The 72,089-nt window shown below is 38.2% G+C and overlaps 1 protein-coding gene, 1 long non-coding RNA gene and 1 pseudogene across 3 annotated transcripts; 2 read left to right on the top strand and 1 right to left on the bottom strand.

The window, feature by feature from the left end:
• Positions 1-18,275: 18,275 nt before the first annotated feature.
• LOC127419729 (transcription factor Spi-B-like) lies at positions 18,276-23,733 on the top strand. Of its 2 annotated transcripts, none has more exons than XM_051661391.1 (6): positions 18,276-18,391; positions 18,640-18,660; positions 19,557-19,707; positions 20,166-20,293; positions 20,407-20,551; positions 22,115-23,733. In XM_051661391.1, the coding sequence occupies exons 2-6, from the start codon at positions 18,640-18,642 to the stop codon at positions 22,429-22,431; spliced, it is 762 nt and encodes a 253-aa protein (XP_051517351.1). In that variant the 5' UTR covers positions 18,276-18,391; the 3' UTR covers positions 22,432-23,733. The 2 variants fall into 2 exon arrangements, with proteins under 2 accessions (XP_051517351.1, XP_051517352.1); XM_051661392.1 differs by having other exon boundaries at positions 18,293-18,391; positions 22,162-23,733.
• A 16,648-nt stretch (positions 23,734-40,381) lies between these two features.
• On the top strand, positions 40,382-44,656 carry LOC127419728 (adenosine receptor A1-like; annotated as a pseudogene).
• Positions 44,657-47,600: 2,944 nt separating this feature from the next.
• Positions 47,601-60,529, bottom strand: LOC127419731 (uncharacterized). The gene is made up of 2 exons (XR_007893716.1): positions 60,205-60,529; positions 47,601-48,883 (listed from the first exon to the last, which is right to left on the bottom strand). It is a non-coding gene; the product is annotated as an uncharacterized LOC127419731 (long non-coding RNA).
• Positions 60,530-72,089: the final 11,560 nt, after the last annotated feature.

Genomic DNA, 72,089 nt, shown 5'->3' with positions numbered 1-72,089 from the left:
TTTGAGGATCGAGTTCTGCGCATATTCTGCCCAGGGAAGAAAGCGGCTCCAGTCGGCTTGATTCTGTTGACAGTACATGCAAAGAAATTTGGTGAGTTCTTGATTCAGACGTTCCATCTGGCCATTAGACTGGGGGTGATAACCTGAAGTGAGACTTATATTGACATTAAGTAGTCAAAAGAAAGCTGTCCAAACCCTTGATGTAAACTGAGGGCCCCGGTCAGAGACAATGTCTTCAGGAAGACCATAGTAGCGGAACACATAATGGAAAAGATGTTCTGCGGTTTCAAAGGCTGATGGAAGCTTAGACAGGTTGTATTAGTCGACATGCCTTAGAAAAACGAAATGACAGTTAATATGGTGGTGTTACCTTGGGAGATGGGTAGATCGGTGACAAAATCAATGGCGATGTGGGAACAAGGTCATTGTGGAATGGGTAGAGGTTGTAGCAACCCTGCCGGTAGTTGTCTGGGGGTTTTTGCTGTGGCGCAGGTGTGACAAGCGTTCACAAATGTACTGGTGTCTGCCTGTAATGTCTCCCACCAGAACCAATTTCTTAACAATCATACTGTGGTAGTAATGCCTGGATGGCCAGAGCTTGAGGAGGAGTGCACCCAGCGGATTACCTTTTCTCGTAGAGTAGGTGGCACAAATGTTCAGTTGGGCAGACATTCTGGAGGGGCCAGGTTCTGTGCATGTGCCTGCGAGAATTCGGACATGATGTCCCACTGGACCAGAGCTAGGATCAGAGAGGATGAGATGATGGGTTCTGGAGAGGGATTCTGAGGAGTGGAGTCAAATTGATGGGATAGTGAGTCGGCTTTGATGTTCTTTGATCCTGGATGATAAGTGATTGAAAAATTTAAACGAGTGAAAAATAGTGCCAATCTGGCTTGTCTGGGGTTTAGTCTTTTGGCTGAGCGCAAGTATTCGAGGTTGTGATGATCGGTTAATACCAGAAATGGATGTCTGGCCCCCTCCAGCCAGTGTCGCCATTCTTCGAATGCTGCTTTCATGGCTAACAGTTCACGATTGCCCACATCATAATTCTGTTCAGCATAGGAGAGTTTACGTGAGTAGTATGCACAAGGGAAAGTCTTAGAAGGATTACCTTGGCGTTGAGAGAGGATAGTGCCAATACCAGTGTTTGATGCGTCTACTTCAATCATGAAAGGTACGTTGGGATCAGGATGATGCAGAATAGGGGCAGAAGTGAAGCGACTTTTCAATTAATTAAAGGCTTGGATGGCATCAGAAGACCGGCAAAGCTTGGTATTACCTCCCTTTGTCGTGGCGGTGAGGGGAGCGGCTACAGTGCTGAAGTTTAGAATGAATATTCTGTAAAAAATTTCAAATCCTAAGAATCATTGTAGTTCCTATACAGCAGTGGGTTGAGGCCAGTTTAGAACCGCTTGTACCTTGCCCTCGTCCTTAGACACCCCTTCTGGACTGATGATATAACCGAGGAAGGAAATTTAAGTTTGGTGGAATTCACATTTCTATGCTTTGGCATACATTTGGTGTTCCATGAGATGCTTCAGAACTGCCCGGACCTGCTTGATGTGTTCCTCCAGCGTGTCTGAATAAATCAGGATGTCATCTATATATACAATTAAGCCTTGGTTAAGCATGTCTCTGAATACGTCATTTATGAAAGACTGGAACACAGATGGACTATTTGACAGTCTGAGCGGCATAACGAGATATTCATAGTGCCTGCTGCTGGTAGAAATAGCAGTTTTCCGCTCATCCCTCTCTCGAATGCGAATGAGGTTGTACGTGCAGCGTAGATCAAGCTTAGTGTAAAACTTAGCAGTTCTTAGTTGTTCCAAAGCTGCGGGAACCAGGGGTAAGGGATATCTGAATTTAACCGTTAGATCATTTAGACCACGATAATCAATACAAGGACGAAGGCCCCCATCTTTCTTTCCCACAAAGAAGAATCCTGATGCTGCCGGTGAAGTGGATGGATGTATGAAACCCTTGGCCAGTTCTTCTTCAATGTACGATTTCATGGCTTTAGCCTCAGGTTCTGACAGGGGAAAATTCTGCCTCTAGGAGGTGAGGTACCAGGCAACTAGATCGATGCGGTGGAAGTTGCAAGGCTTTGGTTTTACTGAAGGCTTCAAACAAATCAGCATATTCAGAAGGTATATGTGGTGCTATGTTGGACTCGTTAGTCACCATAGTGGTACTCACAGACATAGGGATGATTGGTTTGAGACACATGAACGAGCAGCTGGGATCCCATCGCATGATCTGTTTCTCACACCATGAAATTTGCGTCTTATGGTCCTGCAGCCAGGGTAATCCGAGGATAACTGGGTGGTGTGGAGAGTGGATAATGAAGAGGCATGTTGTTTCAGTGTGTAAAATTCCAACTTGCTGAATGAGGTCAGTGGTGGTGTACAGAACCTGGCCGGTCCCCAGGGGACGCCCATCTAGTGCTGCCACTGGCAAAGGAGAGTTGCAAGGAATTAGTGGTATCTTATGCCGTCGGGCTAAATTTTCATCAATAAAGTTGCCCGCTTCCCCTGAATCTAACAAGGCTTTAGTGATGATGGTATCTGACAGGAACGTTAATTTTATTGACACTTCAATACAAGCAGTGGTTTGGATAGAGGGAATCAACACACTTACCCTGCGATTGTGTGTTTGATGGGGTCGTGTTGGACAGTCAGCTCTTAAATGACCCGTTTGGCCACAATATAAACAGAGATGGTTCCTGATGCGGTGTTCACACTCCTCTGTGGTGAGATGAGTTCGACCAACCTGCATGGGTTCAGCGACATCACTGGGTTGATGTGTTTGAGTGAGAGGACTAGTAAATCGATTTGATCTCCTGGAGCAAATGAGATTATCAATACAAATAGCAAGGTTGATGAATTGGTCCAGGGTTCTGCCTTCATCACGGCAGGCCAGCTCAGATTGCACATCAATGTTTAATCCTTGATGAAACAGCAGTTTTAGTGTGTCCTCCACCCACACAGTCTGCGCAGCGAGAGTGCGAAAAGACAGAGTGAATTCAGCTGCAGTATTTGTACCCTGATGAAGCGCAAGCAGTTGCTCACCAGCACTCCTTCCTCCCTCAGAATGTTTGAACACCTCTCTCAGACATGAACAAATTCATTGAAAGTGGTGCAGTTTAGTCCTTGATTGGCCCAGACAGCTGTTGCCCATTCCAACGCCTTACCCGTGAGCAGAGAACACACAAGAGAGATCTTACTATCATCAGATGGGTATAACGAGGGCTGCTGAGCCAGGAACATAGTGTATTGCATAAGGAAGCCTTTACACTTGATTGGGTTGCCATCCAATTTTTCTGGAAAGGCTAAACGTGGATTAGCAGTCACTGTATCATGAGGCATTGAGACTGGTACCTGACTCGCTTGAGGTGTTGTGGAAGCGGATTCAGGTGCGGGCTGATGGTGACTCCGCACAGATTTCACTAACTCTTCCATTAGTGTGGTGAGTTCACCGGACAGATGCAAGAGGACTGCTGGATCGGTAGTTGGCGAAGTCTTCTGTAACAATGTCTCAGGCTGAGTGGGATCCATGTGCGGTTAATTAACACAACAAGTTCAGAGTACAAATAGGCATGGGCACAATAATCAGGGCAACCAAATATATCAGGGCAGTAATGTAGTCAAACAGGGAAAGGATCTACAGCTAAACAGCAATAGAGATAGTCCAGGAAAACACAGTAATAGGCAGGCAGCAGAGAATCGTACAAGGTAAATCCAAAGCAGAGTCAAACACGGGTAGATCAACTGAGTAAGTAATAACGCTCAGAAATGTAGCCAGGGCAAACAAGACTTCACAATGAATGAACACACACATCTGGCTTAAATAGTCTGAGTGATATGAGGCAGGTGTAGGGTAAACAGTCCAGGCATGTGGGCACTTGGGAAATGTAGTTCAATGTTAATATTCAGGTGAGTGAGACCTCCGGTGGTCGATTGAGGAATCTTCACCGGCGTTCGTGACAAATACATTGTACATTGACCATTTTTTGTAAATTTCTGGAGTCAAAGTGAACTATTTAAATCAGATGGCCTCCACTCAAACAAATTTGGAGTTCTAAAGTACAATATCTATTTCTCCCTCATCATTTCCCTGCAATATGTGCCAATCCACTCAACCATATGAAGATAATAAATGATATTCGCTTAAATACTGATTCAAGCAAAATATCAGTGCTGGTATTACTAGATATCAGGCCTGCCTTTGACACTGTTGAACACAACATTCTCCTAGATAAACTGGGTAGGGCTCTCTGGGACAGTCCTCAGATGGTTCGGGTCATATCTATAAGGGAACTATGAATCTGAGTGAACATCCTGTGATATATGGAGTCCCACAGGCCTCAGTTCTTGCACAACTCCTTTTCAACCTGTACTGTATATGCTCCCACTAGGGCAAATTATAAAAAAGAACCAAATAACCTTCAATAGCTATGCACCCACCTCTCCATAGCCCTATTTCCAAATTACTACAGCCCCATAGACTCTCTGTGCCTGTGCATTGATGAAATTAATGGTTGGATGTGCAATAAAGACTAAATTCCCAAGGTGAACACATACCTTGACTCTAGGGGTCAAAAAACAAAAACCAGGAACCCTGGTGTCATTTTGGAGTCAGACCTTAGTTTCAGTAGTCATATCAAAACAATAACTAAATCAGCATAATTTCATCTAAAAAATATAGCAAAAATTAGATGTTCCCTATCTGTCACTCACTCGACATTGTTGTGGGAGCCCCAAACACCTCTGACCTTGAGAAAAGGCCAGTGGGAACTGGCGAGTGGAATTTGCATGCCACTCCCCCGGACATACGTGTATAAAAGGAGCTGGCTTGCAACCACTCATTCAGATTTTTTCTTCGGAGCCGAGCGGTTGTGTTTCAGCAAGCTGAATTCCTCCAGCAATCCATTCACCTCGAAAGCTGTTGGATTTACGCCGCATTACAGCAGTTTCTCCCCCTCTTGCACCAGTGGTTTGCAGAGAATGCCCCTGGGTGCTTCAGCAGCTAAAAGAGTATATTCTTCCTAATAAAAGAGTATATTTTTCTACTAAAAGAGTGGCACAGACGGAGCGTCTTTTTAAAGATGACTTTCCGTCTGTGTATAATTCCTGGTTGCGGTCGCTATCTCTCTGCTTCTGATGGCCACGATTGCAGTCTCACATGCTTGGGCACTGCCCTCGCAGAGACATCATTCGTGGATGGGTCATATCCTTATTGCGAGAACATGAGCATGGTAACTTTGCGGTTGTGGCTTTCCTTCGTCAGAGAGAAAGCCACCCCAGTGGCTCCCCGCCTCGGTCCTTCTACCTACGGGTATGAGGCCGTGGCGGTTAGCACTGGGGGTGATTTGGGGACCTCAATGGGAGCTTCTCCACCAGGAAACCCCCCACGGACCCCAGTCAAGTTCTGGGATGAGACCGCAGGCTCGTCTCAGGGTGAGTTCGGAATCTCATTCAGGGCTCGCGAAGAGGACGAGCTCTCAATCGCAGCATCGGAGAGCGGGCTCGTCCAGTCTGACGCCGAGGACTCGACTGGGCTCCCACCCTCGGGTGCGGTCGTCCAGTCACAGACTGACGCGGAGCTAGCAGCCATGCTTGCCCAGGTGGCTGCGAGCGTCGGGCTGGAGTGGAACCCTCCACTTCCCCCAAACACTCGTGGCTCGACGATTGGTTCCTGGGCTCAGAGCGGTGCTCACGGCCGCACCCTGCCCCGGTTCCTTTCTTCCTGGAGGTGCATGATGAGTTCACGAGATCGTGGCGGGCACCTTTCACTGCCCGGACCCGATTTATGGGCTCCTCCGCTCTCACTTCCCTCGACGGTGGGGCTGCCAGGGGGTACTCAGTGATTAGGCGGTTGCGGTGCACTTGTGCCCGCAAAACGCCGCCACCTGGCGGAACCACCCGAGACTCCCATCCAGGGCCTGTAGGCTTACGTCATCACTGGCGAATAAGGCCTACGGTGCCGCTGGACAGACCACCTCTGCCCTGCACACCATGGTTCTCCTGCAAGTGCACCAAGCCAAGGCACTGAGAGAACTGCACAAGGGTAGTTCTGACCCAGGATCGATGCAGGAGCTGCGCTCGGCGACTAATCTCACCCTCCGTGCGACGAAGGTCATGGCACAGTCTCTCGGGCAGGCGATGTCCACTCTGGTAGTCCAGGAGTGCCACCTTTGGCTCAACCTGGTTGAGATGAAGGAGGCTGACAAGGTATGATTCCTTGATGCCCCCATCTCCCAGGTTGGCCTATTCGGTGACACCGTCGAAGACTTTGCCCAGCGGTTCTCGATGGTTAAGAAGCAGACAGAGGCTATCCAGCACATCCTGCCATGGCACAGATCAAGATCCCGCACCCCATATGCTCATCACCAAGGGCGTCTCCCTGCGGCAGCAACACCGGGTCACACATTCATCGTTATCATGACCACCGGGCACCACATCTTTATGAAAGGCGTGGCGCTCCAGCGGCGGTCCACCCGCCCCCGTGTGCCCAGCTGTGGCAAAATTGCACCCACGCCAGGACGGTTGCGACAGGCCGTGAGGACGATTTCCCTCCTCCCCTTCCTGGACCAGTCCTATGGTGGGTATATAGAGCCAGGTAAGTGCTTTGATGTCCCCAGCCTCAGCAAAGCCACGAGTTCGGGGCTGGAGGCCCCCCAACGTGGCACCTCAGGCTTTGCCCTACCGCAAGGCCACACCCGCTGGTACGTCCAACACGATTGTTCCCTTGGTCCCCCTCGCCTGGTGCTTAGGGTCGTGGCTCGCACTCCCCAACCCATCGCAGTGAATGACCAGGCAGGCCGACTCGGCTATGCAATTCAGTTCGCCAGGCATCCGCCCAGGTTCAACGGCGTCTGCTTCACCTCGGTGATGGGCGAGAACACCGCTGCCTTGTGTGCAGTGATCGCATCCCTTCAAAGGATGCGATAGAGCCTGTCCCTCCTGCCAAGATGAAGAAGGGGTTTTACAGCCTCTACTTCATTGTACCAAAGAAAGGCGGTGGGTTGCGGCCAATCTTGGACCTGCGAGTACTGAACCGGGCCTTGCACAGACTCCCATTCAAGATGCTGATGCAAAAATGCATTTTAGCAAGCGTCCGGCATCATATTGGTTCGCGGCGGTAGACCTGAAGGACACGTACTTCCATGTCTCAGTTTTACCTCGACACAGGCCCTTCCTGCGGTTTGCTTTTGAGGGCCGGATGAACCAGTACAAGGTCCTCCCCTTCGGTCTGTCCCTGTCACCTCGCATCTTCACGAAAGTCGCAGAGGCAGCCCTTGCCCCGCTAAGGGAAGTGGGCGTCCGCATCCTCAACTATCTCGACGACTGGCTGTTTCTAGCTCACTCTCGGGATTTGTTGTGTGTGCACAGGGTCTTGGTGCTCAGCCACCTCATCCGGCTGGGGCTTCGGGTCAATTGGGAAAAGAGCAAACTCTCCCCGATTCAGAGCATCTCTTTTCTTGGCATGGAGTTAGACTCAGTCTCTGTGATGGCGCACCTCACACGCAAGCGCGCGCAGTCGGTGCTGAACTGTCTGAAGGCGTTCAGGCAGAGAATGGCGGTCCCACTGAAACAATTTCAGAGGCTCCTGGGACATATGGCATCCTCGGCGGCGGTCACGCCGCTCGGGTTGATGCATATGAGACCGCTTCAGCACTGGCTTCAGACTCGAGTCCCGAGATGGGCATGGCGCCACGGGGCACATCGCGTGGCCATAACGCTGAACTGCCGCTGCCTGTTCAGCCCTTGGACAGGGGTCCCCATAGTGCAGGTGTCCAGGCGCGTGTGGTTATGACAGATGCCTCCAAGCATGGCTGGGGTGCAGTGAGCAATGGGCATGCAGTCGCCGGCCCCTGAACAGGGCCACGACTGCGTTGGCATATCAACTACCTCGAGTTGCTGGCAGTATTGCTCACCCTGCGGAGGCTTCGGCCATTGATCCAGGACAAGCACGTGTTGGTCCAGACAGACAACATGGCGACGGTAGCATACATCAACCGCCAAGGCAGCATGCGCTCTCGTTGCATGTCGCAGCTCGCCCGCCGTCTCCTCCTCTGGAGTCAGCAGCAGCTCAAGTCAATGCGAGCCACTCATATCTTGGCGGACACGCTGTCACATCAGGTCACGCTCAGGGGAGAGTGGAGGCTCCACCCCCAGGTGGTCCAGCTGGTTTGGAGTCGATTCGGTCAAGCGCAGGTAGACCTGTTCACTTCCAGGGAATTCTCCCGCTGCCCGCTCTGGTATGCCCTGCCCAAGGCTCTCCTCGGCACAGATGTGCTGGCACACAGCTGGCCCCAGGGGCTACGCAAGTATGCGTTCCCCCCAGTGAGCCTACTTGCACAGCTTTAGACACTCTGAGCAGCTCTTTGTCTGCCTTGGAGGACAGCAGAAAAGGAGCGATGTCTCCAAACAGAGGATTGCCCACTGGGTCATTTATGCCAATGCTTTGGCATATCACGCCCAGGACGTGCCGCCCCCCCTTGGGGCTACGAGCACATTCTACTAGGAGTGTGGCGGCCTCCTGGGCTTTGAACAGTGGCGCCTCTTTAGCTGACGTCTGCAGAGCAGCGGGCTGGGAAACACCCAATACCTTTGCAAAGTTCTACAATCTCCGGGTTGAGCCGGTCTCGTCCCGTGTGTTTTCAGGTAAGAGCAGGTAAGTTGTGGGACAGCAGGCCGGGTGTACTGCTTGTGTATAGCGCCTTTCCCCTCCCGGAGTCGAAGACATGCGCTTTTTACCACCAGTTGTGTTACAAAGTTGTGGACCCTGGATGTCCTTCCTCCTTAGCCCTGTGGCAGGCGAGTTTGCGGAGAAACTCATTGCTGGCCCAGTACGTGTGCTAACTTGGCCCTGTAACTTGGGGTATGTGCTCCACATGCGCTGGTTGCCCATATGTAACCCCGTGTGTTGAATCTCCATTGGTGAACCCACATCTTCCTTGGGCAGAGGCCCCTCTGCCCCTGGTTGCCATGTTTGTAGAGCTCCTCCCCCCCTGGGTAGGACCTACCACTGGGACTTCTCCACGAGACACTGCCGACAAGACTCGGTAAGACCATGTGATGTATTTCCACACAATTTCCTCCCCCTCGGGCAGGGTGTGATCTCTGCTGTGTCTTCCCCTTGAGAGTGACACCCCCCCCCCCAACGTGGACGCTATAGCTGAACGATTTTTCCTTTTGGGGATAAGAAAGAGAAGAGGCCACGGCTGGGGCAGCTGGTCCCCATTTTTTGTGCAGTCGACTTATCCCTGAGGTGCAGGGGACTGTACAACGCTCATAATAGCGTTGGGGGAAGTTACATGACGGCCGGATGCGCTGGCAACGAGGCACACAATGGTCTGCCCATCTCGCACCGCCAGTTCAAGTAACACAGTTCAGCTAGTTGTGGCATTTTGTATAGGGACCCCTAGTGTCACTACATCTACACAATGTCGAGTGAGTGACAGATAGGGAACGTCCTGGTTACTTTCGTAACCTCCATTCCCTGATGGAAATCAGTCCTGCCTCCTGCCACAACACTGAACTACCCACTGAAATGGCCGGGACCTTGTCTCGGCTCCTCAGCACAAAACCTGATTGAGTGGTTGCAAGCCAGCTCCTTTTATACCCGTATGTCCGGGGGAGTGGCATGCAAATTCCACTCACCAATTCCCATTGGCCTTTTCTCAAAGATCAGAGGTGTTTGGGGCTCCCAAGGGCGACCCCTAGTGTCACTACATCGACACAACATCTCATTCCCTCCATCAGGGAATGGAGGTTACGAAAGTTTCCAGGACGTTTTGTATCCACTCAAGACATGTTCATGAACCTGTTTATGCATTCTTCACCAGTAGGGTGGACTATTGCAATGGACTTCTCACCGGCCATCTCAAACATACCATTAGACACCTGCAGCTTACTGATTGCGCTGCATCATTTTATTTCTGTAATCTTTTCCCTAGTTTTTATTTATTTGAATATATTCTTTAAATCACATTTTTATTTATTTTATACATTTTTATTCTTATTTTATGTATTTTTCTTCATTGTTTCTTTTTTCTTAATCATATTTATGTAAAGCACTTTGAATTACCATTGAAAATGAAATGTACTATATAAATAAAACTGCCTTGCCTTTATTCTTTATAATCATCAGCTCAAACTTTTGTCTGTGTGATATTCTTCTGTGTGACAAATTGAAAAACATCTAAGAATTTATAATTGTACATAAAACACAGCACATATAACTTAAATAAATCATAAATAGAACTAAAGATCAATTCTTAGGTCCACCATGTGCCTTTGTTTACTATTGGAAAGCTCATGTCTGTCACATGTATACTTATTAATTATGTATGCAGTACAAATAAAATGCTTAAATATTCATATGATAAAAATCTGCTCTCTTACGTTACACCTGCTGCTGTCACTATCTTTATCCTTTTTATCCTTTATCCTCTCACTGTCACTATCAGCAACAGGTGCACTTTTCCTGACAAAACACAACTGCCAGATATATTCTTTGAGCCAGGGGTTTTTCCAGACGAGCTTGCCTGGATTACAGCATGTCTACTAAAACTATTTGCCTCCTTGATGTTATTATTATTTTGTTTATTACAGAAAATGTGTCCATGTGTTTGGGGCCACATATTTGCCTTTCATATAAAAAAAAATATATCTAATGTTCATGCATTTCAACAACAACATTTCAAAAAGCCATTTTCACACATAAACAAGTTGCTAAGAGTGAAAACAAAACAAAAAACTTCACAACTTGGCAAAAAAAAAAAAAAAAAAAAGAAAGAAAGAAAAAGAAAAAGAAAAAGAAGAAGAAGAAGCAGAAGAAAAAAAAAGAAAAACAAAGATGTATAAACAATACATTGAGGCCATACAGCTGACAGTTGCTTTATCCAAATCTTCAAGTATTTACTTCAGACTAAAACAAACAAACAAACAAACAAACAAAAAAACTTTGTGGCAAGACAAATTGGGAATTTCACACAGTAAATTCCCATGTATGGCCCAAAGCTCTGCATTCAGTCTGCCATAGTTGACAGTGTGTCTTTTCCACAAAATTGAGACCCATATGGTAAACTGATACCAAATCAATAAAATATCCACAAGCAAACAGGTAAATTGTTGTGGGATTCTCACAGGACAAATGTTGCAAAGGGAATTCAAAGGCCTATTTACAGAGTAAACACTTGTTCAGGGCAGTTTGATAACTCAGTGGAGGTTAAGGAGAACTCGAGTGGTATGATATCTTCATAAAAAAGTACCATATTCCAGATGGCAGACTTTATCTGACAAAGCAACGCAAATCAGCCAGATATATTTTCCCAGCTGTCAAAGAATACACAGCATTTTCATTACTAATCACTTCTCATGACACTAACTGTTGAAAGCCTTGTCATTGTTTTGTCTATGATGTCATAAAGTTCAACAACTAAAAAATTTCCCCCTTCCTTTTTTTTTTTTTTTTTTTTTTACATTGATAATAGCAGATGCCTTTTAGGATGAAGTAAGACCTTTGACCTCAATAAAGTGACACGTCTAACAACAAAAGATTTGACTGGAGATATACAGCAAATGCCATCTCACAAAGTGATCTGTTGTTTTATTTGATCATAAATTAAGTGGAAAATGTTGTGCTGTTTTTACCTTTTTCTTGTTTTTTCTCTTTTCTCTCTCTTTGTTGTAAGAGGTCATATTCTGACCTTGATATGTCTTTTTTTTCTCCTCTATGTTTATTTCTGCCAATCACAAATCAACCAACATGATCACATGATAAATCGACATGCTGCTTCAGATTGTTCATGTACACTCAAATCAGTGGCATCTCCCTTCAGACATTTTCAGAAGTTGCATTTTTGCTCTAAAATTACATTTTTACTCCACTGACTGTTAGGCTTAGGGTTTTGGTTAGGAGTAGGGTTAATAAAATGTGTGTTTCTGTTGACTATATTACACAATTTACAACAAAAAAGTAAACTCGCTTTGGTGCCACTGTGTGGACATTTCACATCAACAACACCTCCAGCTTTGGCCACTGGGGGCAGTGGTTTGAATTTCAGTATACAAACCAATTTCATCAGCAGAACTTCCTGTCACAGAATTCACAGTGTGATCAGTCTGAATCAACAAATGAATGCCGTATTGCTGTTATACACATGGAATTCCACATACACATTTTATTTAAGCAATAAGGAATGAGAGGCTATGCTATACTGAAAATATAGTCATAGCTAAAGACTGTTATTATTTGGGGGGGCCTGGGTAGCTCAGTGGTAAAAGATGCTGGCTACCACCCCTGGAGTTCGCTAGTTCACTAGTTAGAATCCCAGGGCGTGCTGAGTGACTCCAGCCAGGTCTCCTAAGCAACCAAATTGGCCCGGTTGCTAGGGAGAGTAGAGTGACATGGGGTAACCTCCTCGTGGTCGCTATAATGTGGTTCGTTCTCGGTGGGGCGCGTGGTGAGTTGAGCGCGGATGCCGCAGTGGATGGTGTGAAGCCTCCACACGCGCTATGTCTCCATGGCAACGCACTCAACAAGCCACGTGATAAGATACGTGGGTTGAGGATCTCAGATGCGGAGGCATCAGGGATTCGTCCTCACCCACCCAGATTGAGGCGAATCACTATGCGACCACGAGGACTTAAAAGCGCACTGGGAATTGGGCATTCCAAATTGGGTGAAAAAAAAAAAAAAGACTGTTATTAGGCACAGTGCGCAGCAGAGTGCCTGCAACCTTTTTAGACATGACTATTTTCATAATATAGTATGGCCTCTCCTACCTTATTGCTTTAATTACTATAAAAAATTAATAACACAAAATTTCATTAAACTATCATTTTATTACGCAAATTCGTTAAGTGCCATACTTTTGTTAGAAAATATAGTCCCTATAATGTAAACTAAAGCGGAATCTTTACATTGCAGTCTCTAGGACCAATCATGAATTCAAGCGTGATTAAACTTCCTTGTATGCGTAATGTATTCGAGCTTGAATCATGATTGCCAATGAGACTGCTGGTGTAAATATGTTCAGTAAAAAAGGAGTTTTGGTCTGTTCTTACCCAAAACCGATCTGGGATGTGTTTCCCAAAAGCATCGCAAGTTTAAGTTGATCGTAGAGACCATTGGCGCCAATGGTTTCTACAATCTACTTTGGCTTATGATGCTTTTGGGAAATGCAGCCCTGATTACTTCAGAAGACAATAATTAAACAACTGGAGTGAACTTATGAATAAATAACACAATCTTCATTTGTTTTCTGCAGGAGAAAGAAAGTCATACAAGTTTGAGAAGCACATCAATCGTTCAGTTGTTGGGGTGGGCTCTTGTGGTCTCGTCAAGTTACCAATGAGCATCTTCTTTTATTGAAGAACTGACAAGACGTCATGCTGATCTGAACATTTTCGTCAGTGACCGCACTCAGCCACATAACATCACAAACACTGATTTTAATTCATAGTGATTCCGTCACTAAGCATTTTCTGGGGTTCTCCTACACTAAAATGTCCAATAAATTCAGAAAGCAGAGGCACAACAGTTTTAATTAAACATAATTTTTTTACTTATTGAAAGCTGCAATGGACATACGCTTTCTATGGCAAGCCCTGAGGGGATAAATACACAATCACAAACATCCATAGGGTAAAGTTATTCCTTGAATCGCATCCTAAATCACTCCATTACAATTGTATATGTTCACACGGTAATCCTGTTGTTATTTCGGCGAGCTCCACATGACAAGGAATTGGAGAGAGAGTTGGAGAGAGTCGGTATGTCTATCCACCCTACTGCTTTCTGAATCGGCAAGTGTGTTATACCTCCGACTGAAAGCAAAACAGTTGGTAAGTGAGACACCCTCTTCCACGAGTTGTTTGGAGGTTAAGGTTAATAGTTGGTCTTTGAGGGCACTGTGCAGTGAAATACACAGCATCTAGGTGAACAGGTATTTTGCATCATAGCTGTTACTATATTGTGTGCTTGAACGCTGTATTGACCAAACAGCATCCAGAACAGGAACTATAGATTCAATAACAGCGATTTTATAGTATATACTCTCTCAAAGCACACATCTGCTATTTACTGCTATATTTTGTTGATTTTTTTGTTTGCAGTAATGAAGCTTATTACATATACTTGTATCAATCATATCAGTTGTACCTGGAATTTAAAATCACTATAGCCTTGACCTTTTTTTTTTTTTTTTTTTTTGACATTTATTACCTCATTACTGTGTTGGAGGTTGAACGAACAATTCTATGTCAAGTTTTACAGGCTCTCATGATTTACATGCTTTTAAATCATACTGATAGTACTGTGTACAAAAGCTTCACTTACCAAGAATAATTGTATTGCTGACAAAATTAGTTTTAGAACCCGCAAGCCTTGGCTGCTAAGCATTGGTGTTTAATTTTAATGAATATTACTACTCATATTTAGGGTAAGGCATTTGGAACAACTCTTAAGTACTAAACTTCAGCGTGTAACTTGTCCCGCACCATTTATGCTACTATGGACATGAATGATATACCCAGGTTTGGGAGGGTTACTTTTGATATGTATTCCATTACAGATTACAGAATACATGCTGTAAAATGTAATTTGTAACGTATTCTGTTAGATTACTCAAGGTCAGTAACGTATTCTAAATACTTTGGATTACTTCTTCAGCACTGGTAGATTTTTTCACTCTGCCAGTACAGTAAGACAAAATACACGTTAAAACTAAATTCTCTGAAAAACCGAAATATCTTATGCAGTGTTGTTTCTAAAACAAGATAAACCAAATTGATCTTGTTTTAAGGATTTTTAGATATTTTTACAGGAAAACAACACAAAAATTATTATCAAGTGATCCAAAATTATGATCCAACATTAATTTTCTTGGTAAAAAAAATATAATCATGCCTGGTAACGTGCATGTAAAATGGCTAGAAATAGCATTTTAGCTTAGCGTAAAGCTGACAATTTACACAAGGTTTATTTCTATTTCTTCTACTCCAAACTTACTTCAGATTTACTTCTCTGTCTGCTCGTATGAATGTAACACATCATAAGAAAGTGTTTCACCGCTGTTCAAATGCACTTTGGATCGTATCATTTATATGTATAAATGTTTTCCATCTGAAAGGACTAAATATTAAATGAAACAAATGACAATAAAATGTAAAGTAATCTCTTCAGTAATCAAAATACGTTTTGATTATATTATTATTATATTATTATCATTTTATTTTTTTTATTTTATTTTTTTGCATGTTGGATCATAGCCATGTGATGGACTGGCCACCTGTGCAGGGTGTTTCCCTGCCTTCGACCCGAGACAGCTGGGATAGTCTCCAGCACTACCCACGATCCTATGGACAAGCAGCTTTAGAAGATGGATCGATGGATGGATGTTGGATCATAAAACAGGCAAAAAAAAAAAAAACAAACAAACAAAAAAATCCCTCAGACTTGTAAGTAAAGGAGGGAACCATGCCATATAGGACAATGGTAAGATAATTAATGTGTTTAATTTGAGTTTTATGAATGTCTGAAAACAGGTGTATCAAACCCTGGCTTTAACAGAACAAGGATTAGCTTCTGTTGAGAGTGAGCTTGCACTAAACCTGTTCCTCATTTCACTTTCCAACCCTTTTCTCTGTTCCTCTGAGGTATAGATTTTTCTGTAGTGCTCTGAATTCTGGACAGAGACTTCCCTATCTAGCAAAGCTTTATGTCACAAAAGAGCTATTACACCACAGGCTGCTCTTCTTGTGTTGCATTTTTTAAATTAATTAATTTGACTCGTGTACGCAATACTGTATATACAGTAGTTTTGCATGTGTTTCAGGTGATGTAAAGTATGCAATAGAACATACTATATAATATTTTTTGTGAAAGAACTTTAACTGGTCAAATGTGTATGCCTGTCCTGAGAGACCAATATCCAGGGCCGTGACTAAAATTCAGAACTACATTTTTTGAGTGGGCCTCCAATGAGCAGGCTACAGAGGACCCCATTGACAACCTTGCTAATAGTTATTTTACATATTGGCCAGTAAAAAAAATCAGACCCAACGTGATCAGACGGGAAATGCTGAATGCTGCTTCCAAATGTTGAAATCGACCCTATACTGCCGAATTACTGACAAACGCCTTCCCCATCTGACATTTTTGCATTTTTGTATCTTTCCCTTTGGTGCTACTGGAGACATGGGTTCTGGTCCCATGGAAACCAGGAAATAATTGTGTCCATGTAAACAATTGTAAGCATGATTCAGAGGTTGCATTTTCACTCTAAAATATTTTTTTTACTCCAGTGACAGTTAGGTTTAGGCTTGGGGTTAGGGGGTAGAAAGTTGTATTACATCAACTAAAAAACAATTTACATTTGGTGCAACCCTGTGCATATTTCAAATGGAAACTGGATAACAACACTTCCAACTTCATCCACTGGGGGCAGAGGTTTGAATTTTGGTAAGTATAGACCGATTTTCGACCTCCTATCGTTGAATTCACAGTCTGGGAAACACTGCACCGCAGCTTCAACTGTAGTCTAAAGGGGGTCACACTCTGGACGCATTTTGCAGGCAACATGGCGTGTTCTTAAATTCTAAACAATTGTTTTCTATGAATGTACGCACACTGCCACCGGCACTCGGCATCTGTTGGTGGCGCCCAGCTATGACTCTGGAGGCTGCTCAAATTTCTGCCATGTCACGGAGCGTAACATGCATAGTTTTCCATTAAATTGGACCCAAATTATTGTCAAAGGACATCAATCATTTACTCTAGCCATCGCTGGATGATATGTTGTGTATATGTATCTTTCATATAGCCTACACAATGTATCTTCAGTTTCAAGTATGTCTTTTGGTGGTTTGACAGCTTGAATGAAGCCCATTCAAGGCTACATACAGAGAAATTGCATAATAAATGTCGCCATTTCTAATCGTTCAATTTGTGCAGTTACACCAGTTTCATACACTAACCTGCCAACTCATCAATGTCACTTTGTTCATTCTTGAAGAAGGGAAAAACCTTGGTAATTTTAGCATGTACTGGCTCATAATCCTTGGCTCATACAAAAACATTTATGAGCATCGCGTACTCTCTTTGTAACAGATGACAGCAGGCAGAGCACTAATTCACTTTTTAGCATGAGTCATATACAGACTTCATATTTATTGATTTATATAGCAGCCTTTTGCGTTTTAATAACTACTGTGATTCACATAGCGACCTGCTTTTCCACATTGGGAATCTGCTGTGATTACGTCAGAGCTCCACAGAAACACTTCAAAATAAAAGCTCCGCCAAAATAAAAGCTCAATTTAAATGAAAAAAGTATGACAGAAATAGATCACTACTGTATAGTTATGTAATATTCACTGTTATACTAATACTAAGAATAATACTAAAGCAATAGTAACTGTGTTATATTTAAGCAGTGTCTAACATCTGTGATGCTCTGTTATGCAGCACTTTATTTGACAAAAATAATTCCAGTGTTGTATTTAGGATTGTGCTGTGATGTTCTTTATAAAATCACTTAATTTGATAAAAATAATACAATTTCATGTTGAAAATCAATTGTTATACTTTCATTTAATTAAAGTTTTAATTAATGTATTTATTTAAACACAATTTTGATGATAAAATTGAAATAAAATTCTGATATTGAATTGAAAAAAGTATCGGACTCGGTATCGGTAAGTACTAAAAAAAAGTATCGGTACCCATTCTCAAAAAAATGGTATCGGTGCATCCCTACTTTAAGCGATAAGTCTGACCACCTAACAATCACTCAGAACAGCCTAGCAACCATATCGCAATGTGCTAAATACATTAAATAAATTTGTTATAATGGGTATCTTAACATAACAATGTCCTAATAATGTCAACAGCAGGATATAAATAGACAAAGAAGACTGAATTTGTCTGGATCTGCGTAATACATTAATTACCTAAATAATCGCAGTGACGGTTACATGTAACATTTTGCAGATTAAGACACAACACAGACCAAATGCCCAGAAGGCTTTGAGACAGACAGAGCAAAGGGGAGTAGTCCTATGACCTGCCCATACCGTTAAACCCAGATGAATGTTTGATGGATAGAGATTTGCATTTGGATAATAGAAGGTTGGCAAAACGTTATGAGTATTTGCCAGTAGGAGGGAGGGGGAGGGAGGGAAAGACAGAGAGAGAGAGAGAGAGAGAGTCTAGAGCATATAAAAGGGACAGACTGGGCAACAGGTGCGAACTACAGGTGATGAACTGCCACACCCTCTCATTCTCTCTCTAACAAGCTCTTGTTCAGCACATCTATTCCAGACACACTTTTACACTAGTGATCATTCAAATCTGTCTCAGGCATTGGAACTACAAGGTAAACAAACATTTAAACAGTCTGTGTTAGCAGATGTTGCTTTAAGGTTTTTTAATGTTTTTTTTTTTTTTTTTGTCTGATATACATACAATTTCGGAAATGATTTTAATAATACTGCATTTTAACAACATTCTGTTCATTCTATGTAGTCATACAAAGTTACATCAGAGTTGTTTGTTCTCCTTTTCTGCTTGGGTTTTGTACTCATGTGTTGTATGGTATGTTTATTGTTTTGTTTTGTTTTTCAGATGTTGGCAACCCTTGAAACTGTGAGTATTATTTATACTTCTATTTTTGTTTGACTGAGGGGAATAAAACTGAGAATGCAAAAGTAAAGACGCAAGCATGAAAAGACTGTTATGACAAATAATAGTGTGGTTAATACAGTGTTCAGTAAATGTAGGATCTGTGCACTAATTTGTCTGTCAAAATAGATGCATACTATTACTAAAGAAACTGTGTACTCACACTCACAATGTAAATTTGTCTGCTGGTACAAGTATGATTTCGCTTTCAGCATTCATTGAGCCAGAGGGGGAATTACACATTCTCTTGAATATTAATTGTTAGGCAAATTGTTATAACCACCTGTATGGCATGTTAATAGTCTTATCTATGGACATTTTATTATTTTATTAATGTGTAAATATTCCTGTTAAACAGTTTGGTCTCACTTTATATTAGGTGTCTTTAACTACGTTGTACTAACATTAAAATACATGCAATACAATGTACTTATAATTCTCACAAGATTCATATCTGATGCTACTGAGGTTGAGGTACGGGTAGAGTTAAGTTTAAGGGTTAGGGTTGGGGTAGGGGTAGGGGTAGGGTTAGGTTTAGAGGTAAGGTTAACAGTGTTACTATTGATGTAAATGCAGGTACTTTTAATGTAAGTACAATGCAACAACATGTACGTACATAATAAGTACATTGTATCAAAAGCTTAAGTACATAGTAGTTTGTTTTAACCTTGCATCTTACTTATGACAACTGCATTGTATAAACTGTTTTATATAGTGCGTTTCTAATCCAAAATAAGCTTTTCTGTTTTCATTTGAAAAATAAGCTCTTAAATACCAATATTATGTATTTCAGTACTGTGTCTGATTCTATGTTATCTAAGATACATCGGCTTCATATGTTTCCATTATGTTTTATCCAGATTCAATATTTTCAAGACCTGGGCCCGAGAGAGCTGTCATCAGGTAATGTGGACCTTGACGTCATTGAGGAGTACCTGCAGGAGCACTCAGTGGAGGTGATGTCAGGATTATGTGTCCAACGGAGAAGTGAAGAGGAGCACAGTATGGCAGGTAAGTGTTACAGTGACTACAGTTCTTTTATGTAATAAAAAACAAGCAACACTGGTCACCATAAGAGACTACTTAAGAAAGGTTCACTTCTCTTTTATTTCTTTTTTTTTAAATGCAATTTAAAATGTAATTTCCTCTTTGACAAAGATCCTTTGTGTGTCCCAAGACATGGATTCCATTCCACAGATTATAAAAGTTCAGTTTAGTTCAGGGAAAGCTGTACCCACCCCACGGAGCCACAGTGTTTACACTTGGGGGGAAATCAATCTATGAATGGCTTACTTAGTTGTCTGAGCACATAGAGATATGAGAAAGTATTTTAACATCGAAAAATTACACACTTCATTGTTCACCACATAACCACAAATAACCAGTTTTTTATAGTCTGACTCTGTACAGAATGCATGTTGTTTATTGTGAGCATACATGTAATATTAATGAGTGATATGTTTCTATAGAGAACAGCTGGTCTGGTCGCTATACATATGAATGGCATTATGGTGGAATATCAGGTACAGACGAGAGACATGAACAACATCAACAGCAGCAACAGACGTGGCTCTGTCAGTCCAGTCCCAGTGAATGGGTAAGTTACAGGACAAAAAGACTGTAGTTATGCAATAGTCACTACTTTGGTTATGTTCGTTGTGTGTTACAAGACCTGTTCTCGGTTGATAATAATAATTGTCTATGTTGTAGGGACACTGCCAGTATGACAGAAACCAGTGCAGTGATTCAGACTCCCTGTCCACCAGCTCTGGTTGCCAAGAATTTCCACCATCTCTGACCGCAGACAGGAAGGGACAGATTGATTGTGATTCCTTGGCTCTGGTGCCACTTTCAGGTAAGACACAGCATTGTTTGTCCCAAGGAATGCTAATATACCTGGAGAGAGTTATACGTCATTGGCAGTTGCTTAGATGGCACATGCAGTCGTAGATGTATACAACCTATGTTGCTTGCCAAAAATTGCTACTTGAATGGCCATCATTGGAGAAACATGCATTTTGGTGGTAGAGTTCAACTACAAACCTTGACACCGGTTTGTCTTATTTTCATTTCAACATTAAAAAGGAGGATTATTTTTTTGAATCAGTCTGTTTTGACAGTTTAGAATGAAGCAGTTCAAAAAAAATATTCGCAGATTCGATTCAATCGCTCAAAACTGTTTCTCGCATAGCATTTATTTTTCATTTTTGTAGTACAATAAATCTACAAACCTTGACTCTGGGTTGTCCTATTTTCATTTCAGCTTTGGAAAGGCTGATTCATTTTTGTGAATCAGCCTGTTAAGACAGTTTGAAATGAAGCAGTTAAAAAAATAATTCACAGATGCTGTTGAGTCCTCAAAAGTGTTTCTCATGTAACAATTATGTTTCAGTTTTGTAGTACAATAAATCTTTAAAATAGGCTACATTTGTTTATCATTATTTTGGAATATATTAATAGAGACTGCATGAAATGTTGTGTTTATTGTTCCAAAATTCTAACAGAATTTGCAACCAATCCTAAAGCATCCTGATGATCCTTTTTTTTCTTTCTGAAAGTCTTGAAAATTCCAACCACAGAGTCATTTCCAGCACAACTCAAATTCTGTATTGTGTTAAATAGAATTCTGTGGTGGAAATGACAGTGATGGAAATTACATCTTTAATGTAAAAAAAAAAAAAAATGGGCAGACTCCTTTGTCTTACTAAGGCTAATTTCATAGTTAACATTTTATGTATCCTAAATACACACAATTAAAAATTTTATTTTTATTTTTTTATTTTTATTATTATTATTTTGTGTGTGTGTGTGTGTGTGTGTGTGTGTGTGTGTGTGTGTGTGTGCATAATTTGGCAAAATTACAGTTTGATTGGAAATGACACACATTACTTCACTTGTCTCATATTTCATCTCAAGCATGATATTTATTTTTATCAACTTGGTTAAGAAGTACCCTAACTTTTGAAAAAAAAAAAAAAAAAAAAAAAAAACTTAGTTAAGGACAAAATTGTTTGGTGTGGTGGAAATGACAGTTGTGATTTTTGAAAAATGTATAAAAATTATTTTCTCACAATAAATACTGAAATAGTTTGCTAAGATGATCATAGTTTAAAACATGTAATAATTTGTATTTTATAAGGGGTTTCCATTGTTTAATATTGAAAGTCTGGCTAAAACAGTAAACTCTGTGAATAAAAGGCAATTGAAAAGTACCAAAAAATGAATGATGAAGGCTTGATAAAAGTTTCCAAGTCAATTTTAATGTGACCTTCATATAACAAATAGAAAAAAGTTTAAATATTTTCAAATCCACCCCTGGGACACGAAATTGCCCAAAGTTGAAGAAACACCCATATAGATCCAACAGTATTTTCTGCTATTTAAAAAAATATATAAATAAAACAATGTCATTTCTCAGGCAAAAGGAAAGAACGGCTCTTTCATTTCTTGTATGAGATGCTACAGACACCAGATATGAGGAGCTGCATTTGGTGGGTCCAGTCCAGCAATGGCACTTTCCAGTTCTCCTCCCAGAACAAGGAGAAGCTAGCAGAGATGTGGGGCAGACGCAAGGGCAACCGCAAGACCATGACTTACCAGAAAATGGCTCGAGCTTTAAGAAACTACTCACGAACTGGAGAAATCTGCAAAGTGAAGCGAAAACTCACCTATCAGTTCACTGAGAGAACACTGAGAGGGCTTCGGAGCAACTCACAAACATTCATGACTAATTAATGTGGCGTCCATCCACTGAGTCAGTTTCTCTTAACTGGGAAAGTGTAAACGAATACTGAGTATTTGGTAGAGGATGGTTTTGCCTCACTAACATTCATGTTCATTATGTAATTTGGGCATATGTGCACTGATTAACGCATCCTGGTCTCATAGAACCTTGTTACTATGAATATATTTTTGCAAAATTAGTTAAAAGTACCTCGTTCTACGTATCGCTGCAGTTTTCCTGGAATAAACACTAGAGGTGCAACAACAGCACTGAGTTTTATTTACTTTTACACAAATCATGACTAACACAGCAGATTAACACTCCATAAACACTTATTTTCCGCCCTGTTACTCACACAATGCTATCTTATGTAACTGAAACACTTTTAAAATAACACATGATTTCAAAGATGATACACTTTAATGCTTGCATCATAAAACCAACTACATTTACAAGCTTATTCAAGCGTGACAAAGTTGCCAACTGATAGAGCGTTGGAATTTGAACGTGGAAAACCGGGAATCGAGTCCAGTAAAGCATGAGTCGACACGTCAGCTGAAAGTGTCATAGAAACGCCACAAAATGACGTGGTTACTTTAGCTACTGCGTTTCTCATCTCACATTTGCTTTAATGACACGATTAGTTAGGTTTTGGTTAATTTTTTAGGTTAGGGAGGTACTCTAGGTAGGTTATCTTCAATTACAACTCCATAGAGAATTATCCCTAAACAAATGATATTTTTTTGAGAGAACATTTAACTTTTAGTGCCCCTCAGTGGACATTTCACCTCAGAATTGCATAAGTGAAATTAGCCATGTAATTTAATTGTACAAAAATGTTGCAACAGTCACGTAATTTTCATGAGATCAGGCTGGTTATCAAATTGTATTTGGTAATTAAGACTTAATTAGAAAAGATGTAATTTTGAATAACATGGAATCTTAATTAGGTCATGTCTGAAATGGCCCGTGAAGGAGCTGAAGGTGATCTTTGATATATGTAAATCTGAGGATTGTTGACTTTTACACTACTACGTTTTATGTAGTTATGAATCCATTTTGTGTGTTTGTTGTTGTTTTGATAAAATGTGTGCCAAGTTTTGTGCTAATTTTGACTCTTCAATGTAATTCAAACACTCCTGATGTGCCTTAATAAAATTATTTTAAATTCAAAGTTGTGCAGTTAATATTGCACAACTTCTGTTACACTGTAAAAAATAAAAAGTTGAGTAAACTTAAAAAGGTAAAGCAACCAGCTGCAAAGCATTTTTGAGTTTACTCAACTTCAGGCAAATTAGCTGTACCTACTTAACATTTCCAGTTGGATTGTAAGTTTCATTAACAAAATAAGTTCAGCCAACTGAACTTTTTTTTTTTTTCAAGTAGATCTAAATTCAATAAACTTACATTTTCAAGTACACTTGACCATAACTGTCAATATCCTTGAAATAAAAAGATATTCTTTATTAAGCAGATCCACATTTTTACATAAGATGATCATGTGTCAGGCCCACCAAGGTACCAAGTACTTGGTCCAATTAAAAAAGTTGTGTAGGTAACAATTTCTTGAAACTTTTAGAAATGAATCAAAGAGAACACTCATCACCCTGCTGGTGACATAAAACAAAACACAACTTTTTACAGCAAAACATCATTAAAAACACACATAGAGCTAAAACATCTATTAAAGCTACAATATGTAACTTTTGTTTGTTAAAAAATAACTAAATGTTATTAATGAGAGAGTGCAACAAAAATCCATCTAAACCTTGTATTTACCCAAATACACTTTGATAAACCTATAATAATGATATTATATTATAAATATTTTAGAGCTGTCGGGATGGATTTCACAGGAAATTGCATACATACGTCATTCACCCGTGCGTGTTGACGACATGTCCATACACAGAGAAAATAAGATCCGGCTACTGTAGCCCGTGTATGGTGTGGGAGTAGCGTGAAGCTGAAAGTTTGTTATCACAACGAACGAAAAAATTGACCATGGATCATTCAAAATGGCAAACCTCCGGGGAATCACCGGTTGTAAAAACAAAGAAACCCCGAACAGAGCAGAGTCTACAAGCAAAAAGGGAATGCGACTGAGTCCGTAATAAAACCCGAATCAACATCGGCTTGGATTTTCAGAGGTGGCAACAACTTAAAAGCGACCCAGAGATGACTTTTTTCTTACTCAACAGGTAAGATATTTTATTGATATGATTTATGTGTAGTTGTGTAATCACATTTGTGTGTGTGTGTAGTGAAATACAATATTTATACTGTAATCGGTGCAGAAGTTTTCACATGCTAGCACACGTGTGTATTTTTCTTTATAACGGCAATAATTTATATAAATAAATCCTTTAGTCCTAGGCTTGCCAAGGACATGTGAGTCTTGAAATGATGTTGACCACTGGTTGGTAACAATGACAATCTATAAATTAGTTACTACCGTGGTCTGTTTGGCCAGAATATCCTGCAGTTATAAAAACTTTACAACGTTTGACCTTATCAGACTAGCAATCATTGTGTCTAATGTTAACAAACGTTGCCTAACTTTTGTAACGTCATTAATTTCAAAACATCAATGTTTCCAATAAGTCAAAACAACAGCATAAGATATGGCACTTACCTGCTCAGATGACATGTTTTCCGATATCCGTCTTTTCCTTTCTTTCGTTATTTATTTGTCCATTCGCTCTGATAAGATGTCCTGTATCCATGTGTACACCGGTGCCTCGAACCACATTCATCCGCTCAGAGGAGTAGAGCCGAAGCACGACTTACGTCATTACCATAATAATGTTCTTCTGCAAGACACATGCAGTTTTATTTTTTAACTGCTAGAGGGCCAAAAGTTACATAGTGTAACTTCAAATTAAAACCAGACTATTTACAAATTATTTACATATCCTCATAAATCAACACACTTAAATACATTTAAGTGCAAGGGATTGTGGGTATTGATTTAAGCCACAATGTTTCTCCAGTGGGCATGCTCAGTAGCAGATGCAACAATATGAAGTTCATAGTGCTTCGCCTTACAAGTTTCTCACAGATTTTGGCCCAGAAGTTTTCAGGACCTTTCCATGACTTAATGTGAATGACTACTGGATGACATCCTTAAAGATATGAGTTGAAATCACAGTTTTTAAATTCCATGACATTTCCTGATTTTCCGTGTCCGTGGGAGATCAGGCTTTATAGACTTACAACAGTCAAATTGTAGTTTCCATTTCCACAGAAAATCCACTAAATGGACAATGCTATGGAGTTATTTTGCAAAAAAAAAACAAAAAAAAAAAACATGCTGTCTACTAGTAAGGTGAAGATAGGGAAGGTCAATATACTGTATAACAATATACTGTACAATCCAACATCCTGATGAAAATATTACTTATCAATGTTTACTTATCATAAATACATGATATATTAGATTAAAAAATAAAATCCTTGTCAAAGAATCTGCAACAGATGGCCTCCTATGACTCAAAAGCCTGTAAATTCTACCTTCACCACCAATCTTGACATTGTGCTCAGTGTGCTCACTGTTTAAAAATGTAAGTTGCTCTGACTTGAAAAAGACATGTTTATTACTTTGTTACACCTCCAAAAACATAGCATTACCATGTCCAAAAAAACATAAAACCTAGGTATGGTAACACAATGATACTAAGTCTGAATTGAGGAGATGTTGTGTTTGAAACTGCATCTGTATTTACAGTATATGGATCACATAAGAACAGTAAACATTTCATTGATGTTAACTGTTTACATTTTATGATACTTAATCCCTTTTAAACATATAGCTAACTGAAGCATTAGGAGCGACAGGCCTGTAAAGTGAGATATATGATCTAGAATTTAAGTTCATGCAGTTAAGTTCAGACAGGACAGTCAATATACCCCAACAGAGTCTGCAACATATCTGTCTGATTTACTGCCCTCATCATATTTTAGAAGTATCAGCTTCCACAATTGCATTTTTCGTCTGTATTTTTTAACAGTCTGTTGATTTCTGTCATGCCTTATTACCTCATTTCAGATAAGCCTTTCTTTGAGGGCCTCACACAGATGACAACAACCCTGACAAAACCCAGTGCTGCATCTGATGGCAGTTTTCCACAAGCCCACCACCCGACTGCACCATACACATAGCCTTGCACACACATATGGTCACATATGCAAAGCATGTGTACTCTAGAAAACTGCCACTACAACAGAAATGTTAACGATTGCCGAGAAGGGAAAGTTGTTGTTTGCATTATATATCAGTGCCTTACTATTAAAACCACAGTATGGTGTAATTGTGTTGAAAAAAAATAAATAATATATATATATATATATATATATATATATATATATATATATATATATATATATATATATATATATATTCTTCATTATTATTATTATTATTATTATTATTATTATTATTTTGTTTGTTTGTTTATTAATTGTCTGGCTATAAATGAACACTATCTTTTCAAATACGTACTTGCGTAAGACATCTCTTCTTTCATATTTGGTATCCGGATAGGCTAGGTCATGTTTAGGGAGTTTTGACATTGATTTTAATTGGTCAGCATGATTTATCATAATTGTTAAAATTCAAGTCTTTGATGTATTTCCCAATTACACCAAAAGGTGGCACAAGTGTGTCTCTTGTACAGATTTTTAGTTTCATTTTGTGGAAAGGATGCTACCAATTTACTCTAATCTACTCTATTTTACCATTTCTGTATATAGTATGTATACTGTGCATAGTATGCAACTTTGTGTGCATAGAATTCAGACCCACTAAATCTACCAAAGTGTACATTATAACAGATATTTGTTTAAACTTTCTAATGCTGAGAACCACACAATAATGTATGATGACCCCTTTGTGGGGAACCCCTTCCTAAAATCTATAAAGACAGCTATATATATTTATATAGCTGTCTTTATAGATTTTAGGAAGATATACACACACACACACACACACACACACACATATACAGTATATACACACAGTATATAAACTCCTCTCACTTTCAACTGCTTTTATTTTCAGCAAGCTTAACGTGTGTAAATACTTATATGAACATAAAAAGATTCAACAACTAAGACATAAACTGAAAGAGTTTCACAGACATGTGACTAACAGAAATGGAATAATGTGTCCCTGAACAAAGAGGGGGTCAAAATCAAAAGTAACAGTCAGTATCTGGTGTGGCCACCAGCTGCATTAAGTACTGCAGTGCATCTCCTCCTCATGGACTGCACCAGATTTGCCCGTTCTTGCTGTGCGATGTTACCCCACTCTTCCACCAAGGCACTTGCAATTTCCTGGATATTTCTGGGGGGAATGGCCCTAGCCCTCAACCTCCGATCCAACAGGTCCCAGACGTGCTCAGTGGGATTGAGGTCCGGGCTCCTCGCTGGCCATGGCAGAACACTGACATTCCTGTCTTGCAGGAAATCACGCACAGAACAAGCAGTATGGCTGGTGGCATTGTCATGCTGGCGGGTCATGTCAGGATGAGCCTGCAGGAAGGGTACCACATGAGGGAGGAGGATTTCTTCCCTGTAACGCACAGCGTTGAGATTGCCTGCAATGACAACAAGCTCAGTCCGATAATGCCGTGAAACACCGCTCCAGACCATGACGGACCCTCCATCTCCAAATCGATCCCGCTCTAGAGTACAGGCCTCGGTGTAACACTCATTCCTTTGACGATAAACGTGAGTCCAACCATCACCCCTGGTGAGACAAAACCACGACTCGTCAGTGAACAGCACTTTTTGCCAGTCCTGTCTGGTCCAGTGAAGGTGGGTTTGTGCCCATAAGCAACGTTGTTGCCGGTGATGTCTGGTAAGGACCTGCCTTACAACAGGCCTACAAGCCCTCAGTCCAGCCTCTCTCAGCCTATTGCGGACAGTCTGAGCACTGATGGAGGGATTGTGCATTCCTGGTGTAACTCGGGCAGTTGTTGTTGCCATCCTGTGCCTGCCCCGCAGGTGTGATATTCAGATGTACCGATCCTGTGCAGGTGTTGTTACATGTGGTCTGCCACTGCAAGGACGATCAACTTTCCTTCCTGTCTCCCTGTAGCACTGTCTTAAGATGCGTTCACACTGCCAGCGACATCGCGCGAGAGAGCAACACAATCCTATTCATTTTCAATGAGATCACAGCGGCTTCCGGCGTCAGGAGCTGCCGCGGCCGTTGGCGACAGAGATCACCGTGGAGAGTGACAAGACAAGTTGAGAAAATGTCAACTTTATGCAAATGACGAGTGACAATCATGAGCGACTGCCAATGAGAGTGAAGACAGCAGAGCTCACATCATCTGTCTCCTGGTAGACAGGAGACGAGTGCATGCAAGACAGAGGAGAAGTTTCAGCGTTGTGAGGGATATTTACTGTTCTATATAATTTGTCTGTAACCACATGCATGGATATAATAAAACAATGATGCGTGGAAAAGCATGTCAGAAACGGTCTGCATTCCGGTGAGTTTGATTCATTCATTCATGATAGATTGATTGTCTTATTAATGATTTAATACACTGAACACTGCTGCACATTTTATAAAACACTCAACACTGCAGAATGTACAATTTTAGAGAAGAGAACTGATTCCTTGTCAAACTGTAATGATATCTTAATTTAACCAGTATTAGGTCTCATCCATGATCACATTTTTAAACGTTACTGCCAGACGTGTAGTCCTCCAGTAACGTTACAGCGACAAACAGTAGGCACGGCCACTAGCGACACAGATCACAGAGTCTAGCGACACCAAGCCACAAAGTCGCTGGCAGTGTGAATGCAGCTTTAGGTGTCTCACAGTACGGAGATTGCAATTTATTGCCCTGGCCACATCTGCAGTCCTCATGCCTCCATGCAGCATGCCTAAGGCACATTCACAAAGATGAGCAGGGCCCCTAGGCTACTTTCTTTTGGTGTTGTAAGACTGGCACAAAATTGTTTGCATCACTTCCAGGAAAGTCAAGGAACTCTGCGAGAACCAACGTCATAAAACTCTCACACAGAGGAGCATCTCCACCTGAGAAAACACCCCACTGATTGGGGACTATAAAATTCAAATCACACTCACATCTGCTCTTTCTCTCACACCTCAGATCACTTTAAGGACACCAAAAACTAAGTTATGACTTATCATGTTATGTAATGTAAAAGGTTTTCTGATCATACATGTTTGGTATCATTCAAGAGGTCTCAGCGCAACTGATAAAACAGTCTCATTCCCTTTCAGCAAAGTCAAATCACAAGTAAGATTTAAGAACTTAGAAAAAACTGTATTCTTTCAGGGGCATGGCCCCTCCCAGGTCTCTCCCAGACCAGATGCTGTATGCAGATTAGGTGCATTCTTTGTAAACATCAATCAAACACTCAATCACAAGTCTCAGAGGTCTACCTTCAAACCCCTAAATTGTAAACCAAATCCTGGATAACATCAAACACACACACATCTGAAATAACAAAAGAATCGTTTTGGTATTTAAGGAGAGATGATCAAGGAATCAAGGTTCCTCTGTAGCCAGATGAACCACACAGTAAACATTGTGTGTAGTTTTTCATTACCAGGTAATTGCAATTTGAATTTCTTATGTTTGGTAAATGTTTGAATGGAATCCAACTAATTATTTTTATTATGCTTGGTTCACTGATAGCTTTGAGTTTGATTTATTAGTTTAATTGGATTGTTTGAATGTATTACTATTACCTGGTAAATAAATTGTTATTATGATTCATTCTGACTGTTTTCTAGTATATTTCTTATTAACTACAAATCTATGGTCAGAGTTGGCTTAACTAAGCTACTTCAGAAGTAAGCCATTAGTTAAGTATGTACTAAGATGCTAAACGGCTAACCAAGAATCTATAATAGAACTTAGCCAAGTAGAATTAAATGGGAATACTAAGAGTAGGACTGAGAATCTGTAAAACAGAACTTAATTGACTGGGGCTAAATGGTGAGTCGAGAATCTATATGAATTTAGCCAAATCAGACTAAACGGATAAAGCCAAGAATCTATAAGGACTTAGTCTAAAACTTACTAATATCTGAAACTGATGAATTTGTAGTTAAAGGACCTGTGTCCGGCAGGGACAGGACCCAAATAACATTGAAATAACAAATGCAGTCTAGAAGAGAGAATTATTAAAATTCAGAGCATAGATACATCAACAAGATTTTTCGTAATTGGAGTCAGATGAAATGAAGAAAATAATTAATGATAAGATTAATAAAACATGGAACTCAAATCAAATAATCCAAGTATTATTTAATGTCGCGTACGATAAGACAGAACACGCAGGAGACCATCAGCCACGCCATTGGATACCATCCTTGGACCAGTTGGTGACTTCCCCCTTACAGTGTTTTCAGTAGAAAGGTCTCTTTAGTGTCCTAAGTTTTTATAACTGTGACGTTAATTGCCTACTGTCTGTAAGCTGTTAGTGTCTTAAGGACCGTTCCACAGGTGCATGTTCATTAATTGTTTATGGTTCATTGAACAAGCATGGAAAACATTGTTTAAACCCTTTACAATAAAGATCTGTAAATTTATTTTGATTTTTACAAAATTATCTTTAAAATACAGTGTCCTGAAGAGGGGACGTTTCTTTTTTGCTGAGTTATAAGACCCATTTAAACTCTGTAGGAAAAAATATTAAAGGGGTCAGGAAGTGCTATTTTTTATAATTTTATTATCCTCCCTGAGGTCAAATGATAATGTTATAAAGTTTTTTTGTACCAAAACAGTCATAATTTAGTAATATATGATCATTTTCCACCCTATTTTTGGACCTCTGTCTGAAACGCTTGATCTTGGCATAAGTGCCTCCTTAAAACTTCAATGTAAACGCCCAGTGTTATGACAGACTAACATCATGCAGCCCCTCAAATTCAGAAAGCTCAGTCGGAAGAGAATGAACAAGCTCCTTAACATTATAAAACAAAATTGCAGGTTTTACACATGACGCACATCCAACACATTGCATCTGAATATATTAAACTGTTCATCTCAAGCACAACTGTTATCACTCAGCACTGTAAACTATCAAATAGACATGACATTTGACATATTCATGAGTGAAACAATTTACTTAAGGTTTTAATGTGTTTTTAACTGCCCTATTCTTCAATAACAGTTGCTTTGCAAAGCTTGAATTGTGTTATGACTGGTTCACAAGCAATCCATGCTGACATGAGCACATCGCTGGAAACACATCAAAACGGTCAAAGACGTCCATCTTAGTACATGTTTACATGCACCAACAATTAAAAATAGCGCAGATGGGCAAAAGAAAATGTTACTCAAGCCACATCCACACTTATAAAGATATGTGTTGATTTTTTATGCTCTATTATGCAGGTTTTGGAAATGTATTTAAAATATAAATTTTGTGGTTACCATTGTTGAGAATGATGGGAAATGGGTTACTGAGTAGCAAGACTATTCTCACCTTTGCTTAAGTAAAGAGCAAATCCAGAGCAATCAATCAATCAATTTATTTATAAAGCACAGTGAAAACAACAATAGCTGACCACTGTGCTGTACAACCACTAAGAAAGGACATCACAAAATACATCACAGATATCTCAAAAACTATGCTGTACAACCGCAATGCAAGAAAAAAGGACACCTGAAGGACATCTGAAGCACGTTTAAGCTTACACCGCCCATGACAGACTCTAAGATTGATTATTAGCCTGTTTGAAAAGGTAGGTTTTAGCTTAGAGTTAAATATAGCTTCTATTGAAACTGTTCTGAGGGACACAGGTAAACTGTTCCACAGTTTTGAGCTGGCTATAGCAAAAGCACGGTTGTCCCTCGACTTCAGTCTATACCTAGGAACCTTCAATGGTCTCTGATCAGATGACCGTAGACATCTAACAGGTGTATTTATACACAGAAAGTCAGAAAGACAAGGAGGTGCCAGTCCATTTAAAGCCTTAAAAACAAAAAGTAACATTTTCAAATCAATTCTATAACGGATTGGCAACCAATGCAAAGAGTGTAAGACAGGGGCAATATGTTCATATTACGAGTTCAAATTACGAGTACTAGTCAAAAGTCTAGCAGCTGCATTTTGGACTGTTTGTAAACGATGAATGCAGGATTGGCTTATTCATATATAAAGTGAATAGCAGTAGTCAAGTCAAGATGAAACCAAATCATGCATAACTCCCTCAAACTCTATAAATGATAGAAAACTTTTAAACTTAGCTAGAAGTCTTATTTGAAAAAAGCTGGATTTGACTACTGAATTGATCTGATTATAACATTTCAGTGCAGTGTCAAATACGACACCTACATTTTTCACAGAAGGTTTAACATAAGATGCCAAATCGCACAAATCAAGATTAATGCTGCCTGAGACGCCTGAAGGCCCAAACACAATAACCTCAATTTTACTCTCATTTAGATTTAAAAAGTTTAAGGACATCCATGATTTAATATCCAACAGGCAAGGGGCTAAGGACTTTAAGCCATTATTGTCATTATGCTTCAAGGGCAAATAAATTTGAGTGTCACCTGCATAACAATGAAACGACACTCCATGTTTGTTAAGGACTGATCCTAAAGGAAGCATGTATAATGAAAAGATAATTGGGGCAAGAATGTAGCCTTGAGGGACCCCACAGGTCAAAGTAGATTTAGACGATGAGAAACCATCAATACAAACTGAAAAAGTTCTATCATCCAAACAGGATTTAAATCAATTGAGAACATGGCCTTTGATACCCACACATTGTTCAAGGCGAGAAATAAGGATACTGTGATCTACAGTATGAAACGTAGCACTTAGATCTAAAAGCAGAAGTATCACAAAATCCCCCGAATCAACAAATAACCAGATGTAATTTAAAACTTTTAAAAGAGCAGACTCCATACTGTGATGTTTCCTAAACCCAGACTGGAGTGTTTCAAAAGTACTGTTTATCTCTAGAAAACTTTGCAATTGAAAAATAACAACTTTCTCTAAAACTTTAGAACTAAAAGGTAAATTGGAAAATGATCTAATATTAGACAGAACTGTCAAGTCAAGATTTGGCTTTTTAAGCAGGGGTGTAATAGTAGCATGTTTAAGGTATTCCAGGACAATCCCTGTAAGGAGACACTTATTTATTATTGCTAAGTTTCTTGGCCCAACGACATCAAATACCTGAATAACAAAACGTGTGGGGATGATGTCATACGGAGACATAGTAGGCTTTAACTGCTTAATTATTTCTTCAAGTGAGTTCAAATAAATGTACTCAAATTCATTAAAAAACGATGTACAAGAGGGAGGATCAGATTGATCATAATTTGGGGGTATAATATGCTGTCTTATATAAACTATTTTATCCTTGAAAAACCTAAGAAAACTTTTACATACTGTAGTTGATGCATCAAAGTGAGCAATAACAGGAGGATTAATAATAGAATTTATAGTGACAAAAAGAGTCCAAGGACTTTTGCTACAATGTCAGAGAAATACTTAGAATTAGCAGCTTTCACTGCTTCCTGATTTCAGTTTAATGAGTCACATAAAGACACTTGTAACTTGTCTTTTTTCCACTTCCGTGCAGCTCTTCGACAAGCCCGTCTTAGTGCCTGTGTGGTATTATTTAACCAAGGCTCAGACTTGGGTTTTTGTTGTTTTGCTCTCAAAGGAGCTACTGAGTCTAAGATACCAGTACAAATAGAGTTAAACATCATAAGATGTTTGTCTGCATTTAAATAATTGGAAGGGCATTCAAGGGCATAAAGTTGACTCTTTATGCCCTTTCAGTAATACAGAAAACTCATCACAAGATGTAGAACTGAACATGCAAGTCCAGTGTACCAGCCTATTGGTTTTTGAGTTTTGATTTAAAATAGAACAGGTAAAAATAACAGGCTTATGTTCACAGATTTTAAGATCACAAATAGAAAATCCATGTAACAGAACAAGGTCTAGTATATGACCCTTTTTATGAGTGGGTCCTTTCACCATTCGGCCAGCCACACACACCGGCACCATCTTGCAACTATTGCATCAAAAAGCAATTTTCAAAGCAATGGTCTTCTCTTCATTTCACTGTCTCCCACACCCTATTCAACCTAATGTTGCAAAAATTTAAAAGACTTTTGTCTTAGTCTGATTGTTAATGGCTACTATTAATGTAGAGTCAGATACTTTGGTGAAGTGCTTGTATTTTTAATTTAATATTCTCAACTTAATGCATTAAGGCAATCAGTTTCCTTAAACCATCTGAGTTCTATGAATTATTTAGACTTTATTAGATATATTAACAGAACTCAAACAGATTTATGTCTGCTTAAAGAAATGAATTAATGCAATAAATTAAAATATTTTAAGTTAAGAATACTCAATGTTTGGCTGACCGAATACTTAAATTTAAGTTTAGTTAACATAATTCAAATAAGTTCACAGTATTCATACATACAAGTTCTAAAAATTAAATGGTTTAAGGAAATCTCAGTAAGCAGAATGCTAGTATTCTATTTCAAACACAGCCTAAGACATGTTTCCTAAACTTTTTTGCCATAATTATACAGGGGACCTTCTAACTTAGTACATTAAGGTACTCAATAAAAAAATAAATAAAAAAAAATATATATATATATATATATATATATATATATATATATATATACAGGTGCATCTCAATAAATTAGAATGTCGTGGAAAAGTTCATTTATTTCAGTAATTCAACTCAAATTGTGAAACTCGTGTATTAAATAAATTCAATGCACACAGACTGAAGTAGTTTAAGTCTTTGGTTCTTTTAATTGTGATAATTTTGGCTCACATTTAACAAAAACCCACCAATCCACTATCTCAAAAAATCAAAATACATCATAAGACCAATAAAAAAAAACATTTATATTGAATTGTTGGCCTTCTGGAAAGTATGTTCATTTACTGTATATGTACTCAATACTTGGTAGGGGCTCCTTTTGCTTTAATTACTGCCTCAATTCGGCGTGGCATGGAGGTGATCAGTTTGTGGCACTGCTGAGGTGGTATGGAAGCCCAGGTTTCTTTGACAGTGGCCTTCAGCTCATCTGCATTTTTTGGTCTCTTGTTTCTCATTTTCCTCTTGACAATACCCCATAGATTCTCTATGGGGTTCAGGTCTGGTGAGTTTGCTGGCCAGTCAAGCACACCCCACACCATGGTCATTTAACCAACTTTTGGTGCTTTTGGCAGTGTGGGCAGTTGCCAAATCCTGCTGGAAAATGAAATCAGCATCTTTAAAAAGCTGGTCAGCAGAAGGAAGCATGAAGTGCTCCAAAATTTCTTGGTAAACGGGTGCAGTGACTTTGGTTTTCAAAAAACACAATGGACCAACACCAGCAGATGACATTGCACCCAAATCATCACAGACTGTGGAAACTTAACACTGGACTTCAAGCAACTTGGGCTATGAGCTTCTCCACCCTTCCTCCAGACTCTAGGACCTTGGTTTCCAAATGAAATACAAAACTTGCTCTCATCTGAAAAGAGGACTTTGGAACACTGGGCAACAGTCCAGTTCTTCTTCTCCTTAGCCCAGGTAAGACGCCTCTGACGTTGTCTGTGGTTCAGGAGTGGCTTAACAAGAGGAATACGACAACTGTAGCCAAATTCCTTGACATGTCTGTGTGTGGTGGCTCTTGATGCCTTGACCCCAGCCTCAGTCCATTCCTTGTGAAGTTCACCCAAATTCTTGAATCGATTTTGCTTGACAATCACAAGGCTGCGGTTGTCTCGGTTGGTTGTGCATCTTTTTCTTCCACACTTTTTCTTTCCACTCAACTTTCTGTTAACATGCTTGGATACAGCACTCTGTGAACAGCCAGCTTCTTTGGCAATGAATGTTTGTGGCTTACCCTCCTTGTGAAGGGTGTCAATGATTGTCTTCTGGACAACTGTCAAATCAGCAGTCTTCCCCATGATTGTGTAGCCTAGTGAACCAAACTGAGAGACCATTTTGAAGACTCAGGAAACCTTTGCAGGTGTTTTGAGTTGATTAGCTACTTCAGTCTGTGTGCATTGAATTTATTTAATACACGAGTTTCACAATTTGAGTTGAATTACTGAAATAAATGAACTTTTCCACGACATTCTAATTTATTGAGATGCACCTGTATATATATATATATATATATATATATATATATATATATATATATATATATATATATATATATATATACACTACCAGTCAAAAGTTTTGAAACACTTGACTGAAATGTTTCTCATGATCTTAAAAATGTTTGATCTGAAGGCGTATGCTTAAATGTTTGAAATTAGTTCTGTAGACAAAAATATAATTGTTCCAACATATTAATTTATTTCATTATAAAACTAAAATTTAATTAAAAAAAAAAAGTTTTTTAAATTGATGACTTGGACCAAATAATAAAGAAAAGCAGCCAATAAGTGCCCAACATAGATGGGAACTTCTTCAATACTGTTTAAAAAGCATCCCAGGGTGATACCTCAAGAAGTTGGTTGAGAAAATGTCAAGAGTACATGTCTGCAAATTCTAGGCAAAGGGTGACTACTTTGAAGATGCTAAAATATAACACAGTTTTGATTTATTTTGGATTTTGTTTAGTCACAACATAATTCCCATAGTTCCATTTATGTTATTCCATAGTTTTGATGACTTTGCTATTATTCTAAAACGTGAAAAAATAATTATAATAAAGAATGAGTAAGTGTTTCAAAACTTTTGACCGGTAGTGTGTGTGTATATATATATATATATATATATATATATATATATATATATATATATATATATATATATATATATATATATATATTGTGTCTCTTTATTCTGCTTTAGCTTGTGTATACTAGCTTAAAGAGAACCACTAGCATCTCTTTGAACTTGGCAGTGCAATTCTTTACAATACATAAGCAATACAAATTGCATATGTTTCTCATTTGTAAGTCATTTTGGATAAAAGTGTCTACTAAATGGCCTAATTAAAACGTAATTTTAATGTCAGTAAATCTACAGATCACTGAAAAGTCAAAGCAACTGAAGGTGGCTTTCAAGCACCTGTGTGGTTGTCATTATTATTATGAATGATGTAATAAACTTCTCTGGAATTTAACATTCATATTTTTGTCTGCCTGCATATATAATTACTTTATTAAATACAGATGTGACTGTGAATAAAAATTGTCTGTTCAGAGTGGAAATTAGACCTCGAGAAATGCATACTGATGATCAGTGTGTGTGTTTGAGTGTGTGTGTTTGTAAAAGAGGAGAGCTGACCAGATGGTCACAGACTTCTTAATATCCATCTTCAGATTTTACCAGTGGTGGAAGGATTATGATTTTTTTACTTAAGTAAAAGTACTGCTACTGAAGAAATAATTCACTTGAGTACTGGGTAGAGGTACTGACAAATAATTATGACTCAAGTAAGAGTAAATAAGTAGTTTGCCGAAAAACTACTCAAGTAATTACATTACAAGTTACTTTATGAAAATTATATATATATAGTATATATGCTTCCATTTATAGAACACCATTTCCATTTATATTTGTTCTTGAAAGAAACTTTTGCTTCCTTTCGCCAAGGATGCATTAAACTGATCAAAAATACTGCCAAAATCATGAATTGCAAATTATTATTAAGGTTTGAAATAATTGTTTTAAGTAGTATTTATTCCATTTTTTCTTTACCCTTGATGGCAAACATATACTGTGTCACCTATTCCTTACAAAAGCATTCTAAAGTGCTAATTTGGTACTCAAGAAAATGTTCTTATTATTAGAACAATTGAAAATGGTTGCGTACCATGCAGAAGTCACAATACAGTGGGTTTTTTCCCCATTTCCAGAGGTATTGAGTTCTTACAAGTTGCAAGTGTAAAGCAAAAAATTTTGGTTTTAAAAATAGGCAAAAAGAAACACATTTCTCCTGAAATTATATTTTCTCATAAAGACTATTGTTTTAGAGAGATGAAGGCTATTCCATGTATTATTGTTTTGAGAAAATAATTTCTAACCAGGACAGAGAGGGAAGTGGACGGCCAGATGCACAACAGAAAGACAAGTAAATCACAGTCTCTAGTTTGAGAAACAGACTCCTTACAGGTCCTAAACTAGCAGCTTCTAAATGCCAAAGACCTGCATTGCTGCAAGAGGATTCTTGGACAAACAGAAAATGTTAAGAATACAACATTTATTTAAATAGAAATAGCCATTTGTAACATTCTAAATGTCTCTAAATCGTCTCTAAACTAAATAATGTGTATGTAAAACACATTCCTATTTCAGGTTTATTCCCATTCATGTATGTCCAGGTATTTTGACTATTAAGTTAACATACAGTACAAAACTAAATAATGCAATATCATAGAGGAGGACATTTATCCTCTATGATATTGCAGCAATTATCCAGATATGGAATGAGATTATTAAGCAAACTGTTATCAACTCCTACATGCCAACTAAATAAAATAAGGCAAAAATAAACATTATATGTCTAATTCAAACACTAAAAGTGGTTGTTCTGTATATGTATTATTGTATTACAGTTGTAATAATAAAGTCTTAATCAACATTATGGTTATTTAACATATTGAGATATTATTATTAAGTAATTGTGGCATTTGGTTACATTATGTTTTGTGATTTCTCATACATTCTTTATATAAAATCCAACCCTTACGCACTTTTGGCCTCTAGCAGGTGAGGCTTTTCAGTAGGGATGTGCTGAACAACTAATTTCACTGATGTTTAAATGGAAATTTTGAAGTCGACTAGTCTAAAAAGAAATCAACCTTCAGAAAACATGTGTTGTATCTGCTCCAGATATCCTCTTTTTAAAATACTGTTTGTATTATTAATTCTATTTAAAATGTACAGCACCATGAGCAAGAGTGTTACCCGCTAGGACAGTTTATTTTGAACAAGAGGGGCTAACGGTTACGGAATTTAACGCAGGAGTACAATAACGAACTGATGCAGACTGATAGAAGCAGAGAGCCCGTCTGTGCGTGTGATGGAGCAAGGAACTGGACGGAGGGAAAAAAAATAATGTTCAGTGAAAAGTCAAAAGAAAATCACAATGTATGTACTGTAATTGTAACTATATCAAATATGATTAATAAAACACAGGCATTTTTTGCCCCCTTATTTTGAATTTCAGGGATATTTTTGTCAATTTCAGTGGCATTTTTGCCCTGAGTGCCCATAAATTTCTGACACTATTGGCACTGTATCTTTCTAAGGCATATAAAAGTTTATTTTAGACATATAAATTAGTAGCAAGTAAACAAGATATCCCCACATATATGTCAAACTACATTGTGTTACTATCTGACACAGTTAAAACATTGCCTACCTTAAAAAACAAGTGAAGTTTGATCAGTGGTTAAACGTGTTCAAACGGTTCCCTCATATCTGAATGAACGGCTCCTTTTCAGAATAAAATAAAATATGCAGAAAATCACAGTATTACAGTTCCTGTGTATAGTGACAGGACAGAAATTCTTGAAGAAGCTAGAGAAGAGAGGACACCTGCAGCAGTTTATGCAAGCTGCTGTGCTCATGATGCTTTGCCCTGCGGGCTTCCATCGTGCCGCACACAGCGCGTTTTAGTTTATAAACAGATTTAGTGCTTATAAGTTACCGATTTCTTCACAAAAAAACGTCCCAAAAATTCTGAAAGATTATGTTGTTTTTTTACTTTGTAACTGTGGTGAAAAAGAACTGTAGTGAAGTTGAATACTTCATTTTTAATCAACTCAAGTCAATGTACTATTATTACTTAAAAAAGTAGAACATTTTGAAAATTGTACTCAAGTACTGTAACGAGAGTAGTTGTAATTCATTACTTTCCACCTCTGGATTTTACCCCAGAAGTCTTCTTGACAGAGATATTTCACAAGCTTGTCCAGTTCTGTTTGTTCTCTTATCCTGTAATTGGTGTTATCATGGCCTGGCTGGTCTACACCTCACGGGTGCTACTCTTCGCCACGGCATGCTGCCTGGGAAATGTGCTGGTCATAGGAGCCATGTGTTTGAGTCGGACCCTCCGTCAGCCCACTGTTTTGTGGCGTCTCTGGCCGTGGCTGATTTTCTGGTGGGGGCGGTGGCAATGCCGCTGGCTGTGCTGGTGGACGGGTGGTTTCAGATACCGTTCCAGGCCTGTCTGGCTGTCAGCTGTGTGGTGCTGGTACTGACCCAAACTTCTGTGCTCTCATTGTTGGCTATTGCTGTGGACTGATAACCTCTCAAGTAAGAGCTTTATCATCAATGATGGCGATATTATGTAATTAAAGAAATAGTTCAGCCTCAGTCAATACAATGAAAGTGAATGGTGACCAAAGCTACATCATATCCTGTGTTCCACAGAAGTATGAAAGTCAGGTTTGGAGCAAAATGGTGAATAAATAATGACAGTATTTTTCATTTCAACATTGAGAACAAACAAAAAGATCTAGTACCTTAAAAACAAACTGATATTTCTTGTAGTCTCTCAATTAACATGAGAGCGTAAAAGCTGCAAGTCATTTATCACTCTTATGTCATTCAAATCTGTATGACTTTATCCCCTTTATAGAACACAAAATTAGTTATTTAGTAGAATGTCTAAGCCATAAAAGCTCTAAAAAGTAGTCCATCACAAACAAATACAAGAAATGCAAGAAACAATGCCATTATTTGTGATTAAAATATATATATATATTATCCAAATCTAATAAACATTTTCTAATACAAATGTTGTCTTTCCCAGTTTTTATTTTTTCAGAGGCAAAACGGCCTTGAGATTGGAATTTGAGCAGACTGTTTTTATTAAGTTTTTTGGGCCTGTAAAGAGTGTTCTCACACTTACTCAGATGTACACCCAACTGACAAATAACAGATGTTTGTCCCACATCCAGACCTCAATAAGAAAATAAAAGCCACTATGTATTGTCTTAAATAAATAATATAGGTTCAATTGAAGTTAAGGTCAATCAACAGCATTTGTTGCATAGTGCTGATTACCACAAAACATGATTTGCTCCTCATTCATTAAAAATAAGAAAGCAATCACTGTTATGGAAAGGCACTAACAACGGGAGTGAATGGGGCCAGTCCATAAACTTTAAAACACACACAGTTTTAAAAGTATGGCCCCAAGATGTAAACATTATACACGTTAAAATCATTTTGCTTACCTTATTTTTCTAAAGTTACATCTAATATTACATATATTAAATATTATTGTCATGATGCCGTAATATCGGTGAACCGTGCAATCTGGTAAACCCTGAACACTGATAAATCACCTGATTTGATCACCAAAGAAATCATGTTAACACATACTGTATGTTTATGTCTTGTGGCTATATTTTTAAAGCAATGTGTATTTTAACTTGTATGGACTGGACATTCACTTCCATTGTAAGTTCATTTGCTGTAATGCAATTTATGCTGTTTTTTTAATAAATGAGGGACAAGAAATATATATATATATATATATATATATATATATATATATATATATATATATATATATATATATATATATTTTTTTTTTTTTTTTTTTTTGGTAATAAACATTCTCCTGAGACCCAAGCGTGACTGCGGTGTGTATTTTCCATTTCCATTTTTATTTTGTAACTAGTAGCACTAGTAGCAACTAGTAGCTAGTAATAGTAAAAAAAAAAAAAAACATTCTAGAGCAAATAGTTTTCCTAAAAATGTATGTCCACATATGTGGACATCAGGACTAAGTAATAATACCCAGCTACAGAAAGTCAGATTTTTTTAATTTATTTTTTATTTTATTTTTTTATCAAATTGTTGTTTATGTTTCCAGGAGTGCAGGTTATTCATGTTTTTGAGACATTACAGACATTACATCAGAAATTAGCATAATTAATTCAGATTCAAAGTAATGGCCAGCATCATCAAATCACTGCCAATGATGTTAAAATAAAATTATACATTATAAATTCTGAAACTATGTACTGATTAACATTGTTCCATGTCTGCCAAACCTGTTGAGTTGGATTTTAGGATTGAGTGCATTTAGCTGCATAGTGAGCTATAGGATGCTCCCTTGCTCCCTATTTAGTAAGCAACTTAACCTCCAGTGTGCTGTCTGTCTGCAGTGGTATCAGAACAGTATGAAATGCACCTTATTTTCATACAAACTCCATATAAAGCCTCTGAAATAATAATAAAAATTTTTTTTAGATGATCCCATTGATTCTTAATGTGAAAATGCACAGTAAATATTGGAATGCATTTACTAATGACTAGAACCGTATTGTACAGTGATAACAAAAAAATATATACATTTATTTTGAAATGAAGCGAAATGACCCACAGATGTGTTCATGTTAAAAGTTATTCAAAATAAATAATGTTTTTAAAAGGTGCACTTTTTTTTTCTTTAAAGAAGTTTTACTCCTAAAGACATACATTTTAATTTTGCAATATATGTAGGAAATCATAAGCACTCACATTAAAATGAAGACTCCAGTCATATCAGTAATCTTATAAAAGCTGTTTTATTCTACATGGAGAGGGTCCGCACATGGGGACTGCCATTTTAGAATCACATTACCAGCTGAATACTTCTCGCTTAATCTCAGTAGCCATCTGGTTATTGGACACTTTCACTCACTGATTAAAGTAAGAACCTACATTTCTACAATGGCATCTTTAACTGAAAACTATTGATTTTAAATGATGCAGCATCCAAGCCACTAGGCATCAGTGTAAGTCTAAGATGACATCAAGACAAAAGTTACTGAGTGCATCTTTAACTTTTGTGGGAATAATTTCCCAAAAATCCAAATGTAAAGTGGCATATCAAACAAAACTAGAGATGCTACTCTTTACACCCAAATATGTTTCAATGAAAAAACTATTTTTTTCTTACTAGAGGCATTTTTATTGGCTCTGTGCTTGAAGAAGAGCTTCACATCGTGTAGGTGTGTCACGTGACTCACGTGTGCACCAGAAGTTTAACCTTTAAATTATAGCCTAGAGTGTTGTGAACAGTATTCATTTTAAATGTATTTAAATTTGTTGCATATACCGAAGCCAAAATACAACGTCCATGCATGTGGACACAGGGTTGCACGAGGTTATACTTCAAATGCTATCGATTTAGCTGAACTTGTATTGAAACTAAAACTAAAACAACATAAAACATTCCTTTAAAACATAATAATCATTCACAGACCAAGGCCAACACTAATCCGTTTAAGTTTGAAAACTCTGTTTTCAGTTTCCTAATGTAATTTTTTTTCCAAAATGTAGAAAAATGAATGCATTTTTAAATTAAAACATATTTATGTGGATGTGGCCTGAATTTTAACACAGTCAGATGTAACGGTTTTTCAAACAATTATGTTATAATATGTAATTATTAATTTATTACACAATTATTACTAATTTATTGCATAATTATTATTTATGGTTTATAATGTTATAGTGTTCAATCAAAATGTGTATGGTTAAGTTTATTTGTATAACCAGTTGTACATTTGATTTAATTACTGATTGACGTTTAATAAAAACTGCTCTGTGCTTACAGGTACAAAGAGATTGCCACTGAGAAGCGTTCATGGACTGCAGTGGTCATGTGTTGGTTGGTCTCTTGTCTGCTGGGTTTTACCCCTCTTTTTGGTTGACATAATGGCAATTCCCTCACTTCCAATCTCCTTAATTTCTCCTCTATCAACTGCACCTTCTAAGCTGTCATTTCACTGCCTTGTATGGTGTACTTCAATTACCTGAGCTGCATCTTACTTACCTTGGCAGTCATGATACTTCTTTACGCTCTGGTTTTCAACAATCCACGCAAGCGCCTTTGGAGGGAAGGCAAGGTTTTAGCGCCTGGTGAATCAAAGTTAAGGGCATTTTTGATCAAGGAGAAGAGGTTGGCTCGCTCCCTGGCCCTGTTTGCAGTATGTTGAAAGCCCCTGCATCTCATGAATTGTGTACTGCTTGGAACGTGCCCACAAGGTGTCCCTCAGATTGCTTTCTATGCAGGAATTCTCCTCTCTCACGCCAACTCAGCGGTGAACCCTGTGGTGTATGCTCTTTGTATCAGAAAGATCCGAGAGGCTTACCTGGAGATTTGGAGATGCTATGTGCTCTGCTGGAGAGGACAGAGAGACTTCTCAAGTTCCTCATGGAGATACCAGCCAGGAGAACAGAATGCTGGGGATCAAACCATATTACCCTCGAACAATGGCTTCTGAATTACTACATAAGGGAACAACACAAATCTCCATTTGTTTTGTTTTTTGTTTGTTTGTTTGTTTGTTTGTTTGTTTGTTTTACTAATAAACCTGAACTATAAACTCTTTCAAACTGAATAATAACAATCTGAGATAATCTTTGAATGATGGAATATTTGACATAATCACTGAAAAGCTTAATTCTTCCAGGCGTTCGCCTTAGAGCTTATTGACCAATAGGGGGCGCCACAAGCTTTTGAAATATACACTGTAAAAACTGTTTGTCTTTTTTAATGAAAAATAATGTCAAAATGCTATCATAAATATCTGTTTAGTTTTAAAGGGATAGATAACCCCAAAAAATATTCTCTCATCATTTACTCACCCTCATGCCATACCAGATGTGTATGACTTTCTTTCTTCTGCAGAACAAAAAACAAGGATTTTTAGAAGAATATTTCAGCTCTGTAGGTCCATACAATGTAAGTGAATTGGAACCAAAATTGTAAAGCTCCAAAGCACATAAAGGCAGCATAAAAATAATCCATAAGTTTAAATCCATATCTTCAGAAGCGATATGATAAGTGTGCATTTATACAGATTAATATTTAAGTCAATTTTACTATCAATCTCCATATTCACAAACGATATACACACACGCCTCTCTGCCCATCCATTATATGTTATTGCCCCCCTAATGTAAACATTCTAGATCCAAGTCTAAGTGGGTGTCATATATTTACTTGTTAGACTAGCTAGTCATAGTCTAGTATGTATTGTGAAAAATGGGTTCAGCAATAATGTATAAATAAAATGTCTTACTGTGAATGTCAAAATGTCCTCTGATCAGGTTATCCTTTGTCAATGTATAATCTTCATTCATAAAACCACTAGGTTATTTTTGCATTCACATTTACATTTGTAAAAGAAGACTATGTGGCTAAGAGCATTTACAAAGTTGTGGTACTTTATGCAAAGGATCTTAAAATTACATAGCCCACTCAACCACTGATAGAGTGATCATACAATATCCAGTAGTGGTGTTAACGACCACGCAAACCACGCAAATGCATGGGGCCCTGCAGGCTTGGGGGGCCACTGCTGGCCACAAGCGGTTAATTCATTTGATGACTCATCCTTTTGACCTCATTTACTAGTAACTGACAAAGCAGAAGGAAACAACCATGAAGCGCACGTATCCAAGCGGCGCTCAAAAACAAAAGAAAATAAAAGAGAAAAAATCCAATACTGAAAGTTTGCCAAAGCTTCCAAGTTTTTTCTCCCTAAAAAATCAAAATGAAATGTGATAACGTTACCCCCAATACCCAGACCGCATCACACGATCGGGTGGTAAGCGAAGCCGTGCTTTCTTGATGACCCAGCACTTTGGCCTGAGAAAATAACTGACCAACAAAGATGCAGCATTGTCAAATGGGGACCAGTTCAGAAAAAATTATTTTGTTCACGTCAGATCACTGCGGACTGTTATTACCAAAAAAAGGAAAAATGAGGAGAAAACACAGAGAAATTGGTTAGTTTATTCAGTCAGTAGTGATTCTGTGTTCTGCTTCTGTTGCAAGCTCTTTGAAAGGGGAAGCATATTTTCATGGAGAAGTGGTGGATTTCACTCGTGGATCAATATCCACAGTCACTTAAAAGAGCATGAAAAAAGCAAAGTGCACCGCGCAAATATACAAACCTGGTGCGAATTAGAAGAGAGACTGAAATCAGGAAAAACTATTGACAGTGAGAATCAGGAATTACATGCTCTTGAAACACTGCATTGGAAGGCTGTGTTAAGCAGAATAATTGCTATTGTCTGTCATTTAGCAGAATGCAACCAGGCACTAAGAGGGTATTCAGAAAAACTTTTTGAGCCCCATAATGGCAACTGTCTTGGACAGGTAGAGCTCATGAGAAGAAGTGAGAAAAAGAAGATCAAAGATCACTGTTTTAGTAATATCATCCAAAATGAGCTCATTGCATTAGTTGGAGAGAAAACAAAGGATGCCATTCTTCAGAAAGTTAAGAAGGCAAAGAACTTTTCTGTGATAATGGACTGCACCCCAGATATTAGTCACAATGAACAATTAGCCTTGGTGCTTCGCATTGTGAATTGCGAGTCGTTGGTGGGAGCAAACATTGCAGAGCACTTTGTTGGATTTGTCAGTGTGAATGACACCACAGGGAAAGGCCTGTTTGATACCCTAACTGAGCAGCTTAACAGTTTCAAATTGAACTTTTCGGATTGTCATGGTCAATGGGATTAATATGATGGGACACAAGCAGGAGTCCAGAAAAGACTGCTTGAGATCAACAACAAGACACTGTGTGTTCCCTGCAGCAGTCATTCACTGAAATTGGTTCTGGCTGATGCTGCTAAGTCATCTCTGCTTTCTGTGACATTTTTTGGCATTCTTCAACTTCTGTATAACATCTTCAGCTCATCAGTACAATGCTGGTCAATCCTGCAAAGCCATGTGAAGCTCACTGTCAAAAATCTGTCAACAACAAGATGGCAATATCGCATTGACAGTTTACAAGCATATGCCACCAGTTGCCTGAGATGGTAGAGGCCTTAACTGCACTTGGTGAACATGCAGCAGAAAAGAAGGATGGAGAAACTTTGTCTGTGGCACAGAATCTGTGTAAGGAACTGACATCCTGGTGGTTTGTTCTTTGTGTTGTGATCTGGTACAATGTACTGTATCAGATTAACCAAGTAAGTAAACTTCTGCAGAGTCCCAGCATGTCAATCGATGTTCTCAAACGGGAAACAGAAAATGTCAAACATTTTCTCCAGGAGTAAATGGTCCTGACTTTGCTCGGGGCCCCCAAAATGATAAACCCGCCCCGACTACATCTACAGTATATTCTACCCTCTTCTGCCAACCAAGACAAGAGCCTTTTGTATATGAAGTAGTTCAATTAGACAAGAAAAATAAGAAAAACCCAAAAGGCAATGAGTGTTAATCAAAATTTTATTATTATTTTTATTTATTTTTTGTATAAAACAAGGTCATACACAAATGCCTGGATTTTCTATAATGTGTGAAAATTCTGTCTGATCTCACAAAAGTTCATGCCAACTGAAAAGCTAAATTAATGATTGAGCCATGGGCACAGTAAATCTCATTTAATATGATTTATTCTCTTCATGAAATCTTATAGCATAGCTTCTTGTACTTGCATTAAAGACACATATGTTGTGAAGGCTTGATTCGGATATATCAGGCATAGAGTTAGGGTTTAAACAATATTTAAGCTGTTGCTCCAGGGATGCTTTTCCGCAAACCAGTAGATAGTTGGTACCACAAGGAAGGCAATAGACTGTATAGTTATCACCTGAGCAGGGTTTGATCCCTCCCACCAAACTATACAACCTACTACCTCACCCCGTCAAAGCACCAAAATGCGGTTTTGTAATGATTTATTCTCTGCACTTGTTTTCAGGATTCCCATGACAGCATGTCCTCGCCAACATGTAGCATCTGCCATTAATAATTCAATTTAACCGGTTCTTTCGGACTGTTCGTTTCAATGACATTTTTTTTTTGTCCTTGTCTATTAGCTATCTTTATGCTTGTGTACTCCTACCAAAGATATTGATGACTCATCTTGCACTACACAGATTTGTTGTCCAATCAAATGCTCTCTAGAATGAAAATGTCCCTCCCCCTAATAGCACCTGCAACCAACAAATAGTAGCTATCATGGTTCATGGCTGTGATGTAACTAAAGCCTTTTCAAAATGTTCTACCCCAAGTTACTGTTTCAGTATGAAATATGTCAAAACAGGAAAGAAATGCTATTTCATAGGGTCTTTAATGAAAGACTACAAGACAAACATTGTTACTGTGGAATAACATGCATTGATACATTTTTCAAAATTAGGCCAGAAATGTGTATTAAGAAAGTAAATTGCGTCACTTTTAATTTCATGTTGACTCTGCAATAATACCAAAGAGCATGGAGAGAGTGTTGTTGTATGTTCATTTTAAGGCCATATTATCCTTTCCAACTCAGTGAATGACCGAGGTTGCCTAGAAGGAAGTGTGTAAGATGGCTCTATTTCAAATGAGTCCATGTTGTTTGTTGTTGATTTGGCTGTCGCCTTAGGAAAGACAGTAGACTGTATAGTTATCTCAGTGAGAGAGCACATGACTCCACAACTATTCAATCTACTACCTCAGCCCCAAGGACAGCAGAATAGATGTTAACTGGCCAGACTGCAGACTGTTAGCATTTCTGTGGAGAGAGAGAAGTTGGTTAGCATAACCATACGGTGAAACTTTGAACATTCCAAGTTTAAAATGTTACAGCAAAATGACATCGTTAGTAACACTTTGTCAATCTTAAAAATGTCTAAATGTCTGAAGTTTACTAAATAACAAAATATCAAACAAATTATAGTAGACCTTTTTCTCAGATCTTTTGTGATTATTTTTAACTAACTGTGATTTTAGTGGATGTATGAAGTCAGTTACCCCCAAGTTCACACAGGTGTCCTAGCAGAGTGACCACAGACATATTCCACAAAATTTTACAACTAAAATGTGTCCAAATATGTTTTGCCCTAGTTTGGAACAATATTCTAACAATTGAAACAAACCTTCGTTTTATCATTTGAAACCAAACAACGTATTTTTGTGAAATATTTTGTTGGATAAGTGCTATTTTCTTGGTTTGATATTTTGTCATATAATACAATGACATTCATAAATTTTCAAGTGTGCAAATACTTTTTAGGGCCACAGTTTACTGTATATGCTATGACATCAACTGCCTGAATTCAGTCATGGAATCACATAACGAGAATCTTTCTAGATCACAGTGAAGGTTTTTTCTGTGTTAGTTACAGAAAGAAACAGTCGTTTGACAGCTCAGCAAACGTGTTCTCCAGACTTGAGTCAGCAATGCTTCTTTAAGTCTGAAATAACCGAACATGAAAGAGACTGTGGAAAACTGTGAGAGGAGTTAAACGTGTTGATCCAAGATGCAGGCTAAACGGGGAGTGCTTATTTTGAGAGCCAAAGAAATTACTCACTCATTCTAGCGAGGTTGGCATTAAATCACGAATAGAAATAAAAGTCTTGATCCTTCGCCAGTAACTTGTGCCCATTTTGCCAAAAACTGAGCTCATTCCAATGAGACAAGCTTGCGTAAGCTACACTTTTTTGTAAACAGACCATGTAAAACATGGCTTCCCTCAGCTGCCTCCTGCAGCTTTAACAAAGCTGTGATTCTGCTATTCTGCACATGAAAATAGAGGGGAAACAAAATGGCGTCATTTCGGCCATTTTAGGGTGCGAGTGCTGTGCATTCCCTATAACCTCTGCAAGGTGTGCCTAAAAACACGTACACTATTCTAAGGGGCTGTTTAGAAGAGTAAGGGTCTCCCTTTCAGCATAATGAGGGACAACATCGGGCATCAGCTCAACAACGAGAAAGCAAAGATTCATCCTCGAGTCAATAGCGTTCTTTCACACACAACAAAACGTACAGACATGCTGTAAATTCTGAGCATTTGTTTTCTTTAGCATGTACCCCATATGATAAAGTGAATTCAAAACAGAAGGGAAGTATCAAACCATGGGGCAGTGTTAGCATTCAGTTGCATTACACTAACAAGTACATTCTGGGTTTGAGGAAAGAAAAGTTCATGTTTTTATACAGTTCATTGCACATGGAATAGCCTTTCCTGAACACACTTATGGTGTCATTTCCTGTCATGGACTTTATATGTTTAAAAGCTTTCCTGTGTTGTATTTTACTCCTTTCAACCCAAGTTTTTCAGTGTTCAAACTCATTCTCTTTTAACATTGATCAACCAGCTAAGTGGTACACAGTTCGTTGCACATGGAATAGCCTTTCTTGAACACACTTATTGTGTCATTTCCTGTCATGGACTTTACATGCTTAAAAGCTTTCCTGTGTTGTATTTTACTCCTTTCAACCCAAGTTTTTCAAGTTTTTTGTGTTCAAACTCATTCTCTTTTAACATTGATCAACCAACTAAGTGGTACACTGACACGCAAAATCATTTGCAAAAAAACAATGAAAGCAGTTATTGTGTGGCGTTAAGAGGTGGATGTCTGTTTTGCATAAATAAACATGCAAATCTCTTCCAATGAACTGACCTTCAGCAATTTGTGAACATGCAAAAGTCCTCTTAACTAATTAGCATACACATGCTCTTTCTCACCCCAACTGGGGCATCAATGATTGAAAAGTTTTGGCACAAGATGCTGTCTTCTGGAACACAAGGGCTGAGAGTGATATAGTGTTATATCAGCCCCGGACGGCCCATGGATCGCCTATGGTCCATTCACTGGTGGTCCAGCGTAATTGTGCACAAAAAAGTCAAGTGCTGGCTGAAATTGCCAGTTTCAATTCTATTTGTATTTTTGATCAGTTCACCGGTCAAAAAAAAAAAAGGTTGTGCTTTAACATACCAAGTTCATACAATGAGTACTTTTGAGGAAGAATTTATCAATGGATTTGCCAAGGTTTGCCAGATTAGTGGCATCAAGATACTCCATTTGAGGCATTAAGTGTCAAAAAGTGTCAATGTCATGTTAAACAATTTTGCTGATTTGCAATTTCCCAGCATGCATTGCAACATGAATAACTTAAGCACATAGTGTTATAGGCTTATTTTTTTTGCTGTTTATTGACTTTATTGCTTTATTGACTTTATTTGTATGCTGCTATTGTTGTTTTTTGTTGCCACTGTTACTCAGTTGTTGTGTGGTAATGTTAGGAGCTCATCTTTTAACTTGATGAGGTTTGTTGATTGTCACCGTTATTGAGGTTTGTGTGTTAGGGATGAGGTCTATTATGCGTCTATGTCAAAAAAGTGTATGTACTGGCTTGCCTTGTAAGTCATACCTCTCCTCAGAGGCAACGGTTGCCCTTAACATCATGTAAAAATAACTAAAATAGTGCAAAAATAGAAATTTTCTTATTGCTTATTGATTGTTGGCTGAATAAGAAATTAGTAGTTCTCTCAACAATAATTTTTGCATTTAGTGAACAAACAAATTCACAATGATTTAACAAACCCAAACCTAAACACAAGCTAAGTCGTACGGTATCGTGCTATTTCGCCATCTCGTACCAATTATTAAAAGTTGTCATAAGACTACGTTGTCTCTTTCTGTCTAAGTAAGCAGTTCTTGGCCAGAATAACCTTATGCTATTAGTCAAAAGTCTGGCTCGGTCTGAAGACAAGGTGTTTGACTTGGATGTGACTCAAAAGTGGACTTGCTAGCTTTCGAGAAGGGTTATAACTGGTCAAACCAATAATCTCTTCACCAAAACAACTTTAGCTATGTTTCAAAATCTCTCTTTTTTTTTTTTTTTACAGTGTTATAATAACTCAATTTTAAAGTGTTATAATATTAAGGGCATCAACTTTATCCATCAGTTAAAAAAACAAACACATTTGTCTTATTATGGCATAATTAAAGAAAAGAAAAATCCACACTCTGTTATAACTTTCACCATTCAGATGCTGTTTTCTTCTTATTATTATTATTATTATTTTTTTTCTGTTTTGTTTTTGTTTTATTATCTCGCAACTTAGGCCACCAATTCTGTAGTACAGTCTGTGAATTATTTTACACGGGGACAACGTTTGATACCTTACCAGCGAAAGAGGAAATATGCTAATATGGTGGTCTGACAGATGCGGCATTTGGATTATTTTTAGATTATACATGGAACTAGTCTGCCCTTCTGTTCCTCTTTATGCTATAATCACCTTGATGGAGACTAACCAGTGCTTTTGGTGCTTTGCCAGATATTTAAGCCCATTTTAGCAGCACTTTAATATTTTTCATATGTAAATGACCTCTTTGGTAAATTCTCAAAATAAGTAATGCTAAGCAAACTCATTTTTATGACATGAGTGTTTAAGAGAGAATGAAGGATTACAGTATCTGTTGCTTTTGTTTTTGACAGTGTGGGTGGGATAGAATATGGAATCATAAGGTACTGTACCATAAATTAGGAATATATTCACAGGAATATTTAACTGGTATTTTTATGGATTTATCAGTTGAGTAGGTCTAGAAACATGTTAACTCACTGGTGTCAGAACACTGACTGTACTGTATAGTATACTAAAGGAGACAGGGCATATTCTTGAAAGCTAAATGTGAATCAAAAATATGATTATATCCATACGTTATCAAAAATACAGTTATCATATTGAAGGGGGCTTTACATTTGGCAAGTGATATGTGACTTTCATTGCCTGCTTAATTGACACTGCATGACAACAGTGGAGGAATAATTCACCAATAAAGAAAGATGATTTGTTTCAATTACGCCATCTTGTAATGTGTAATGTTAATTTCAGAGCAAATGGTATACATAATATTTGAATATACTTCCATCAATACTGACATACTGATCCAGTAGTATTTTTTAGGACATCACACTCATACTGTATGTGTACGTATCATTATGTGGAAAATGTAACATGTGGTAGCTATTAGTTAATACTAAATGTATTAAGTTGTCATGCAAATAGTGCTCCTCATGTGAAGTGCACAGAAGACTCACAATTGATTTCAAGTTTGATGTTAGCATGTTGCTAAGCTAATACCATTATACTCTAATAAGCATACAAATGTATCACACACAAATAGTAGGTAAAATATTAAATGTAAAGTTGTACTGAACTATTATATAGAACTTATATATTAAGTATATTAATAATAAATATTTATCTGGCTTTTCCGCCATCTTGGATGGATTTGTTTCACTTAGCTTGTCACAATGTGTAATGGGATTAAGAAATTGGCCAACACAAGGTATTTTAGAAGTGCCTACCTTTAGGAACAGTCTTTGCATTGGGAGTGCACATATGATGCTTTAAAATGCTGCCTATGAGGGAAGATCACTAAGTTTTGGAATGGATCCTGCGTCTCTAATACGCATTATGAATGACATCACAAAAGCATTATTTAATTCCTTAAAATCATCTGTTCTTTATTACATATATACTGTAATCTGTGTCTCAAATAGGCGTTAAACAGACAAAGGCAAAAATGTATTTTAAGATGATAACTGCCCACTGTCCTACGGAGACAGGATTGCGATATGCCTAATCACTCAATAACTCTTCTGCTTCTCTCAATAAATGGCTGCCATTTTTAATAGCCTGCTTTTGTTTGCATCACCTACTGTATGCCATACCAACCTAACAGCACAATCATAAGCCAAGCATTTTGTAGGTACTGTACAAAGGAACATCTTTCTGCTCCGTCTGAATTTGGTAAATCAGAAAAGATGTAAACAAATCAAATCTAACAAACAAAAGGCCTTCCATCTTACCCAGCGATCAAAGGAAACAGACGTTAACCCTTGTGATTGTCCAATCACAGGAGGTAAACATGCAAATCAATTAGCCTGCCGAACACTTCCCTCAGTGTTTTGGTTTCCAAGAACATAAGTGATTATGATGTTCTCTAAAATCTAACAACGAAAATGCCCAATGACAAGCTTGCATTAGATCCCCGGAACTGACAGGATGTTTGGCACAACCTCAGCGATTGAGAAATTGGCCGATTGGTACCTATTCTTGTTTGCATTTTAATTTTCTCCCTGCCTTTCTGTCTTTGAGTCTGTGAGTCTGGTGCCAAGAAAGGGGCAGTGCCTGTATGCCAGGCTGAATTTCAATGAATGGAGAAGGGGGTGCTGGGCAGAGCAATTCTGGTGGGGGGGATGCTGGCAGAGTAAAAGGCCACAATTGAAGAAGAAACAAAAGGGAATATAAGACAACGGCTCTGTGTGTTTTAATTTAACGTAGTAGGGGTGCTTCCCTATTTATAATCCCTTTGACTTCCATATAACCGAAAATGTGCATTCTTACCAAAATGCATGTACAGTGAGGTCCAAAAGTTTGAAACTACTTGTGAAAATCTTCACATTTAATATAATATTTTTCATTTAAATTATAAAATTAGAGTCAGTTGAATTAAAAATTAACATGAATTTCAAAATGCTTTAGTGTTCGATACGTCTCCCTTTTGCTTTTAAAGACAAAATGCATTCGAGTTGGCATAGACTCCACAACTAGATGATCAATGTTATCCAGCATAATTTCAGAATGTTCCAAAGAGAATCTTGTGTCCAACATGGTCAATATCACAAATTTGCTCTGATTTGATTACTTTAATGACATGTATTTGTTTATTCCTATGTGCTTAATATGCTTTATTATATTTGTTTAATCCTAAAACCTAGTTTATTTCCAGGATGAAAAATGTGGTCTCAGTTTTCAATGTGGTCTCAGACTTTCGAATCCCACTTTATGAGAAAGAAAAATATGAGTTACTGTATGAACAAAAAAGATAAGCAGTATATGGTACACTGTTATCTTTCTTCTTGCAATCTTCTCATCTTATCCTTTGTTTGTACAGCTGTAGATCCACATTCTCTGCACTGGTGAGCTCATACCTAGCCAACATTTCAGCCTCTAGTACTGAATGAATTGTTAAACGACTTGCTTAACTCTACGTTGAAGACTACACTGTGAAAGCGCAACAGAACATGGCATACTACTACCAGTCAAAAGTGGACACACCTACTCATACTTCATTATTATTAGCATTATTTAGCCACATAGTATATCTACGTAAATGATACACAAACATAGTAGCAGTATAACACAAAGCCTATTAGTTTAGGACATCTAGACACTGGAGTTTGTTACATCAGAGAATGCTGCGAATCCATTAATGTCAATAAAGATGGTGTTTTGCAAGGACATAGAGGAATAATGCAAGGTTTTGTGAAAGTGAGGCTCAGTCATGAAACCTAAGGTTGAAAATGTTTTGTTACAATGCACTCTGATGTACACTACCAGTCAAATTTTTGAACACACGTACTCATTCTTTATTTGTACTATTGTTAACAATTTGGAAGAATAGTACAATCATTAAAATGATTAAATAACACAAATGGAAGAATGAAAATAGCGTCATGTTCACAACCTGTTAAACAAATTAAAACTGTTTATTATTTAAATGGGTAGCCACCCATCGTCTAGATTACAGCTCTGCAAACCCTGGGCATTCTCTCATCCATCATCATGAGGTGCATGAGATGCTTTTTAAACAAATGTGTATTCTGGTAACCTGTTGACTGCTTTTCCCTCACTATTTGTTTCAACTCGTTAAAGAAAAACATTGAAAACTAGATTTCATTTTTGGTAATAAATTTGTAAATAGACACAACTGATAATTGTCTACAAAACGATAATGCATTTAGGTCTATATAAGCATAAACATTTAAGTCAAAAGGTTTCTAAGGTCATGAGAAAAATAAATTCAGTCAAGTGTGTCCATACTTTAGGGATGCATCGATCTGATACCTGGATCAGAATCGGCTCCGATATTGAAGTTTTTAGATGGATTGGATATCGGTCCAGTGAGCACAATCCAAATCCGATACTGTGTGTTAGTCATGTTCGTTACTGTCAAGCTCCAAAAATGATATAAAAGAACCATAAAAGCACAATTAAAGTAGTCCATATGACTCTTGCATTTTATTCAAAGCCACTTGAAGACATGCGATAGCTTTGTGAATTGCAAAAGGCTGTGTTTAATAATTAAATATACGGAGTGCGTTTTAGTGAATGGCACTGCTCTGTTGACACACATAAGCACGCTCAGGCTGATGAGGCTGTCGCAGCTATTTTCAGCCCTCAGAGGTTGCAGCTATTTTTGTATTTGAGCGCTACTCACCAACAACATCTCAGATGTAGATGCTAAATAGTTTGGTTCACTTATCATATGCATTTAGAATGGCACCGGAGGAGCATTTTACCATAAATTGAATAAGATGTGAATTAAACTACTGTGAACTAGCCTACATACAGATACTTTCAGGACTCCCTGGAGTGTTCCAACTGTCAAAATAAAAGCTTGAGGGTTTTAAAGTTAAAGGTGCATGACTGAAATATATTACTGTTGTATTTTAAAATTCTAAAAGTCAATAATAATAATAATTATACTTTATTATTATTTTTATCATTATTATTTGTTTACAAATTACAACAATATTTAAGTTGAATGGGTTCCAAAAATAAATGTGGGAATGAAAAGTGGACTGATCTCAACTAAATTGAAGACTTAACAATAAGTTTTTTCTTAATAGGCTATACAGTTATATTGAAATAATGTGTAGTTAAATGTTTGTGGTTCTTTACAAATAAAAGAGTACCCCCATCAGTTCCACACAGTGATGTATAGGTATAGAACTGATTATGAAAAAACAACAACAACATTGGTATCTGAATCAGCCAATACTGAGAATTCAAATATAGGAATGAATCGGATCGGAAGAGAAAAAGTGGTATCGGTGCATCCCTACTTTTGACCGGCATTGTGTAATATATTTGTATGAATAATTTTACACTACGTAGTGCATGAACCCTGCACTATTTAACAGCAAAACTCCACCAACAGCTCTTCAGTTTTCCTGTGTCATTGCTCTCAATTATTCCATCCACACATGTCTGTCGTTGTTCAAAATAATTAAGCTATTAAAAGGTGTAACTTCAAAAATGTCATTAATCATTCAGCTTATGATTGCCTGTCATCAACCTACACCAAAGAGAACGCCCATATTGCCTGCAAATTGCCTCCAAAAAGCAGGAAGTTGGGCTTGGCTTGACCTTGCTTGACTCTGTCACGCGGTCTCCAAAGAGTCAGCTGTTACTCAACGAAACTCAGTGATAAGGATTCTGCTTTGCCTTATTTATACAAAGACCTTGCAGATTAGACTTAGATCTATGCCCCATCTGGGCCCGTAATGTAACTTAGAGGCTCCGAGCATATGCTAAATGTCTGCACATTTGCGCGCAAATGGCAGTGTTTTTTCACCTGACATGAATTTTCACGGTGCTACTCAACTTGAACACTTTCATCATAAAACAAATGCAAATGAAGTAATCTAAACATAATTATAGATTTTTATACAAATCATTATATTCACTTAATGTTCTAGCATGACGTAGATTTAATTATACAGTAGATATGCGGTAAAAAGTATTTTTAGGGTTAAACTCACGCTTGTTCGAAACACTATTTCCAAAAAAAAAAAAATTCTCATTACTCAATAAATACTTTATGATATGGATGTATACATTAACAGTAGTTAAAAATTAACATGAACTAACAATGAACAATACTTTTACAGCATTAATTAATCTTGGTTAATGTTATTTTTTTTTACATATTTAAAATGTATATATGTTAGCATTAATAAATGCATATTGAACTAACATGAACAAACTATAAACTATATTAATAATTTAACAATAACCAAGATGAATAAATGCAGTAAAGCATATTGTTTATATATAGTTCATGTTAACTAATGCATTAACTAATGTTAATGTATAGAACCTTATTGTAAAGTGTTATCCATTTTTTTACAGTTAAGTAGAGTTTAGTATATATGCAGTAAAATGCAAGTATTTTTAGGATTAAACTTGTGTTTGTTCTTAAACTTCCTTCCTGCTCCCTATGTGGCGTCGGAGCCCAGAGTGCATCTAATTTTCAGCACTACAGTAAATGTAGGAGGCAGCCAAGCTGTATGGGAAAGGGGAAAAAAAATAGAGGGAGGGAGAGAGAAAATATGAAGATACACGATAAGTTCATCTGAGGAGAACAGGGGGAGGAGGAAAATGCTCTCCTTTCCTCCCTCCCTCACTCCACTTTTTCCTGTTGCCATCTCTCTCTGAGGAAAATAAACATGTATACGCAAACTTTTATCCCTCTTTGCAGAGTCTTGCGGTTTCACTGTACAAAGCAGCAAATTACCTGCCCTTCCTATCGTCTGCTGACAAGCAATAAAGCACAAAAAAGAAACATTATCCATGAAAAATCTTTACTCTCTGGCTAAAACAACATGCATCAGCACATCAAGATATTTCAACCCAACACCAGAATTTTTCATAGCTTTCCACTTTTGTTTGAATGCACTGAAAAAAATATATTATCACAGGGATAGGGATTTGTTAAAAAAGTCTTATGAAATTTCAAAGAGTTTGTATTAAAAACAATTTGAGTCAAACAGAAAAAACCTTTAAGTAAAATACACTTCGTACAGTAGTACACAAACACGTGGCACGTCACCGCCATCTTGAGAGCTTTTCTTTGTAACAATTTAAATGCGTGCATTGGATTTCAATTAAACTCATCAATGCATTTTCATTTTCAGTGGTCAATTGATTTAATTTTGTCTGGGTTACAGTTGACCGTGCAATATAAAAATCAAGTTTCAACTTCATTCTCTAAACAAAGGAGAGCTCAACAACTGCTCAGCCCGTTTGGAAGGAATTTAATGTGAAATTGCCCAAAATAACAAATGCACAAAATCGAAAGAATTTGACATATAAAAATGCATCATGCTGATGGATACTAACTGCCTTTTAATGTTAAGCTAAACTAACATTTAGTCTTGAACCAGTGCACTATAATACTATAAATCAGAATATGTCTCCTTGTCAAAAATATCCTTGTTTGTTGTATTCTATCTGTAATATCATATTTTGCATATTGCTTTTCTCCTCAATCTGTTAATTTGTTCTTGTCTACATAACAATTGATAATTAGTCCACGCATTTATACCCATTCTGACACATCAGTATTTATTAACATAAACTGTTGCATTTTCTCTATTTTCTTTCCCAAATTAGCAGCATTCATTTTCTTTTGGCGTTCATCTACAGTAAATTGCACTGCAAACGAAACAGAAAAAAAATAAATAAATCTAATATAAACAGAAAAGCCCACTTTTCTACTGAATACTTGAATATTATAGAATAGAATATGAAAAGAAGTCTTTTGATCGAATGCTCTCATCTATATGTGTTTATGCTTTCCTAAATGTACAATTTATACACACTGCTGAGTCTTCATTGGTAATTTCTTATAGACTCCAGATTTGAAACAAAAGGAGGATTAATTGCATTGTCAGTTGACACAACAAATCTGTAGGGTTTCAGGACAGACTTAAAAGCAATTTTGACTGCAGGCCATACATGAACAGTACTGTCATATCCAAAAACATCACTGTGTCCATTTCCCTCCAAAAGCATCAAAGCAGCAGCCAAACACCATATGAACGTTCAAACCTTTAAATGCATTTCAATCCTCAAACAAATTCAAACTGTAAAATCAACAGCACAGAACAACCCAAAAGTAAAGGAACGCATCCGCTATTCCAAATGCACACTTACCGAATTGACAAAATAACTTGTTTTTAAAACTATATGAATAAAAAGACAATTCCTCAAAATAGCATATAGTCGAAAAACATTTATGAAATGTATGTCAACAGTTTGTTTGACCAAACGTTATTTAGCGTGGTAGAAATGGCGGAATCTGAAGCGGACACGTTTACAAGAGGAAGACAGCCCTGAACAAGAGAGGCACAGCAGTGGGGCAAAAAATCGATACAGATGCTGTAAGAAAACTGCTTTAAAAGGAGAAAACTAATTATTTGAGGAATATTAAAAAGTACAAATGCAAGAAAAAATGGAATACCTGCAAGCTAGAAGCTTGAACATCAAAGACTACAAGAAGGCAGGGTTATGGCGTCGGGAAGAGTAGAAGAGTATAACGCCTATGTCGAGGAAAGAGACCCAGAAATGTGCTACCACCGAACATGCTCTTCAGCAGTGTTGTGGCTGAAGAAAGAGCTCATACAGCGGCCTCCGCTTCACCCGCCTCACCACGAGCCCTTTCTCACTGCCCACTTTGGCACAGGATGCGAAGTAAAAGACAGAAACTTAGAGAGAGAGAGGGAGAGAGAGAGAGAGAGAGAGAGAGAGAGAGAGGAGGCGAAAGAATGGGACTTTGAGTAGCAGAAAAAGAAAAGATCAAGAAGAGAGGGTTTGCCATGCAGAAATAAAAGTGAAATGGTCATAAAGGAACAGTTATCTGTATCTAACGTGCTAAACATGGCACGCACCATCTTTAAATCTTTTTTTGGGGGGGGGTGTTGAAACAGAGGGTTCACAACAGAAGAGTCGAGAAACCAGGCTCAGAACAGGTCGATACTTACGTGACTGTAGTGCCCTTTAGCCAAAGCATGTGACCAACCCATTCAGCTATTAGTCAATGCTTTCTGTGGTTTTTAGAGGAATATAAATAACCCACCTAAAGAAGTGCGAGAGAACGAGGAGTTGATTCTGCTCGCCCCTGAAAATGCAACGACTGCCTTTGTCAGCGTTTGGCATCTGTCCCAGGTAGTTTGAGCCTGCCAGTTATAGTCCCCGCTAATCATTACACATGTCCAGAGGCTGTTCTGCCACTGCCTGCCTTCTGGATATTTTTATCAAAGAAACATGACATGAGCACTCCTCAAAGAGCCTTCAGAGACACACTTTGTAGATCACATTTGCCTGGCTGACAATTCTTGCTTGACATAATTATATAAGTTGCACTTTGCATGAAGATATACAGTTGAGAGTAGCAAAGAAACATGCATTTAAATAAGCAGAGGCAAATTATTGCAAGTTTGCAAGGCTCTCTCATGTCCTCAAGTTCCTTACCTTGAAAGAGGAAGTGACTAAAATGTGTCAGTTGTTACAATGCCAAACTTCACATGGTCCTCTTCCTGGTGCAAGAATGTTCTGATGTAAAACAAGGATACATTTTATTGTATACAGATGGCATCGTGTCAAGCAATTCCACATTTCTCCAGCTTGTCCTGTCTGCTTGCAGGCAGTGTCCTAGGCAGCACAGTCTGTGACGTCATTGTTCCTTTGTTATTGATGCATTTACATATTTCTCATTTGGTGAACTCTCTGAACTCTTCACTTCCTAGCACATCCGTTCCCTGTTAGACCCTCCTAGAGTGGAAAAAAAGCCTCATCTTTTTTGATCATCTTTTTGATTGGCACCATGCCAAAGTAGGGGAGTGTAAAAGCACAGAAGGAAATCCTTGATGCAAACAGTCTCTTAGTTGCAGACGCTACAAAGATTTATTCAGTGCTTCTTCTTCCCTCTCCTACAAATTTGCTCCCTGTGTCTCTTCCTGTCGAAGTGAGGGAGGCTGTAAAAGTTTCAGCTGTGCCGGCAGAGGCTGTCTCAGTTGGCAGCGGTTCAAAACAGCCTTGCTTGCTTCAAAAAGCCAGCCTGCTTGCCAGCCGGGCGAGTTTGAAAAGGCCACGCTACACTCCGCCCATGAGAGAGAGAGAGAGAGAGAGAGAGAGAGAGAGAGAGAGAGAGAGAGAGAGAGAGAGAGAGAGTTAGGGCAAAGCTACACACCATGGCTCAGCCCTTCCCACCCTGCCTTACTTGGCAGTGCAGCTTTTTTTCCATGTTTTGGATGAGGGGAATCTAGGTCAGACCCCATGTGCCTGTCCTGGGACAGATCAGAGCACCTTTTCATGTGCATGAGGTGTACACCTATCTCTTGGTACTTACCGTTTCCTGCACATGCCATCTTGTCCACTAAAAGCAGGACCCTGACCGCTTTCTAAAAAAGCATCCAGTTACACGAGTACAATAAAGCGTACCTTTCAAAAGACACTTGGCTCACCTGCGCCCATATGGTTTTAAAGAAGTATCTGTGCTCTTAAGGTCTATGTAATGCATGTGCCCGGAAACGCATGGATTGGGCGTGCTGTGATGCCTGTACGCTGATTGTTTTTTCTGTCTGTTTGTTTTGGGTTCATGGCCCCAGAGTCATCTCACTTTCAGACCTGAAATGTTGACTTTGGCTTGGCGCACAACGCAGGTGTTAGTTCTGCACTTAAAACACACAACATTGCTCAAAATGACTGACAGCAGCTCTAAGCAGATGACTGTCACCAATTAAAATATCTACATTTCGTAACCACCTACAGAGTCTGCATAGAACATATTCCCACTACATCAATACTTCTCCAGGTTTGTCCATGGTTGCCAAAGGTTTTCTACAGGTTCACCACTACCGTTGAAGAGCTGCTAACTTCTGGCAAATAATTGCAGCGAATCACAAGCTCATTTGCATGTTTTGGTGATGGGGGCATGGTCGTGTATCTGTCTGCAGGAGAGAGAGAGAGAGCAGTAAGGCTCGTCACCTGGCTTATCATTATCTCTAACACCTGTTTCTTGTAGTAGTGATGGCGGAGGGAAACATAAAAAGGCGCACGAGGCATCAGAGTGACAGAGAGAGAGATATCAGAGAGAGACTGTACCTGTGTGTGCGTGCGCGACAAGAAGCACTTATGGAGTTAAAGTTAAATTAATACACCTTTCAATTTTTTAATTAGCAAAAATTACTTCCTTTCATAATGTAATGCATTCAGTCTTAATACATAGCATGTCTCTTAAGAAAAGATGCTATTTTTTTTATTTTTTATTTTTATTTTTTGGAGATCAGGAAAAAATTGTAATATCAAATTACAAATCTGTTTGATACAAAAGCACTGTTTAATTAAATAATCAATTTACCTTTAGCTGTCCCAATACAATATATGGCTAAATTGAATAGCCTACACAAAACTGAAATCCATGCACATTTTTTGTGTAAGCCTATTATGAGATTAAGAAATATCTTCATTGTCCAAAAAATTTTATTGTCTCAAAATAAAACAATAGAATACTTGATGGTACTACATCATGCCATGGTAGTGTCATCTCTCCAAACTCAAAACTCCACAAAACTGCACAGAACTACCATGTGTTCAGTGATGCACTGTTTTTAATTTGTCCATAACATTTATGCAGTTTAAAGACACTATATAAATAAAAATGAATGCTATTTGGAGTCTTCTGTGTTTTGCAGTATTAACATTTAATAACAATAAATCAATTATTTAACTAAGTAACATCTGACTATAAAAAATTCCTGAATTTACATATCTTATTAGTAGTATTATTATTAATATCAGGGATGATGAGTTTCATGCCACCATTGAATGAGTCTGTGCCTCATATGGGCCACCCCAATCAAAAAAGTCTGGACACACCACTGAAGACAAGCTACTGCATTGCACACATTTAAACATGCATGAAACCGAAATAATAAGAATTACTTTAAAACAATGCAGCTAACCTGTGAATAAATATTTAGCCTATTTAGCATGCAAGCAGGTGAAAATACCACAAGCCTGGCAGGTTCAGCTAAGGATACTGTTTTAATTCCCAGTTTTATTTCACCTGTCTGGTCAAAGTAAGGCATTATAAAATGGCCTGTCTTCCAAGAGCAAGATAAATACATGTTGAGTATGAGTATGAGTCAGGCTCAATAGTATCTCTGTACAAACAACAGAGCAGCCGATTGTCCTGGTTATTGCCAGTTACTCATTAACAATGGCCCCGCCTGTAACAATCCGGTCAAGTCAGGACACATGTGTCTCTCTCTCTAACCCAGATTCTCAGAGGGAGAGGCAGGGCCTGGAGAGACAGCCACATCAAAACACACCACCCTGACCCCTAAGGGCTCTATGTTGCTGCAACATTGGAATACTGTCATGGTGTTAATCTTTGTGTTGCTTTGAAACCTGCCAAGCACACCATGAAAAGGTGGCAAAATGCCAAGCGAATTTAGAGTTGCTCTAAATGTAACAAATGCATAACTTTAACACTGTATTGATAACAAACAGAGAATGTGCATTAACGAAATGTTTTATATGCCTTTTTTTATGATCTGTATGGCTGGGGTAAGTATAAACTGTGCATATCTACTGGAATGAGTCACTGTGGTTTATTTGTGCTATTGGTGCAATTCAGGACAGTTACAACGACAACCTTTCCCAAATGCTAAAGCGAAAAGAGGTGACATGCACTTTTTTGTAGCATGATTTATTGCATTACAAAATGAAATATCAAAGTAACTAGCATCTGACGCCAGATGACAAATGATGCTAGACCTTTTCTCAGCCATGCTGCAATTACTTGTAATCAACTGGTGCAGTTTTGTTTTTTAATATATCATTTAAACTCTCAAAAACTTCATTTTGTGATGATACGTATGCTTTTGCTCTCTTTCTTAAAAAATTAAATTAAAAAAAAAATGCAACAATGTTGATATTTTGTTATCAAATACTTTGACATTCATTTTATTATTTTATTTATTTAATTCATTATCTTAAGTGTCCAAGTACGCCACTGTTTCCAGGTACATTGTAACAGCTTTAAAATGAACAATGTGCCATCATGTTCTGTTAACTTACTGACAACATACTCGCCATAAGGGCTTAGTACTGTATCCTTTGCTTAGGTAGTGAAACCATACAAAAGTGACTTGCATATGCAATTTATTTTTGCAGACGTTGCATTAGGTTTAGAGTTGTATGGACAGTGCGCCTTAACTATAAATATATCCCGATCTGCAGTTCTTTTAGTAAATGAGTAACTCCGGCTACATATCTGAACCGCAAAGTGCGTCACGGTGAAGTGAATCACAAATAAAAATGTTCCAGGTTAACTTACCCTTATGAGGACTTCACGTGTTTGCTGAAGATTGTTTCACATAGATGGACCTTATTAATTAAACATTAGAAGAACGAATTTCTGAATGAAATGGTTTTACGAACAATACAATCAGGTTAACCAATTTCTATCCATAATATTTCTGTTTCTCATATAGCCAAAAGTTGTTTGCTAGCTTTAACAACATTATTTAGCAATTACGACAGTAACAATGCATGCTATAACAAATGGGCCTCAATCATGAAACATTAACAGAACCAATTTCTGTTTACATTGAGCAATCTTACACCAATTATATGTATATATACTGTATATAGGGGTCATGTCATGAAGAATCAAATTTTCCTTGATATTTTGACATATAAGAGGTCTTTCTACTATAAAAACATACTGTAAATTCCAGAACTCAAAACATAATTTCCAATGCAATAAAAGCATTTACTGAAACCAAGCTGCAAAAATGCTCGTTCTCTACTTCGGCGACTGCCCTATGTCACTAGGGGTACATTAATTCATGACTGCCTCTACAGTGAAAAACAGCAACGCCTACTTACTATCGCTGCACCCTTGGCTCCGCCCACTGGTGCTTCAATTTGTCAACTGAGAGAGAGCCGGACAAACAGGCCTAGTGTGGTCTCACTATTTCTGAACATCAAAGGGGACCCATCTGGACTATTTTGGATCATTTTTGTATATATTCATGTATTAGACAGACATCTTTGACCACTTGATATATATCTTGTGCCACTTTTAAAAGATGCGGTTACAACTCTGAAGAGGAGACTTTATCGCTTTTATTCAGCCTCTAGCTGTTTTGTGCACAAACATGTCATGGATGCATCTTTCACCCATCTGCCCTATTTTTAATTGTTGGTGTATGAAAAAATGTGCTAGATGGACATCTTTGACTGTTTTAATACTTTTCCGGCAATGTGTGCTGTATGTGTGTGCGTCTAGTTCACACTGTGATTTGGACTATGTGTGTGCATCATGTGGATGTGTCTTCATCGTATTTCAGTGTGGATTGTAAATTTTTTCGGCTCATATCAGTGTGGATTGCTCGTGAACCAGTCATAATACGATTCAAGCTTTGTAAAGCAACTATAACAGAAGGATGAGGCAGTTAAAAACACATAAGTAAACAGTTTAATTCAGTTTAAAAATTTCCCAGTCACCCTTCCCAGACACTTCCCATTGGTTATTCCGTTGGAAATTCCCTATGATATCATCATCTCCTCCACCATTATGTCATGACTGTTTCATAGTTTATGGTGCTGAGTGTTAACTGTTGTGCTTGAGATCAGCAGTTTAATATATTCGGTTGCAATGTGTTGGATGTGCGTTATGTGTAAACTAAGATTTCAAGGGGCTGCACGATGTTAACCAATCATATAAGTGGGTGTTTATATTGAAGTTTAAGGAGGCGCTTAGGCCAAAACCGAGCATTTCAGACAGAGTGACAGTCTCAACGCTATCTTTTAGGGCTTAAACGATTAGTCAATGTTATCGGAAACGTCGACAATAAAAAATTTCGACAAACATTTTCATTGCCGAATAGTCGTTTGATGTAATTTAACGTAACATGAGATCAAATTAAACTCTAATGATGATGCGTGAGAGCAGCACTGCAGCTCGCATCTGACTGAGAAGAGGAAGAAAACAGCTCACAGTCCAGATGCACTCTAAACATTCCAACCATCTTCAGGTGATGTAGATTGCAAAGTATATAATAATAAAAAAAATACAAAATAAGTAAATACAGAAACACTCTTGTTGTGGAATATGTAGAGCCGGAGCTGCCACTCTGCTGAAGAAAAACTTGCGTGTCAAGCATCTTTAAAGGAAACACCCCGGCATTACATCTTAAATGCTGTTATATTTAATGCGTTATAGCTTTATTAAAGTTCAAATAATACGGTAAGCAGATCATGTAAATAACTACAAACTCTGAAACTGGCATTTCTCTGTGCGGTCAGCGCCTCTTCTATGAGTTGCGCGAATGTCCCGATCTAAAGAGGAGAGATTGAAACTGCACCCGGTTGATGCACACTCTGTCGCGGGGACACTCGTCCCTCGAGCACGCACACTTAATGCAGCTAGATTATAACATGATGGCTCGCGCCTTATTGAATCATAATATATGTGTCACTGTGTGTTTCTTATTGTGAAGAAAATTGGCAATTCGCAGCTTTATTAATAAGAGAGAGCTTGTTTATTTGTGAGTTAAAGACAGATTGAATTGAACAGAAAGGTGAGATATGTTTTTGATTTGTTTTTGTTTTGGCTATATATAATATAAATATTAGATATAAATATCTAAAACGTCTTTAAAACAACATACATTTTCTTTAGCAGCTATACTGCAGAAGAAAAAATGTTATCTGATAATATTGAATATAATATTACAAATACAAATATTTTAAAATATCTAAAAATCCTTTAAAAAAAGATGAATTCATCTGAGAAGCAGCATATAAGATATTTAGACTTGCTTTTAGAGAATAGATCTTGAATAGAAGTATATTTTGTCTTTACTGCACTCGCAGAAGTATAACCAAGTGAAAAAAATACACTTATATACAAAATACACTTATATTTAAGATGTTTTAAGGATTTAAAATTGTCTAAAAATCCTTAAAACCAGATACATTTACTTGAGAAGCAACATATAAGATATTTAGACATGCTTTAAGAGAATGTATCTTAAATATAAGTGTTTTTTGTATATAAGGGTATTTTTTCACTTGGTTATACTAAAAAACTTTTTATTAAGTTTAATACAGTAAAAAAACAAAATTACTGCTAAAACAAAAACTATTTTTATATTAGTTTTTTTACTGAATTAAACTTAATTTTTTTCCCCCCTTTAATTCAGTGAATGTAATTTAGAGGTATTTTTAAAAGATGCCCTCTTTACTGTTAGCAAGCATGTTTAATACAATCTTTTAAGTCGGGCACAAGCTGAATAGTCGGTTAAGAGCTAATGATTAATCGTTGCAGTAAATGCCGAATAGTTATAATAATCGTTCTAAAAATCTTTAGATTAGTCGATTATCAAAATAATCATTAGTTGCAGCCCTACTATCTTTTAGGGTGGTGTTTTGAAAAGAGGCTCAGTCTCGTAGAAATAATGGCATTCCTTTTACAAAAAGGTATCCCAAACACTTCCCCTGTCAGCCTATGGTTGGACAAATAATTGGTCCCGCTCAAAATTTACGCCATTGGTTGAGTCAATGTTGCTGTGTCGGTCTAGTTAAGACACCAAAGAAACAAAGCAATATATTTTAAGCGCTACAGAGACAGTGTTTGCACTTTTTCGGGAAATTAACCAACAAATGGTTTACTTATAGTTGTATGTCCGCAATTAAGGACTAGATGATCCAAAAATGAAAATCTGTCATTATTTACTCTAATTTACCCTAATGTCGCATTCGAACCTGTATGACTTTCTTTTTCTTAATAGACCACAAAAAAACATATATGGAAAGTAAATAGTAACTCCAGACTGAAACGTTCCAAGAAGGTCAAAAACACTATAAAACTAAAGTAAAAGTAGTTGATACGGCTTAGCTACTATATTCCAAGTCTTCTGAAGCCATGCAATGCAAGTCGTTATTAAATTTCAGCCTGTTGCATTTCTATGTGTGTCTATGAGATGTGTGTGTATCGTTCTGCATTGTCTCCTGGTTTCCGTACTGTCACCTTTCCCAGACACTTCCCATTGGTTGTTCCGTTGGAAATTCCCTATGATATCATCATCTCCCCCACCAATCCTGATAGAATTAAAACCCCACCAAAACCCATTCACTTCAGCATTCTGCTCTACTGTATTCATTTTTTGATCGCTGCTAGATATTCTTTTCAAACCATTTGTTTGTTTGTTATTGTATGTCTGCGATCTTGTTTCCTTGTCCCATTATCGTTATTATTCGTTATTTGGTTTATGTTTGGCCCCATTTTCGTTATTTCTTTTTTTTTTTTTTTTACACTGGGGAGAAGCGGACAGGTAAGCAGGTCACTTGACGTACATTGTGCACACGCAGGCTTTAGATACTGTATAGACACACTAGGTAAGGAGCGAGTGCCACCCACTGTACGTTCTGTGTTTTTGGCTAGATAGAGTAGTTTAGGTAGGGCGTCTTGTGCACTGAAGATCTTTTTATTTACTCTTTTGTTTTCTAGTCAGACTAGAGGTTTACATATAGCTAGAGTGTGTTTTGTTTTGTTTATTTCATTTGCTTTGCACCACTCGCGTCCATTCCCCCTCTCTCTGCGTGTCTTGGTAAATACACGGTAGTGTAAATATTGCACATATTTATTTTATTTTCACCGTTGCAGCTTGCACATACCACTTTGTACATAATAAACCATTTGATTATTGCACTGTATTTTCCCTTGCTTGTTGTCATTTGTTCCAGCACACAAATACATTTTAATATCTATATTTAGTGTTATACCCTTACACCCCTAGCCCATCTTGGGGTCGTAACACAGCCATTATTCACTCTCAAATCAAATCAATGATCAACGCCATTTACAACGAACAAATATGGCAAATACATCTACATATAGCATTTAACATCATTGTTTTTTGTGTCATGACATTATGACACTTGGTCACAAGACTCAAAGAATCAAAGAGGTTCATTGAATCACTGTTAATTTCAATATATGACGATACAGACTTATCTCACTGTGAGTTCCGCTGCTGGAGGTCGAAAGTTCTTGAGCTAAAATAGGTCTGTGTTACTGAAATTTTAATCAGTGGCCACAGCGGGAAGTGTTTTTGAACATATGGGCATGTGTGAGCTCCATTTTCTGGTTAAATGTTGTTTTTAGTTGTGAATTTTATTAACTCAACCCCCAAACCCCAACCAACTTCCCTATGATGCTGAATGTTTTACTCACCCATCTTTGTCATTGTATCAAAGAGGATCGAAGAAAGAGAAAGGGGCCATTTATACTGAAAGCTCCCTTGTGTTTCAAAAAATCTAGACTCAGCACAACCAATTGAACAGAACACAGGTGTCTCGAGACATGTTTTCAACAAATTTTTAACTTGTCTAGAAAACACAGCAGTCCTGCACGGGACGCTTAAAAACAGCGAGACGCTTCACAATGGTCAAAGATGTCCGTCTAACACATTAACTTAGGAAAACAACTGAAAAACAGGGGCGTGCATCTGAACTGCTGACGCAACATGCTATTGTTCGCACCTCAGAAAAAGGTAAACTCATTTGAATTGATGAAAAGATGTCTGATGGCACATGATTCTTGTCATTGACTTGGCAGAATGGGGTCGATGTCAGAGTACTGGAGCACCATGACCACAGAGGATATCGGCATGTTGTTTCCAAGAGCTCCAGTATCCTAGGATCGGACACATTATGCCGTCTCACATACAAGCGGCATCTTCCATTAGACATTATTGCATCGGCTCCAGTGTCTTTACCTTCTGTTGTGGTGTGACCGGAGTCACGTTGCGTCAGCAGCAGCAGTGTGGGAGACCCGGGTTCGGATCCCGCTTTGAAACCAAGAAGTTATTGCATTTGCATAATTAGTGACGAGCGTGATTCGGAGGTTGCATGTTTTCCCCCCTAGAATTACAATTTTACTCAACTGATCGTTTAAATTTCAGTTTAGGTTTGGGTTAAGGGGTTCAGTTTATAAAATATGCATTCCTCTTCACTGTTTTACACCCTGTATAGCTAAAAACAACTCACTTCTCAACTCGCTTTTGGCGCCCCTCTGTGGACATTTCATACGGAAAATGGAGCTCACACATGCAAATATGGCCAAAAACACTTAACGATTTGGCCACTGGGGGCAGTTTTTCAAATTTAGGTAAGCACAGACCGATTTTAGCTAAAGAACAGTCAACATACTGTTTCCGATTTTACTGTGAGATCATTCTGACTAGACCATGTGATCATTTTGGGCAAAAAGACATCTGAACATTTTAAAACATTTTCCTTTTGTTTGGAAAAAAAAAATCCTACTGGTTTGGAGTGACATTAGGATGAGTAAATCATGAAAAACATTTTGGGTGAACTATCCCTTGAAGCTGGCAAAGGAAAAAAAATACATTACATTTAAGCATTCAAACTATGATCATGACCAAGAGAAATGAAAGTTACTCACTTTAGAATTGAGAAATAATAGCACCACAATGTTACTGTGTTTGTGGATACACACAACACATGTGTGTGAATACAAAGAGAGGACAGGCGTTTTCGAGAACGCCCGAGGGAGAACTGTGCACTTGCTCAGCCTGCCCTCCATCTGCTGTCTGTGGGGACGTCAGCGTGACAATACACGGCATCTTTCAAGCGTGAAGAACCTCTTGTACTGTAACTCATGACAAATTATCTGACTGCCTATTTTATTAGAAAGGAGAACTCCTCCCGTGTGCCTTTTGTTCCTTTTCATTAGATCCCCATGCTCTTTTCTTTGTTTAACCCTATCCCTTGTTGTATTTGTGTGTGCGTGTGCGTGTGCGCGTGTGTGTGTGTGTGTGTGTGTGTGTGTACAGAATAATTCACATATTGCTCTGTACTGCAGCCCCCTTAGGGCGGTATTATATGATCTATAGTTTCCTGTTTACTTTTGTTTGATTTCCTTCACTGCAGAGCATCCTGTAGCCTGGGTTGAAAAGCTGTCAGGGTTTGCAGTACCCTGTGTACGATATTCATGCCAAAATTCAGATCCTGCCAGCGCAATACACAGAAGACATCAGTGTATATGAAACTTTTTAGAAAATATTTAGTAGATTGGTGATTAACTGAACTAAAACGTGCTTTTTATGAGCAACAGTGTCATCATTTTTTCATAATCCTAATCTGATGCGTCATTTCTTTGATGTTCAAATGTTTTCTACTATCCCAGCTTTATATACAGAAATAATTAAATAAACAATTTGTAAGCTGATTTCTCTGAAAAGTGTAAATACAGTGGCTCTTGAAAGTGGCACTTTCAACATTCAACTTATTTTACTTACCAAAATG

This window comes from Myxocyprinus asiaticus, chromosome 29 (genome assembly GCF_019703515.2).
Source record: "Myxocyprinus asiaticus isolate MX2 ecotype Aquarium Trade chromosome 29, UBuf_Myxa_2, whole genome shotgun sequence".
NCBI lineage: Eukaryota > Metazoa > Chordata > Actinopteri > Cypriniformes > Catostomidae > Myxocyprinus > Myxocyprinus asiaticus.
The sequence above is the reverse complement of the archived record's forward strand: the minus strand, read 5'-3'. Positions and strand labels throughout refer to the sequence as shown.

Excerpts from the sequence above, each read along its gene's own strand:
- LOC127419729 (XM_051661391.1), top strand. The coding sequence starts at position 18,640 with ATGTTGGCAACCCTTGAAACT. Across the intron at positions 20,294-20,406 it reads AGTCCAGTCCCAGTGAATGG|GGACACTGCCAGTATGACAG; the intron begins GTAAGTTACAGG and ends TCTATGTTGTAG. Across the intron at positions 20,552-22,114 it reads GGCTCTGGTGCCACTTTCAG|GCAAAAGGAAAGAACGGCTC; the intron begins GTAAGACACAGC and ends GTCATTTCTCAG.